Below are 67,088 nucleotides of genomic sequence, written 5' to 3'. Positions count from 1 at the left end.
CCCCTTTTTTTTGTTTAAAGGTTTTATTTATTTGAGAAAGAGAGAAAGAGAAATCACGAGCAGGGGGAAGGGTGGGGTGGGGAGGAGCAGATTCCCTGCTGAGCAGGGAGCTCGATGTGGGACTTGATCCCAGAACCCTGGGATCATGCCCTGAGCCAAAGGCAGAGGCTTAACCGACTGAGCCACCTAGGCACCCGAGCATGCAGCTCTTGATCTTGGGGTTGTAAGTTTGAGCCCTACATTGGGTGTAGAGATTACTTAAAAATAAACATCTTTAATAAATAAATAATAAAATAAAATTAGGAAGAACAAATTTGGGGCATCTAACTGGCTCAGCTGGAAGAGTGTGCCTCTTGATCTTGGGGTCAAGAGATTACATTAAAAAAAAAAATGTCCAGGACTAGATGGCTTCACAAGCAAATTCTACCAAACATTTAAAGAATTAGGGACACCTGAGTGGCTCAGTTATTAAGCGTCTACCTTCGGCTCAGGTCATGACCCCAGGGTCCTGGGATCGAGTCCCTCATCGGGCTCCTTCCCCAGTGGGGAGCCTGCTTCTCCCTCTGCCTGCAGCTCTCTCTGCTTGTGCTCTCCCTCTCTCTGGCAAATAAATAAATAAAATATTTCTAAAAAATAAAGAAGAATACCTATTCTCAAACTACTCCAAAATATAGAAAAGGAAGGAAAACTTCCAAATTCATTCTATGAGGCCAGCATGACCCTGATACCAAAATCAGATAAAGATATCTCTGATGAACATAGATGCAAAAATCCTCAACAAAATACTAGCAAACTGAATCCAACAATACATTAAAAAATCATTCACCATGATCAAGCGCAATTTATTCTTGGGTTGCAAGGGTGGTTCAATATTCGCAAATCAATCAACGTAATACATCACATCAATAACAGAAAGGATAAAACTGATGATCATTTCATGGCACATGGGTGGCTCAGTTGGTTAAGTGTCCGACTCTTGATTTCAGCTTAGGTCATGATCTCGGGGTTGTGAGACTGAGTCCTATATCGGACTCTGTGCTCAGGGAGGCGTCTGCTTCTCTCCCTCTGCCCCACCCCCCACTCATGTACACACGGTCTCTCTTTCTCTAAAATAAATATATCTTTAAAAAAAAAAAGAACTATATGATCATTTCAATAGATGCAGAAAAAATATCTGACAAAGTACAACATCCATTCATGGTAAAAACCCTCAACAAAGTAGATTTAGAGTGAACATACATCAACATAATAAAGGCTATATATGAAAAACCCACAGTTAACATCATTCTAAATGGGGAAAAACAGAGCTTTTCCTCTATGGTCAGGAACAAGACAGGGATGTCCACTCTCACCACTTTTATTCAACATAGTACTGGAAATCCTAGCCACAGCAATCAGACAACAAAAAGTAATAATAGGTATCTAAATCGGGAGGAAGAAGTAAAATTTTCACTATTTGCAGATGACATGATACTCTATATAGAAAACCCAAAGGACTCCACGAAAAAACTGCTAGAACTGATAAACAAATTCAGTAAAGTCGCAGAATACAAAATCAATGTACAGAAATCTGCTGCATTCCTCTCTTTTTTAAAGATTTACTTATTTATTTCAGAGAGAGACAGAGCGCACAGTGGGAAGGGGAAAGGAAGAGTGAGAGAGAAACTCAAGCAGACTCCACGCTGAATGCAGAACCCAACTTTGGGCTCGATCTCATGACCCTGAGATCAGACCTGAGTTGAAACTAATGCCCAACCGACTGCACCACCCGGGAACCCCTCTCTTGCATTTCTATACACTAATAACAAAGCAGCAGAAAGAGAAATTAAGGAATCAATCCCATTTACAATTGCACCAAAAATAATAAGATAGTTAGTCCTCCTTCCCCCAACATGGAGCAGTCAGTTAACATCACTGACTGAACTTACCACAGCTAGAGATGCTCAAGAACGAGCTGAACCAGGAAGTGGAGTTCTTGTTCATGTCCACTGCCCAGGTCAAGGGGTACAGACCAAGTATGTGGAAGCCAGAGACCGTCTGAATGTGCTGAAGAACAAGGGGAAATAATTAGTCATCCTACTGCCAAGGCCTGAGAGCTTGTTCTCTCTCTCTAATAAATAAATAAATCTTTAAAAAAATTTAAAAACCCTAGGAATAAACCTAACCAAAGAGGTGAAAGACCTGTACTCTGAAAACTGGAAAACACTGATGAAAGACATTGAAGACGACCCAAAAAAATGGAAAGACATTCCATGCTTATGGATTGGAAGAAGAAATATTAAAATGTCCACACTACCCAAAGCAATCTGTACATTTAATGCAATCCCTTTCAAAATACCAACAGCATTTTTCACAAAACTAGAACAAACAAACCTAAATTTGTTTGGAACCACAAAAGACCCTCAATAGCCAAAGCCACCTTGAAAAAAAAAAAAAGCAAAGCTAGCGGCATCACAATTCCAGACTTCAAGTTATATTACAAAGCTGCAGTGATCAAAACAGTATGGTACTAGCACAAAAATAGAAAGATCTATAGAACAGAATAGAACCCAGAAATGAACCCACAGTTATATGGTCAATTAAGCTTAGACAAAGTAGGAAAGAATATCCAAAGGGAAAAAGACAGTCTCTTCAACAAATGGTGCTGGGAAAACTGGACAGCCACATGCAGAAGAATGAAACTGGACTACTCTCTTTCACCATACACAGAATAGATTCAACATGGATTAAAGACCTAAATGTGAGACTTGAAACCATAAAAGTTCTTGAAGAAAGCATATGCAGTAATTTCTCTGATATCAGCTGCAGCAACTTTTTTCTAGATATGTCTCCTGAGGCGAGGGAAACAAAAGCAAAAATAATCTATCAGAACTACATCAAAATAAAAAGCTTCTGCACAGCAAAGGAAACACTCAACAAAACTGAAAGGCAACCTACTGAATGGGAGACGGTATTTGCAAATGACATATCTGATAAAGGGTTAGTATCCAAAATATATAAAGGACCTATAAAACTCAACACCCAGGGTGCCTGGATGGCTCAGTCAGTTAAGCTTCTGCCTTCGGCTCAGGTCATGATCCCAGGGTCTTGGGATGGAGCCCCGCGTGGGGCTTCCTGCTCAGCAGTGAGTCTGCTTCTCCCTCTGCCCCTCCCCCTGCTAATGTGCTCTCACTCTCTCTCTCAAATAAATAAAATCTTAAAAAAAAAACTCAACACCCAAAAAACAAATAATCCAATTTAAAAATGGGCAGATGAACAGACACTTCTCCATAGATATCCAGATGGCCAACAGACATATGAAAAAATGCTCAACATCAGTCGTCATCAGGGAAATGCAAATCAAAACTACAATGAAAGATCACCTCATACCCGTCAGAATGGCTAAAATCAACAACATAAAAAACAACAGGTGCTGGAGAGGATGTGGAGAAAGGGGAACCAATTACCCTAGGTATTTACCCAAAGAACACAAAAATACTAGTTCAAAGGGATACACACACCCTTATGTTTATGGCAGCATTATTTACAATAGCCAAATTACGGAAATAGCCCAAGTGTCCGTGGACTGATGAATGGATAAAGAAGATGTGGTGTGTAGACACACACACACACACAGAAATATTACTCAGCCATAAAAAAGAATGAAATCTTGCCATTTGCAATGACATGGAAGGAGCTAGAGAGTATTATGCTAAGTGAAATAAGTCAGAAAAAGACAAATACCATATGATTTCACTCATGTGGAATTTAAGAAACAAATGAGCAAAGAAAAATGAAAAGACAGTGAGAGAAAGGCAAGCCAAGAAACAAACTCTTAACTATACAGAACTGATGGTTCCCAGGGGAGGTGAGGGCGGGTGGGGGGCTGGGTTAAGTAGGTGATGGGGACTAAGGAGTACACTTGTGATGAGCACGGGGGATATATGGAAGTGTTGAATCACTATTTGTACAGCTGAAACTAATATTACACTGTATGTTAACTGGAATTTTTTTTTTAAAGATTATTTATTTTAGAGTGAGAGAGGGAGTAGATGAGCAGGGGGAGGGGCAAAGGGAGAGGGAGAGAATCTCAGGCAGACTCCCCCACTGAGCTTGGAGCCTGATGACGTGGGGCTCGATCCCAGGACCCTGAGATCATGACCTGAGCCAAAACCAAGAGTCAGATGTTCAACCAACTGAGCCACCCAAGTGCCCCAACTAACTGGAATTTAAATGCCCCGAATCAATATTTCCTAATACATGGCTGAATACATCTATTAAAAGAGAGAGAGAGAGAGAAAGGATCAGAAAGTCCCCCGCGTCCCTGCAGGAGGTAAAATACCCTTGAGGAAATGAAGAGGCTACTCTATTGACAGGGAAGGGGCTCCCCTAGACAATAATCCCAATGTCCTGGAAAGGGGAGTGTAATTTGAATTCCTTTGTGTTCTGGAGACCCTCCGGGGCTGCCCTTAGAAAGGCTGGATGGGAAAGAGATCCTGTAGGGGGCCTCGGAAAGAAGAGGCAGCCAGCGCTCCCTGGGATCCCCGGCGGTCCTGGGCTGTGAGGGGACTTGCCCCCCAACGGGGCCGATTCAGACACTGAGGAAACAGAAGTGAGTGCCTGGGCTGGCTTTCTCAGCTCTGTGTTAGGCTGAGCACAAGGGAGGGATCCCTTCACCCTCTGAAGACCCAAAGTGAGGCGTCATCACTAACCGGAGGGCCCCGTCCTTGGCATCCTTGAGGTGCTGTTTGCACAGTGACATGGTGTAGCCAGAGCAGCATCCACAATCCTGGCTGCAGGGACTGGCTGGACGATGGGACTTCTTCCGTGTTGCCTCCGGCCTCCAGTATGGAGTAGATGCTGGGGTGTGTGTGTATAGCAGGTGATGTGTATAGCGGGTTCCATGTCATGACCCGAGCCAAAATCAAGAGTCAGATGCTTGGGGCGCCTGGGTGACTCAGTCGTTAAGCGTCTGCCTTCGGCTCAGGTCATGATCCCAGGATCCTGGGATCGAGCCCCAATTCGGGCTCCCTGCTCAGCGGGAAGCCTGCTTCTCCCTCTCCCACTCCCCCTGCTTGTGTTCCCTCTCTTGCTTTGTCTCTCCCTGTCAAATAAATAAATAAAATCTAAAAAAAAAAAAAAAGAGTCCGATGCTTAACCGACTGAGCCACCCAGGTGCCCCCAAAATGAATTTTTAAGTCACCTTGTTGAATGCCACAAGAATTCCTCTTGGGGGCGCCTGGGTGGCTCAGTCATCAAGCGGCTGCCTTCGCCTCGGGTCATGATCCCGAGGTCCTGGGATAGAGCCCCACATCCAGCGTCCGGCTCCCTGCTTAGCGGGAAGCCTGCTTCTCCCTCTCCCGCTCCCTCCCCCTGCTTGTGTTCCCTCTCTCCCTGTGTCTCTCTCTGTCAAGTAAATAAAATCTTAAAAAAAAAAAAAAAAAAGAATTCCTCTTGAGACAAGAGAAAAACTACCAAAAAAGTATAGAAGAGTATATTGAAGATATAACCAGAAAATAGTGGGGGGACAAAAGACACACTAGAGAGGATCATCAAACTCCACCTTTGGTTCTTTGGGAAAAAAACTAATAAAATTGACAACTTCTGACAAGATTTATAAGGTCAAGAAAAGAGAAGACATAAATAAATAATACTGAGAATGAAAAAAAGGACATTGCAATAGAGCAGAGCCAAACGATAGAGAATATGAACTGTGTGCCAATAAATTTTAAAACTGCAGAAAATGTACATATTATACTATAAAACCTAGATATAACTTAGTCTGCTTCTCCCTCTGCTGCTCCCCATGCTTGTGTTCCTTCTCTCGCTATCTCTGTGTCAAATAAATAAATAAAATCTTAAAAAAAAAAAAACTTAGATACATAACTTAGGTATAGGTATATAACTTGTATATGTGTGTATATATATACACATATATACATACACATAACTTAAAACTGACTCATGAAGAAATAAAAAACCTGAATGTCACATAACAAAAAGAATCACTAGCAAAACATTAGAACTTGATGGCTTTGCTGGCAAACATTCAAGTAACACCTAGATCATTTGAGCCTGATACAAAACCTCTCAGAGGTTAAAAAAAAAAAAAAAAAAAAAGAGGGCGGGGGGAGAAAATAGTTTCCAGCTCATGTGAGGAGTTTCCACATCCTAGATAATAAAACAAGACCAGGAGAGAATAATAAAGTAATATTTTTACTGGCCAATCCCACTAGAGAAATTAAATATAAAAGTCTAATAACAATGTCAACAAACCGAGTCCAAGAATGTTTAAAAATACAATGTGATCAAGTTGGGTTTTTCAGTGGCTTGAGTGTGTGCCCCCCTAAAACTCCTTTGTTGAAACCCTAATCCCAGGGTGATGCTATAAGGAGGTGGGGCTTCTGGGAGGTAATTTGGTCATGGGGGTGGGGCACTCATAAATGGGATTAACGGCCTTATAAGAGGCCAGGGAGCTAGCTAGCTCTTTCTCCAACCATGTGAAGAAGATACAAAAAGCCAGCTGTCTGCAACCTGGGGGAGGGGCAGGGAGAGCAGCGGTCATTTGGCACCCTTATCTCAGAGTTTCAGCCTCTACAACTGTGAGAAAGAAATTTCTGTTGTTTGAGCCACCCAGTTTATGGTATTTTGTCTAAAACAGATTTATTCTAGAAATGCGAGACTGGCTCAACATTTGGAAATCTCTCAATACCATCCACCACATAAACAATCTAAAAGAAAAATCAATAAATTAAAAAAAAAAAAAGTGGGCCCTGCAGTTAAGCATCTGCCTTAGACTCTGGTCAGATCCCAGAGTCCCAGATCAAGCCCTAAGTCGGGCTCCCTGCTCAGCGGGGAGTCTGCTTCTCCCACTGCTCCTCCCCCTGCTCGTGCTCACTTGCTCTCAAATAAATAAAAAAGAAAAATCATATGATCATATCTTAATAGATTCAGTAAAAGTTCTTAGTCAACTGAAAATATAAGTAAACATCCTTTACCCCATAAAAGGTATATAATACCTACAAGACACATCAAACTCAGTGGAGAAGCATTTGAAAGCATTCTTTTAAAATCAGGCATCCGAAAAAATGGTCCACTTAACTCATTTCTACTTATTATATAATAAACATTGTATATGCTGACTGCTCAGTAAGAAAAAAATAAATCTAAATAGTAGAAAGAAAAGATCCCAGATAATGATTTTGTAAATAGAAAATTCAAAATAATCTACACACAACTTATTCGAGTTAATGAAAGAGTCAAGTAAGATTGCCAGATAGAAGATCCTATACAAGAGTCAACTACATTTTTTTTTTTAAGTAGTCTCTACCCTCAATGTGAGGCTTCAATTCAGGACCCTGAGATCACATGCTCTACCGACTGAGCCAGCCAGGCACCCCAAGAGTCAACTACATTTATCTACAAGAGCAATCAATGTACAGCTAGGAAATGTAACTTTAAAAATTAACAAAGGGTGTAAGATCTTTAGTAGACATCTTTTTTTAAAGATTTTATTTATTTGACAGAAAGAGAGAGCGAGCACAAGCAGGGTGAGAGGCAGGCAGAGGGAGAGGGAGAAGCAGATGCCCCATATCTGGGCATGGAGCAGGGAGCCCAACCTGGGGCTCGATCCCAGGACCCCGAGATCATGACCTGAGCCAAAGGCAGACGCTCAACCGACTGAGGCACCCAGGCGCCCCTCTTTAGTAGACATTTTTAACATTTTACTGAAAAATAATAAAGACTTAAAACGTGGAGAGACAAATCCTGTCCATTAACAAGTTGAAGATTCAATTCTCCGTAATTAATTTACAGGTTTAATACAGATCCAAAAGGGATTTTAAGGGAAATTGACAAGGCAATTTTAAGCATTTTTAAAGACCAAAGAATAGCCAAATTACCCATGAAAAGAAAACCAACTAGAAGAACTAAGCCTATATGATTTCAAGTTTTATCTTATTATAAACCCACAGCAATTAGGATGTATTAGGTATTGCAAGGAACAGAATAGAGCACCCACAATATTTATGGCATTGACTGTGGTGATGGTTTCATGGATGTGTATACTTAGCTCCAAACTCATCAAGTTGTATACATTATATAGTACAGCTTTTCGTATTCAATCATACTTCAATAGACTGGTTTAAGAAAAAAATAGAGAGCGGCGCCTGGGTGGCTCAGTCGTTAAGCATCTGCCTTCAGCTCAGGTCATGATCCCAGTGTCCTGGGATCCAGCCCCACATCAGGCTCCCTGCTCCGCCGGAAGCCCGCTTCTCCTTCTCCCACTCCCCCTACTTGCGTTCCCTTTCTCGCTGTCTCTCTCTGCCAAATAAAGAAATAAAATCTTAAAAAAAAAAATAGTGAGGGACAACTGTCAGTGGGGGGCGGGGAGTGGTGGATAAAAATTGATCCACACTTCACACTATGCACAAAAATTCAGTTCCAGAAGAATCAAGAACTTAAATACAAAAGACATAACTTTAAAAGAATTTCCTTAATAACCTGAGGTAGTGATTTAATAAACAAAACACACACAAAAGCACAAATCAGAATGAAGAAAAAAATCGATCTGACATTAAAATTAAGACCACTTCACCAAGACACACTGTAAGAAGAATGGAAAGGGAAGCTATAAACAGAAAGAAGTTACCTGCATCATATAACCAACAAAGAGTTACTATTTAAAATCTCTATAGGGGCGCCTGGGTGGTTCAGTCGGTGAAGTGTCAGACTCTTGGTTTCGGCTCGGTTGTGATCTCGGGGTTGTGGGACCAAGCCCTGCGTCAGGCTCTGCACTCAGCGTGAAATCAGTCAGCTTGAGGATTCTGCTTCTCACGCTCATGCGCGTGCTCCCTCTCTAAAATAGATAAATAAATCTTAAAAAAATAAAAGTCTCTAGAGTCTAGAGGTTGTGTTAAAAAAACCTCCCCAAATAACTAAGACAAAGATTCACAATATAAGAAAAAAAAAATGGGCAAAAGACACGTACAGGCATTTCAATGAAGGTAAACCATGATGGCCAAAAAAAATCTTTAAAAAGATATTCAACCTCAGAAGTAATTAGAGAATTAAAATACATTAAAACTACTGTCAGATATCATTTCATGACTACCAGATGGGCAAAAATTAAAGTCAGTGAACCAACAGCCAGTAAGGACGAGAAGCTATGGGAATACACAAATGCCATTGATGGAAATGGAAATGGGTACACTCACTCCTGGGACAAATTATTACATTTACCTGCCCTGACCCAGTGGTTCCATTCCACACTTTAGGAAAAGAAAGTCTTGCACACACATTGTGAGTAACATCATTCTAACAACCAAAATATAGGGAAAGAAACCAAACCTCCATGAAGAGAGAAGGATCTATAAACTGGTCTGTTCGGGCAATGTAATTAATACAAGACCCGTGCTGCCCGAATCTGTCATTAGTTTCACGTGCTGATTGAGTGCCTGAAGAGCAGCAAGGCCCACCTGAAATATATCAAGTGCAAGATACAAACTGGATTTAGAAGATTTAGCACCAAAAAAGATAATGCAAGCACTTTTAATCTTCTATATTGGTTTCACGTTGAAACAAAATCTTGGACTAAATAAAATCAACCTCATACGCTTTCCTTAATTATTTAACCAGCTTTAAAAAAAAAAACAAAAAACAACTTTAAATCCCCCTGCTTCTACTTGACTAGAGAGCAAGAGAGCCTTCCTTCTTATTTAACTGGCTTGTAAAACTTTAAACCCAGAAAGAAATCTTGCCATTTACAAACATGTGGATGGAACAGTATTAATGCTAAGCAAAATAAATCAAAGACAAATACCACATGATTTACCTCGTATGTGGAAGTTAAAAAACAACACAGATGAACATAGGGGAAAGGAAAGAAAAATAAGACAAAAACTGAGGAAAGCTTCACGTGCTTGACAAGTGAACCATAAGAAAGAAACGGCAAACACACGTAACCAAACAATCGAACTCCTCAGTTTCAAGTAAAGAAATAGTTCCAAAAAACTGAAAAAAGACACCGATATGTTACAAGAAACAGGCGAGAAAGAACGAAATAACGCGATGTACACCACATCTCCCTAAAAACATTCGAGGTGGGAAAACACGAACTCCAATTCTAAGTAAAGAAAAGCGAAAAAAAAAAACTAACCATGATTTTAAACATAGAAGATCCTATAACAGCAACGAAAACAACTCAATCACTCGGCGGACAGTTGTTATACTACTTATAGAAAGCGCGCACATACCTACTTCAAACATTTCATCTCTTTTTGAAAGAACAAACAAGCCCTGCAGAAACAAGGCCTCAAAAAATTGGGTTAAGACTCAGACTTGTTTCTCTCCACGGAAATCTTTAGTAAAAGGCGAAAGATTTATGCGATCTGAAGAGAAACCAGAGTGTAGCGTTTGAGGTTGTAACTCATACCTCGGTTGAAAAAAAACTCCTAGTTCACTGATGGTGTCTAATTAACCGCAAGACTCAGTACCTGAATAAAAACTTTTAGGTTATTTTCTAAGTAGAGACCTAACTGTAAGATGTATAAGTGGAGGAATTTTTAAGTTTTATTGTTTTAAACTTGTACCGACCGCAGTGCACTGTGGGTATGCAAATAATCAAGTCACCGCTCTGTCAGTTGGGAAAATAGGTTAGTGTTCACGCTGTACCTCGGCGTCACCGTCACGGGGCGAAGCAGAGGATTGGCTGACTGAGATCTAAACGCCCTATTGATAAGAGACTCGGGTTTTATGTTTTATATATTTGTACACCTGAGTTTGGTTTCTGTCGATTAAAGACTGCCATTAAATCGAATACGAGAAAATTAGCAAATGAGTGATTGATATAAAAATCAGGACAGTGGTTCCTCCCTTCAGTGGGGAGGGGTAAGGTTGGGAAGAGCACACAGGTTGTATTTTTTCGTAAGCTGCGTGGTAGGCACACGGGTGTTTTGTTTGTCCTGTTTTAACCGTGCACCTGCAGATTATACACTCTTCACCATTCTGCATTTTTGTCTGCCGTTTGAGAAAAATTCCTGCCAGGGTCCTGTTTAAAATTGGAGCCTGCGTGTTTGGCTTCAGGTTTCCTGCCCCACCTGCTGCTCTGAGAGATGAAATCTTGTATTCCAGTTTCAGATCCCGTGTCTCTTTATCCTATGCTTTTACTTTTTTTTTTTAAGTTTATTTATTTATTTTTTAAAGTAATCTCTACACCCATTGTGGGGCTTGAACTCATGAGCCCAAGATCAAGAGTCAGGTGCTTTTGGACTGAACCCGCCAGGCACCCCACCCTTATAGTATGCTTTTAAAATGTGCTGTTCTGTATGTATTGTTCTTTAATGTGCTTTTTGATTCTGGTTAGTAAAGGAAACAAACCTGAGAAAAATAAAACAAAACAAAATCAGAGAGGGAGACAAACCATAAGAGACTCTTTTTTTTTTTTAAGATTTTATTTATTTATTTGAGAGAGAGAATGAGATAGAGAGAGCATGAGAGGGGAGATGGTCAGAGGGAGAAGCAGACTCCCAGCTGAGCGGGAGCCCGGTGCAGGACTCGATCCCGGGACTTCAGGATCATGACCTGAGCCGAAGGCAGTCGCTTAACCAACTGAGCCACCCAGGCGCCCCAAGAGACTCTTAATCATAGGAAATAAACTGAGGGTTGCTGGAGGGGAGGGTGGGGTGAGGGGGTAGCTGGGTGATGGGCATTAAGGAGGGCACTGGATGGAATGAGCACTGGGTGTTACATACATGATGAATCACTGAACTCTACCTCTGAAACTAATAAGACACTGTATGTTAATTAATTGAATTTAAATTTTTTAAAAAAGAACCCCCCCCAAGAAAAAAATAAAATAAAATGTGCCATTCTTTCCTCTGTGGCGCTCAGTTACTAGATCCGACCCGCCTACAAGGGTTCCCTAACTATTGTATCAAAGTATCAAATTAGAGAAAGGAAACAACCTTGAGAAAGGAAATTACAGTTCTTTTTTTTTCTAGCTGATTATATATATAAATATTTTCCTTCCCAACTTTGACACCTTCTTTTTTTTTTTTTTTTATTTGACAGAGAGAGGGAACACAAGCAGGGGGAGTGGAAGAGGGAGAAGCAGGCTGCCCGCGCAGCAGAGAGCCCCATGTGGGGCTCGATCCCAGGACCCTGAGATCATGACCTGAGCCGAAGGCAGGCGCTTAATGACTGAGCCACCCAGGCGCCCCTGACACTGTCTTTAAATTGGCACTTTTCCCCCGACTTTGCTGGTTCCTTTGCTCATAACTAGTCAATCATATGTAACATGTATTTTAAATTTTACATTTTAATTATTTTAAAAGTCTATTACAGGGGCGCCTGGGTGGCTCAGTCAGTTAAGCGTCTGCCTTTGGCTCGGGTCATGATCTCTGGTTCCTGGGATGGAGCCCCGCATCAGGCTCCCTGCTGGGCGGGGAGCCTGCTTCTCCCTCTCCCTCTGCCCCTCCTCCCTCCTTGTGCTCTCCCTCTTTCTCTCTGTCAAATAAACACAATCTTAAGAAAATAATAAAAAAATAAAATAAATAAAAAGTCTTACATTTTAAAAACAGCTTTACTGGATATGATTCACTTGCCATGCAATTCACCCATTTAAAGTGTATAATTCAATGGTTTTTAGTATATTTGGAGTTGTGCAATCATCACCATTATCTAATTTTAGAACATTTTTGTCACCTCAAAGAGAAACTCTACCCATTAGCAGTTATTCCTCCCCACACACACATACACACACAAACACTCCCTGTTCCCCAGCCTCTGGCAACCACTAATCTACTTTCTATCTCTAAAGTGCCTGTTCTGGATATTTCATATAAATGGAAGCAGACAACCTGTGGCCCCTTGTGACTGCCTGCTTTCACTTAGAGTAACGTCTGCTGGGTTCATCCATGCACACATTTGTTTTGATACTTTTTTTAATTTTTTATTTTTTAATTTTTTGACAGAGAGAGAGCAAGAGAGGGAACACAAGCAGGGGGAGTGGGGGAGGGAGAAGCAGGCTTCCCGCTGAGCAGGAAGCCTGACTTGGGGCTCAATCCCAGGACCCTGGGATCATGACCTGAGCCGAAGGCAGATGCTTAACGACTGAGCCACCCAGGTGCCCCCATTTTGATGCTTTTTGCATGCTTTTTGTATTTCACAACGTAATGGGAAGTTAGAGATCCACGAACATGCAAAGTTCCCACCCTACGGTAATAGCTATGCTCACAGGCGTTGTCCAGGGATTCAGGCACTAATGGACAGGAAAGGAGCAATTCTGAAGGCTTTGAAGAGTGTTTCCTTGCTCCTAAGCTTTAGAGGACATTCACCTTCTGGACTTTTCTCTGCTTCATTATGGAAGGGTCCTGTGCAGCTTTCACTGGTTAGAGAACCGCAAGGAAAGTTAACTCATGCAGCTCCCAGGGCTTCTGAATCCAAAGCGTGAACCCATGTCTGATTGCAAAAGGAGTTTCAATTTCATTGTTTATGATGTGGCTGGCACTTCCATTCCTGGCAACAATTCATACTGATATTTAATACAAGATATAACCTGAGAAACAAAAAAATAAAGATCATAAAAACCTTTAATTGGAATTTTTTATTGAAATTTTGATTCTTGCCTTCTTTCTGACTCTAAAGGGAAAATTTACAACACTTTGTTTACATGTGGCGTTTTGGTTGGTATTCTTCATTAGATTGGGCAGATTCCCTTCTAGTATGTTCGGATTAATATATATGTATGTATGTATAATGAATGAGTATTCGAATTTATTACTTTTTTCTGCATTCATGGGATTATTGTTAAATGGTTTTGCTCCAATCTCTTCCAGGGGAGATCTGCATCAAGAGATTGTTAAATCATCCTTGCGTATTCTTGTAGATTGTTCTCTGGTTCCTATTTGTTGTGGTCAGATCCCAGGCGCCACAGCTGCAAGTGGCAGGTCCGAGCATAGGAGCAACACCTAACCGTTACAGATTGTGCAGTGGAGAGAGACTCTCCTGTGGAAGTTGGATTAAACCTCTAGGTCTCAGCTCTTGTCCCCAGATTTACCTTCTTTCCAGGACTCCTTGCTCATTTTTGCTGCAGCCTCTCTACTGGCCACAAAGGGGCGCTGCTTCTCTTTAGTGCTCAGTTCCTGCCGCAAGGCCCACCTGTTAAAGGTCAGGGAGTCCAACGTTTTGCTCTTATAGCTCCTAAAAGAAGTTTGAAAATACATATTCCTTGTGCACACTTTAAAGATCATATGTATAGTTTCCATAAGATAACTTACAATATCATACATTTAAATAGATGCAAAGGATGGATATTTTGTGCATTGTAAATATTGATACTCTAAACTGTTATATCACTTTAAAATGTAGTCAATGGAAGATAAATGCCCAAGAGATTTGATAACTACCATCATAATTTTTTTTTTTAAGATTTATTTTCATATTTGAGAGAGAGGGAGCACACATGAGCGGGAGGGGCAGAGGAAGAGGGAAAGAGAATCTCAAGCGGACTCCGCACTGAGTGCGGAGCCCAACATGGCTCGATCCCACAGCCCCAAGATCTTGACCGGAGCCGAAACCAAGAGTCGGTCGCCCAACCAACTGTGCTACCCAGGGGTCCCCTATTTTAAAAAATTAAATATTTTTTAATTTAAAAAACTTGAAAAATTGTTTGTTTAACTAATTCCTTTCTCTTCTCAAACTTTTTTCTACTTCCATTTCACCAAGAATTTAATACAAATATTTTTATACCTGAAAGTGTTTTATTGATAACTCAATCATATTTCACTATGACAAAATAACTACATTAGTTGAATTTCAAAACATTTTCCACATTGGGGCGCCTGGGTGGCTCCGTCGTTAAGTGTCTGCCTTTGGCTCAGGTCATGATCCCAGGATTCTGGGATCCAGCCCCGCATCGGGCTCCCTGCTCGGTGGGAAGCCTGCTTCTCCCTCTCCCACTCCCCTTGCTTGTGTTCCCTCTCTCAGTGTCTCTCTCTGTCAAATAAATAAATAAAATCTTAAAAAAAAATAAAATAAAATGTTTTCCACATTGGACTTAAAATTCTATGCATTAATGTTTTCCTTCCGGATTAATTTATTATTGCAATTATTAGTACTACATACTTGATCCATACAACATAAACATACTACAAATTTTGATAATTATTCAACATAAAGGTGTCATCTTATTGGAAATACATTTCTTAATTAAATGGATGCATGTTACTTATTGCCAGAAAAGACAGGGTATCTTTCCAATGCTTTTTTTTTTTCTTTTTTATAGCTGTAACCTAAGAAATCTTGTTCCCATAAGTCAGTGGATGGAAGGAGTTTCAACGGTGTCACTCACTACCACATAATGAACTATTAGTGACAAATTAACTCCTTAAATTTTGTTGGAAGAAAAGATTTGGAAATCTTTTAATTTGCAAAAGAATTTTTAAAAATATATGGGGTACCTGGATGGCTCAGTCGTTAAGCATCTGCCTTCGGCTCAGGTCATGATCCCACGGTCCTGGGATCAAGCCCCACATCAGGGCTCCCTGCTCAGCAGGAAGCCTGCTTCTCTCTCTCTCACTCCCCCTACTTGTGTTCCCTCTCTCGCTGTGTCCCTCTCTGTCAAATAAATAAATAAAATCTTTAAAAAAAAAAAAAGAATTTTTAAAAATATTCAAAAGAATTTGTTGTCCAGATTCATTTCCTTCCTCCAAATTGTGTAAATATTTCAAATTGACATTTATTGGGAACCCTGAAAGTTTTTACATCCTCCAGCATTGCACCTTGGTAAAGTTAGGGTGGATGACAGAAAAATGTTTACTTTGTGAGGTGGGAGAAGGGCAATTAAGTGAAAAGGAGGCAGGAAAGGGGTCTATCGTAGATGTCCTAAAGTCACTCACCCTGGCCACCTCTCTTTTAAGCCCCAGCCTAGCCCAGCTGCCTTGTGGAAGTGAGGTGGTTTAGTGACTCCTGCCTTGGGGCGTAGATGTTGGGAGCTTCTTGACCTAGGGTAGCAATGAGGGAAAGAGAATCTCAAGCGGACTCCGCACTGAGTGCGGAGCCCAACATGGCTCGATCCCACAGCCCCAAGATCTTGACCGGAGCCGAAACCAAGAGTCGGTCGCCCAACCAACTGTGCTACCCAGGGGTCCCCTATTTTTAAAAATTTAAAAAATTAAATATTTTTTAATTTAAAAAACTTGAAAAATTGTTTGTTTACCTAATTCCTTTCTCTTCTCAAACTTGAGTATGTTCTGCGCCGTCCAAAATGGCAGCCACTACTCCCATGTGACTGTTGAGCGCTTGAAATGTGACTAGTAAGTCTGAGGAACTGAATTTTAAATTTTATTTAGTTAATTAAATGTAAATCGCCAACATGGCTACTGGCTTCCATATTGGACAGTGCAGAGCTAGGGATTCAGCAAGTCCTAGGCTTAGGTTTTCCACTTGATCAATGGACTGAACTGTTGAGAGGAGATGGTAATCCAGTCCTTTTTCTTCTGTAGTTAGGTCAAAGCCTCCATCATCCATAGCCCCCACTCCCATCACCTCCTCCTGCTCCATACTCCAGTACAGAGTACCCCAAAGGCAAATCTGGAGACATCTGAGAGCAAAATCTTAAAGCAATGTGAAGAATTCTTGGGACTGAAAGGCAGGATGGATGGTATTCCCAGATTCACCCCTCTGACTTTGTGACCTGCACCATTCTGAGTATCCATTTCCTCTGGGTTTAAATGAATCTTTTGTCCTGGCTGTCAGCCTTTGGAGGGAAATATCCCAAGAAGGAGACAGTGGGCAGGAGTTATTGCCCAAGGAGAGACAAGCAAGCTGAGCCTACAAGGTCAGGAGAAAAGCAGTCCAGGTGCTTTGGGTCCATGGATGGTCAAGAGAGCACAGAGTGGCTTCCAACATGGAGTGGTTATGAGGATGTAACTCAGAGGTGAAGGTGGCTGTGATGGTTTTTTTGTTTTGTTTTGTTTTTCTTTTTTTAAAGATTTTTATTTATTTGTGTGAGAGAGAGTGAACGCACAAGCAGGGGGAGCAGCAGGCAGAGGGAGAGGGTGAAGCAGGCTCCCCGCTGAGCAAGGACCCCGATATGGGACTCCATCCCAGGACCCTGGGATCATGACCTGAGCTAAACGCAGAGAGGCTTAACTGACTGAGCCACCCAGGCGCCCCTGTGATGGTTCATTTTGTATTTCAGCTTGATGGACTAAGGGATACCCAGATAGTTGGTAAACACTATTTCTGTGTGTGTCTGGAAGAGATTAGCATTTGAATTAGCAGAGTGAGTAAAGATCACCCTCCTCATTGTTGCGGGCATCATCCAATGCACACAGAGTCGAAACAGAAAACAAAAAGGCAGAGGAAGAGCAAATTTGCTCTCTGTGCTTAAGCTGGGAGACACATTTTCTACTGTTCTTGGTCTTTGGCACTCCTGGTTCTTGGGCCTTGGACCCAGACTTACAGCACTGGCTCCTTTCCTTTTCAGTTTTGCCAGTTTGAACTGGGACTACACCACCAGCTTTTCTGGGCCTCCAACTTGAAGACAGCAGATCCTAAGATCTCTTTTCGCCTCCTCCATTGTGCGAGCCAGTTCCTCATAATAAATCTTTGTTTCTCTATATACTCTACTAGTTGGGGTTGGATTACCACCGAAAGTCAGGTTTAGTGTCTGACTTCGTGGGCTAGAGAAGATACTGTACTGAGATTACTGACAAGCTCGAGTCCTTGACCCCACCCACAAGGGGTGTGGTATGCGCACTGCATATTCAGAACCCCTTAGATGCAGAAAAGTTACTGACTTCTCACAAAACGTACCATGAAACTCTAAAAAAAAAAAAAAAATTATGCTAAGCAAAAAAATAGAGTAGAACAAAGCACACTAACTCCACGTACCGGCTTACAAAAAGAAGCAACTAAAAATTTTTATTCTACTTCAATAACACTGACAAGAGTAAAAAACATACGGTATAAAACACGTAACTCTGCGCGCTAACTGCGAAAAAAACCACCACATTTCAAGAACATCACATTGAAGAAGACTACTTACTATCAACCAATCGGGCTTGTTTGAAAATAATGTTTAGTTAATCTTCATTTCGACTTTGAACGTAGCCTTTGTTCAGAAAACAAGGCCTCGAAAAATTGGATTAAGACTCAGAATAATTTCTCTCCACGGAAATCTTTAGTAAAAGGCGAAAGATTTATGCGATCTGAAGAGAAACCAGAGTATAAGACAGCAACTCCCTAACTCATTTTTCAGCAAAATTGAACTCCTAATACGCTGAGGGTGGCTATTTGTCACAAGAGTGCCTGCAGAAATTTATCCCAGGAATTCTGAAAATAACATCCTCACACTTAGAAAAGACAAATAAGATTTTTTTTACTTGAAAACAATTATACTGTTCGCAGTGTATTATGGGTATGCAAATGAAGCTGACTAATTCCCCTTACTGACTCCGGAAGTCTTAGTATTCAAAACGTTGCTCTGGGGCCACCTTTAAGGGCCAAAGCGAAGACTCAGCTCTCTGACATCTAAATTTTGTCCTGGTTAACTAGAGTCATTCTGATTTTGTCTGTTCCTACATTGGGACTTTGAGTATGATTTGTTTTATTTTTAAAATAGATTTTATTTTATTTATTTTTTAAAATTTATATTCAATTAGTCAAGGTATAGTATTTTATTTATTTATTCCAGGGGGCTGGGTAGCAGAGGAAGAGGGACTAGCAGACACCCGTGCTGAGCCTGGTGCCGTGGCAGGGCTCAGTCCCACCACCCTGAGATCATGACCTGAGCCAAAATCAAGAGTCTGACACTCAATCAACTGAGCCACCCAGGTGTCCCTAAAGATTTTATTCGTGAGTAATCTCTATACCCAAGGTGGGGCCTTAACTTACAACCCTGAGATCAAGAATTGCTTGCTCCACCAACAGAGCCAGCCAGGTACTTGACTAATACAGACTTTTAAAAATTGCAATTCATAATTGCTTATTATTGGTATATAGTAATGCAAATGACTTTTATTTCTCACTCTTGCATTCAGCAATCTTAAACTCTGGTTCTGATGATTGTAGATTCTATTGGATGCTGTATGTAGACAAGCATATCATCTGAAAGTGACAACTTTGTTTTCCCTTATAAATCTATACTTTTTATTATTTCTTTTTCTTGATTGATTTAACTGGTTGGGAAATCTAATAGAGACATTGGACTGAAGCAATGATAGTGGGTATCTTTTTCTTATTCTGGTCATAGCTTTCATTGGACCACCATTAAGTGTGAAATTTGCTGTAGATAGGTGGGGCTTCAAGGGCAGGGTCTTTGCAGGTACCCTGTGCTCATAAGACCCCAGCTCTGCAGTCGCTTTCATTAAATTCATAGTAATTTTGAACAAAGGTCCTGAATCTTCATTTTGTACTGGGCCTCAAAAGGATTCTGGTAGAAACTCTTCCTTTTTTTTTTTTTTTTAAGATTTATTTATTTGAGAGAGAGATCACGAGCAGGGGGAGGCATAGAGGGAGAAGCAGACTCCCCACTGAGCAGGGAGCCTGATGCAGGACTCCATCCCAGGACCCTGGGATCATGACCTGAGCTGAAGGCAGACGCCTAACCCCCTGAGCCACCCAGGCTCCCCTAGAAACTCTTCTAATTAAGCTAGTTCCATTCTATTCTGGGTTTGCTGTGATTTTTTTTCTTGTAGTACAGGTTGGTATTGAGATACTCGTAAGTTTTCTCTTTTAATCTATTAATGTGGAAAATTACATTCACAGATTTTCTATGATAAATCATCCCTGTGGTCATAGCCTCATAGCCTGAACTCTATTCAGCAATCATGTATTTTTTTTTTAATTTTTTTTTTTTAAGATTTTATTTATTTGTGAGAGAGAGAATGAGAGACAGAGAGCATGAGAGGGAGGAGGGCCAGAGGGAGAAGCAGACTCCCTGCTGAGCAGGGAGCCCGATGTGGGACTCGATCCCAGGACTCCAGGATCATGACCTGAGCCGAAGGCAGTCGCTTAACCAACTGAGCCACCCAGGCGCCCGCAATCATGTATTTTTAAATACACTTTATTGTTTAGAAAAGTTTTAAATTTACAGAAAAGATGTGAAAATAGTGCAGATTTCTATATATCACACACACATTTGCCCCATCACTAACATGTTATTAGTATGATACACTTGTTAATAAATGAATCAGTTTATTCAGATTTGTTTAGTTTTTATCTAATGTCTTTTTTCTGTTCAAGCATCCTCTCCAGGATACTATATTATATTTAGTTCTCATGTCTCCTTAGAGTCCTCTCTAGGCTGTATGTTTCTTAGACTTTCCTTGTTTTGATGACCTTGATAGTTTTGAGGCATACTGGTAAGATATTTTGTAGGATGTCCCTTTACTGGGACTTGTCTGATGTTTTTCTCATGATTAGACTGGGGTAATTGTGGTTTTTTTTAAAAAAAGATTTTATTTATTTGACAGAGAGACACAGTGAGAGAGGGAACGAACATAAGCAGGGGGAGTGGAAGAGGGAGAAGCAGGCTGCCCGCTGAGCAGGGAGCCCTGATGCGGGGCTTTATCCCAGGACCCTGGGATCATGACCTGAGCTGAAGGCAGATGCTTAACGACTGAGCCACCCAGGCGCCCCAAGGGGTAATGTGTTTTTGAGAGGAAAACTACGTAGATATATTGCCATTTTCATCACCTCATTTCAAGAGTACATGATTTATGATTTATCACTACTGATATGATGATATTAATCACCTCCAGAGAGGAGAGGAGCCTGGAGGTTGAATCAATGGCCAATGATTTAATTAATTGTGCCTAAGTGATGAAGCCTCCATAAAAACCCAAGAAGGATGAGGTTCAGAGAGCTTCAGGATTGGTGGATACAAGGGAGATGCAAGGGAGAGCAGTGTACCCAGAGAGAGTATGGAAAGCATCCCTTCCCACATACTTTGGGCTATGTATCTCTTCCATATGGCTGTTCTTGAGTTATATCTTTTTATAACAGTAATCTAGTAAGTAAACTGTTTTCCTGAATTCTGTGAGTCACTCTAGCAAATTAATCAAATCTGAGGAGGGGGGTCATGAGAACCTCCAATTTATAGTTGGCTGGTCAGAGGCACAGGTGATAGCCTGGATTTGCCAATGCAGCAAAAAATTATGAGAGATGCAAAGAAACAGATAAAGTATGACCTATACGTTGGGAAAAAAAACAGTCAACAAAAACTGCCTGTGAGGGTGCCTGGGTGGCTCAGTTGTTAGGCGTCTGCCTTCAGCTCAGGTCATGATCCCAGGGTTCTGGGATCGAGCCCCACATCGGGCTCCATGCTCAGCGGGAAGCCTGCTTCTCCCTCTCCCACTCCCCCTGCTTGTGTTCCCTCTCTCTCTGTGTCTCTCTCTGTCAACTAAATAAATAAAATCTTAAAAAAAAAAAACTGCCTGTGAAAGCAACCAGATATTGAGTTTAACAGAAAAAGACTTGAAAGTAGCTATTACAAATATGTTTAAGGAAGTAAAGTAAGGTATGAGGACATTGTTACATCAAATAGAGAATATTAATAAAGGGATAAAAATTATCTAAAAATAAACAAATGGAAATGCTGGAATTGAAAAGTACAGTAATTAAAATGAAAAAATTCACTACAGGGATTCATAGGAGATGTTAACTAGCAGAAGAAAGAACTAGCAAACTTGAAGATAGATCAATAGAGAATATGTAATCCAAAGAACAGAGAGGAAAACAATGAAGAAAAATTAACAGAGCCTCAGAGAAATGTGGCACACCACTAAACACACCAACATATGTGTAATGGGAGTACCAGAAGGAGAGAAGAGAGAAAGGAGCAGAAAAAAATATTTGAAGAGGGCGCCTGGGTGGCTCAGTTGGTTGGGTGACTGCCTTCGGCTCAGGTCATGATCCTGGAGTCCCGGGATCGAGTCCCGCATCGGGCTCCCTGCTCGGCAGGGAGCCTGCTTCTCCCTCTGACCCTCCCCCCTCTCATGTGCTCTCTGTCTCTCTCATTCTCTCAAATAAATAAATAAAATCTTTAAAAAAAAAATATTTGAAGAAATGATAGCTGAAAACTTACCAAATTATAGAAAAACAATCATTTTCATATCCAGGAAGCCCAGTGAATTCCATAGAGAATACATTCAAAGAGATCCACTAACAGACACATCATAGTAAAAATGCCAAAAGCCAAAGACAAGGAGGGAATCTTTTTTTTTTTTTTTTAATTTTTTATTTTAGATAGGCTCCATGCCCAACATGGGGCTTGAGCTCACAATCCTGAGATCACAAACTCTACCAACTGAGCCAGCCGGGCGCCCCAAGGAGTGAATCTTGAAAGCAGCAAGAGAAAAATAAATCATCACTTACAACAGAACCCAAATGAAGTTAACAGCAACAATGGCAGGCAGAAGGCCCTGAGATAACATGTTCAAAGTGCTCAAAGAAGGGGCACCTGGGTGGTGCAGTCGGTTAAGCACGCAACTCTTGGTTTTGGCTCAGGTCGTGATCTCAGGGTTGTGAGATCAAGCCCTGAGTCCCAGCTCCATGCTAAGCATGGAGTCTGCTTGGGATTCTCTCTCCCTCTCCCTCTGCCCCTCCTGCTCATGCGCTCTCTCTCAAATAAATCTTTTCTAGAAAAATCTTTTCTCAAAGAGAAAACTGCCAACCAGATTCCTATATCCAACAAAATTATATTTTAAAAATGAAGGAGGGGCGCCTGGGTGGCTCAGTCGTTAAGCATCTGACTTCGGCTCAGGTCATGATCTCTTGGTCCTGGGATCGAGCCCTGCCTCTGCCTCCCCCCTCAGTGGGGAGTCTGCTTGTCCCTCTCCCTCTACCCCTCCTCCTGCTCATGCTCTCTCTCTCTCTCAAATAAATAAATAAATCTTAAAAAAAAAAAGCAATTATATAAAACAACATGTATATAATGTATTGTTGGACCTATCACATAGAAATGTAATATATTTACCATTAAGAGCACATAGAGTTTGTGTGGGAGCAAAGCTGTATTGAGCTAAAGAAATGTCTCCGGATGGTAACTGAAATCCAGAAGAATAAATAAAGACAACCAGAAATGATAAATAAGAAGAATATTATAACAAAAGTGATAAATATATACTTGCTCTCTTTTCTTCTCTCACCTTCTTTAAAAAGACATAAAATTATATAAAGTAATAATGGTAACAATGTTTTGTTTGGCTTGTAACATTTATAGGTATGATCTAACAATAAGACTACAAAAAGGGGGTAAGGAAAGAGAGCTATATAGGAGTAACATTTTTATATATTGCAGGAATTAAGTTAGTAAAAATCTGAAGTTGATTCTGATAAATAAGGTATGTATGGTAAGCCCTAGAGAAATCACTAGGGAAATTACTAAAAAAAATCATTTGAGGACTTAAAATGCTAAACTAGAAAATATTCATTTAATGCAAAAAGAAACCAGTAAAAGTAAGAATAGAGGAACATAAAAGATATGAGACACATAGAAAACAAAAAGTTAAATAAATATGTGTTCAAGTATATCAATGATAACATTAAATGTGAATGGATTAAACAATTCAACCAAAAGGCAGAGATTGTCAGACTTGATTTAAAACAAACAAACAAACAAACAAACAAGATCCATCTATATTCTGTCTACTGGAGACATGCTAGATTCAAAGATACAAATAGATTGAAAATAAAAGCTGGAGGGTGCCTGGATGACTCAGTTGATTAAGCGTCTACCTTCTGCTCAGGTCAGGATCCCAGGGTCCTGGGATTGCACCCCACATTGAGCAGGGAGCCTGCTTCTCCCTCTCCCTCTGCCTGCCACTCACTCTGCTTGTGCTCTCTCTCTCTGTCAAATAAATAAAATCTTAAAAAAGAAAAGCTGGAAAAAGATATATCACACATATAGCAAACAAAAGAAAGCTGGAATGATTATCCTAATTTCAGACAAAATAGACTTTATTTATTTATTTATTTATTAAGATTTTATTTATTTGCGAGAGAGAGAATGAGAGACAGAGAACATGAGAGGGAGGAGGGTCAGAGGGAGAAGCAGACTCTCCACTGAGCAGGGAGCCCGATGCGGGACTCGATCCCGGGACTCCAGGATCATGACCTGAGCCGAAGGCAGTCGCTTAACTGACTGAGCCACCCAGGCGCCCCAAAATAGACTTTAAAACAAAAAAAAAATGTTACTAGAGATAGGGACATTTTGTAATTTTAAAAAGGCCAATCCATCAGGAAGATATAACAATTATAAACAAATAAGCACCTAATAAGAGAACATCAAAATACATGAAGCAAAAACTAACAAAAATGGACAATTCAACAATAATAGAGACTTCAATATTCCACTTTAAATATTAGAACAACTAGACAATCAATAAGGAAATGTAAGATTTGAAAACATTGTAGGGGCGCCTGGGTGGCTCAGTCGTTAGGCGTCTGCCTTCAGCTCAGGTCATGATCCCAGGGTCCTGGGATCGAGCCCCGCATCGGGCTCCCTGCTCAGCGGGAAGCCTACTTCTCCCTCTCCCACTCCCCCTGCTTGTGTTCCCTCTCTCGCTGTGTCTCTCTCTGTCAAATAAATAAATAAAATAAAATCTTAAAAAAAAAAAAAAAGAAAAAAGTTCTCAAAACAATAAATTAATAGGTCTCAAAGTAATAAATTTTCACCTTAACGCACTCAAAAAAGAAGAGCAAACTAAATCTGAACAAGCAGAGAGAAGGAAAGGAAAAGATTGGAGCAGAACTTAATGAAATAAAGACTATTAAATAATAGAGCAAACAATGAAACCAAAAGCTGGTTCATGGATAACACCAACAGAAGTGACAAACCTTTAGCTAGATTGACCAAGAAGAAAGAAGACTCAAATGTTTAAAATCAGGGGCACCTGGCTGCCTCAGTTGGAAGAGCATGTGACTCTTGATCTCAGTGTTACAAATTGGAGCCCCATGTTGGGTGTAGAGATTACTTAAAAATAACATCTTAAAAAAAACCTCAAACATTTAAGGGGTGCTTGGGTGGCTCAGTTGGCTAAGCATCTGACTCTTGAGTTCAGCTCAGGTCACGATCTCAGGGGATCGGGCCCCACATCGGGCTCCAGTGCTCAGCTCTGAGTCTGCTTGGGATTCTCCCTCTTCCTTTATCCCTCCCCCCACTCATACTCTCTCTCTCTCTCAAATTAAAACAAAACAAAACAAAAACCATTTAAAATCAGGGGTGCCTGGCTGGCTTAGTTGGTAGAGTATATGACTCTTGATCTTGGGGTCATGAGTTTGAGCCCCACATTGGGTATAGAGATTACTTTAAAAAAATCTTTAAAAAAATCTAAAATCAGAAATGAAGTAAGGGACATTACTACCTACCTTTTGAAAGTGAAAAGAATTATAGAATACTATGAACAACTGTATTTCAATAAATTAGATAACAGGTGAAATAGTCAAATTCTTAAAGACTCATGCTATCAAAACTGACTCAAGAAGAATAGACATCTGAGTAGACCTGTTACAAGTGAAGAGATTGAATTAGTAAAAAAAACAAACCAAGACCAAAACCAAAAACTACCCACAACAAAAAGCCCAGGTTCGCCTGGCTTTACTGCTGAATTCTACCAAACATTTAAACAAGAATTAATACCAATTTTTCACAAATTCGTTCAAAAAATAGGAGTGAACACTTCCCAACTCATTCTATGAGGCCAATATTACTGTGATTTCAAAACCATACAGAAACATCACAAGAAAACTACAGAGCAATATTTTTATGAATATGGATGCAAAAGTCCTCAACAAAATGCTAGCAAACCTAAATCCAGCAACATATAAAAAGAATCATGCACCTAAGTATGTGGGATTTATCCCCCAAAATGCAAGGTTGGTTTAACCATCTGAAAATCAACGTAATACACTTATATCAATAGAAAAAAAACAAAAACCACATGATCATCCTAATAGATGCAGGAAAAGTACTTGACAAAGTGCAACACTCTTGCACGAGAAAAACACTCAACAAACTAGGAATAGAAGGGAACTTCCTCAACCTGGCAAAGGGCATATGTGGCAAAACCCACAGCTAACATCATGCTCAGAAAAAGTATTCATGCTTTCCTGGTAAGATCAGGAACAAGACAAAATATATGCTGTCACTTCCATTCAACATTGTACTGGAGGTGCTAGTCAGGGCATTTAGGCAAGATAAATAAATAAAAAGTATCTGAACTGGAAAGAAAGAGGCAAAACTATATTCATGGATGACAGGATCTTATATATAGACAACCTAAAAATCTACAAAAAACTATTAGAACTGGTAAACAAGTTCAATAAATTTGGAGGATATAGGATTGATATATAAAAAGCAATTATATTTCTCTACACTGGTAATGAACACTCTAAAATGAAATTAAGAAATTATTCCACTCACAACACCATGAGAAAGAATGAAATATTTAGGAATAAATTTAAAGAAGCACAAGACTTATACTCAGAAAACTACAGAACATTGCTGAAAAAAGTTTTAAAGATCTGAATAAATGGAGAAACATCCCATGCTCATGTACTGCAAGTACTAACTGCATAGGATTTGTTTTGAATGTGATGAAAATGTTTCAAATTGACTGCAGTGATGGTTGCATGTATCCGTGAAGATACTAAAAACTATTAAATTTTACACTTTAAATGGGTGAATTGTATGGGCTGTGGATTATATACTTCAATAAAGCTGTTTTTTTTTTTAAGTTTTTATTTTAATTCCAGTTAGTTAATATACAGTGTTATATTCGTTTCAGGTGAATAAAGCTATTTTTTAAAAATATAAGAAGTAAATAAACAGGGGCTCCTGTCTGGCTCAGTTGATCTCAGGGCTGTGAGTTTGAGGCCCACGTTGGGGTAGAGATTATTAAAAAATAAATAAACTTAAAAAAAAAAAGGAAAGGAAATAAACACAGTGATAACTCAGCTTGCTTTGTAGAGTGCCCAGACTCTGAGCATTGCATCCCCAGAGTGGTTCCCACACCCCCTTGGGATGTGGGTGTTTCACTATGATTCTCATTTCATGTGTGAGAAAAAATATATAGAGAAAAGCAAATTCCATGTTTTCATCCAACAAACAATCCTTGAAGCCAAGGAGTTGGCCTTGTCTAAGAGGCCACAGTGAAGAAGTGGAATAAAGGAGGGTTCCCAGGTCTCCTGTCCTACTGTTGCCGGCTCTGCCTTTCTGGGCCTGAACTTCAGCAGCCTGGGTTGGTTCCTGGGTCCCACGAGGTCCTGGGGGCACCAGGGGTCTTGTCTGAGGACGTGAGGCTCCAAGACACTTGTTCGTGCATCTGGACCAGTCTGGGCCTCATAGCAACCAGGGGTTTGATGAGGACTCCTGGGAGCAGTCCGCATTCATTGCCTGATCTGGGAAGCCCTGTGGTGTTGGGGCGAGGGGGGAGGGGTCCAGTATTACTGCTCTTCCTCCCAAAGTCATACATACGTCCAAAGTCATGGACCACCTCTTCTCTGAAGCCAGAGCCCAGCTCAGCCTGGACGGGGAATCGGGAGGGGAAGTTCCTCTATCAGAAGATGCTGGGGTGTGGGAGTGGGGGGCCAGATTTTGAGGGGCTTCTTGGTCTAGGAATTAGCAATTACCTGTGTTTCGATTTCCAGGTGACCATGAGGCCAAACTGGGGTTTTCTCTAATGGGGTTGTGAATTGGGAGAGGGGATAAGAGTCTAGTCCCTTCCCTTCTGCAGGGTTAGGTCAACCTCCCCTCTGGCCTCCCCCATTATTTGTCTCTCCAGGCTCTCTTTCTGAGAGGACCCCAAAGAAGGATCTTGCTGACACCTTGTCTGAGAGACCAGAGACTGAAGCGATGCAGTGAATTCTGAAGGCTGAGAAGCAGAGGACAGGTCTTTTGGTTTTTAGATCCGGATGTGAATTCCAGGTTCACCCCATCTGGCTGTGGGACCTTGGGCAAGCAGTGCAGCACGCTGAGATGCAGTTTCCCTGGATGTTCAACGGCTCCTTCTGCGCAGTCCGTTTTGGAGGGAAACGTTCAGGAGGGAGGCGGTAGGTCATCGCAATTCCCCAGGCGAGACAAGCAGGCTCAGCCCGCGGAGCTGGAACAAAGGCAAATCCAAGGGTGGGTCAAAGGGCGCCTGGGTCAGTTCCCAGCACTGGCTTCTGCGACCACGGCACGCAGCGGCGTGAGCGACTCCACCGGGGCCGCACCCCTCGCGTCCCGGTCCCCTCCGGTCCCGCAGGGCGGACACACCCGGCGCCAGGGAGAGGGCGTGCGCGGGAAGGGGCGGGCCCTCGGCTGGGCCGCGAGGAGCGCGGAGCGGCGTGGGGAGCGCGGCCGCCAGGGGAGGTAGGCCGGGGCGCGCAGCCGGGCGCGGGAGTCCGTCCGGCTGGCAAGGAACGCAGGCGGCGCCAGGGGCAGCAGGGCGAGCGCCGGGGCTTCGGCGGTGCGGGGCGGTAGGCGGAACAGGAAGGCACCGGCGGCGCAGCAGCTTCGCCCGGCGCGGAGAGGGGGCTCTTACGCGGCCTCCCCCTGGCAGTGCCCCCCCACCCCGCCCCAGGCTCCTGCAGAGGACACGTGTCAGCACGTTCCCGCCGTTGTCGTCTCATCCCATGTCATAGCCCCTCCCCGAGGCCTGGGACACCCCCCCCTCCGGGCCCCATTATCCCCAGGCCCAACCTCCCACGCTGACCCGAGGCCCAGGCCGGGTCCCCTCTCCTCCACCGGCCGGTCTTCCCGGACAGCGAGCGCCCTGGCCCGGCCCCCAGCCGAAGACGCCCGTCAGCACGTTCTCACCCCTGTTCTCTCAACCCTCTGCCTAGCTCCGCCCCGGGCCTGGGAACCCGGGTCCCTTTGGCCCATTGTCCCTGGGCCCAGCTCCGCGCTGACCGCAGGCTCGGCCCTACCCCCTGCCGGGCGCGTCTCCCCCGGCAACGCGCCGCAGCCACCCGGGATGCAGCCCGCAGGCTGGGCGGCCGTCAGGGAGGCGGCGGGCCGCGACGTGCTGGCTGCCGACCTCCGGTGCAGCCTCTTCGTCTCGGCGCTGCGCAGCTACAAGCGCGACTCGGTACTGCGGCCCTTCCCCGCCTCCTATGCCCGCCACGACTGCAAGGACTTTGAGGCCCTGGTGAGTGTGCTTCCCTCCACCCCTTCCTGCGCTGTCCTCTGCGTCCCAGGCCACGTGGCCTGTGGACCCGTAGTGGTAGACACGCCAGCCCCCAGACTTAACATTCCCAGCCTGGCCTTAGGGAAGGTTTCCATGAACTCACAACACTCACCCGCACCCTAACATCGACACTCCCAAGGCTTTTGGTGGCTGCTTCCTCATGTTAGTGACAAGTGACTCCCAGGAGTGAAGTGAGAATTCAATAGGTGCGTAGGCCTCCACAAAATTTCTTAGCATGGTCAGCAGTAGGGGGTAGGGGTTGATCTGAATCAGATGCTTCTGCTAAATAAAAAGTTATTCATCCCTTTGCAAGTAATCAGACACCAAAAATCACCAAAGCCACCCAGACCTTGATCTTCAAATGATATATGGGCAGTACTTGTATAAATTGTAACATACAGTCCGCATGTCAGCTGTTACTTATCCCATGATTCACAAGGCACTTAATTTCTTACAGAGTTCACCTCAGGGTCAGCATTCCAGATATCAGTTGTCTTTGTAATTCAAATATTTGGAATTTCCTAGACAAATATAATTTACCAAAATTGATTCTATAAGAAATAGAAAATCAAAATACCCTGTAATCATTAAAGGCATTGAACGAGTAGTAAAAGATTTTCCCTCAAAGAAAACTCCGGACCTACCTGGTTTCCTTGGCGAATTCTACCAAACACACCAGGGGAATACGTGCTTCCAATTTTACTTTGTGTAAAATTCTTTCAGAGTATTGAAAAAGAGGCTAATATAAGTTTGATCGAAATCTGATATATCAGGATAACACAAGAAAAGAGAATTACAGGCCAGGGTCACTCATGAGTATAAATGTAGAAATCCTTCATAAAATATTAGGATCCTGAATCTAGCAATGTATAAAAAGAATAATTCCCCATTAACAGGGTGGATTTATCCCAGGAATCAAAATTAGTTAAACATTAAAAAAAAAAAAATCAATGAATGTTATGAATCATGTTAACAGATTAAGGGAGATGTTTAGAATCAACAGATGTTTAGAATTTTCTCTGATGAGGTGGTCAGGGTTAGATTCCCTCTTTGCTCTCATTCTTAAGAGGTCTAGGGACAAAGGCCCAGCCTCCTGACCCTTACCTGGTCCATTGCAGCCCAGGCCAGGGATGTGTTGAGGGTACCTCAGGCCTTGACCACAGGGCATAGGCATTTCAGGGTGCTGCAGGGAGCGGGGGTTGGAGAAAGATAAGCCAGCTGACTTCCCCCATGGTTTGTTCTGAAAATTCAGATATTCGGTTTTGTGAGTTTGTGATATCAGAGCCTTGGGGATGAAACGTCCTTCAGTTTTGTCAGGAGATTATGGAGTGGCTGCTGTGGGCCAGGTGCTAAGGGTACAGAATTAAGACCCAAGGAGAGATTAACAGTGTGTTCAGCTGTATTATGGGGGTAAGCCTGTATATACAACCTGGAAGCCCAGAGCCAGAATCCCAGTCCTTGGCAGTGCGCTGGGGTCAGGGGCCGTTGGCTGATGCCATGCTGAGTCCCTAGGGACATGGAGGATTTTTTTTTTTTTTTTTTTTTTTTTTGAGGAGCAGAGAGCAGGAAAGGGGCATTCCAGGAGGAGTAGCAGGATGGGCAGAAAGCCAGGAGCTCATCAAGAAGGACAAGTCTGTGCTTTAGTGTGGCTATCAAGGGGAACAGGAAGAGATGAGGTTGACCAGAGCACACAGAGCTGGGCATGTTTTGCCAAAATGTGTTGATTTTACCCTTGGGCAGAGGAGGGCATTGGTGAGATCCAGGATGCATTTTTTAAAAGATTTTATCTATTTATTAGAAAGCGCACAAGTCGGGGGTGGGCAGAGGGAGAGGGAGAGGGAGAAGCAGACTCTCTGCTGAGCAGGGAGCCCGATGCAGGGCTCTATTCTAGGACCCCGAGATCATGACCTGAGTTGAAGGCAGATACTTAGCTGACTGAGCCACCCAGGCACGCCCAGGATGCATTTCTGAAAGACCCCTGGGGTGGCAGGGTGAGAGAGGGATCTGTTTCAGGAGGGGTAGACAGAGGAGGAGAGATTAGGGTCAGAGGGACCAAACTCACCAGAGATGGTGCCCCACAATGCACCTTATTAATTTTTACCAAGAAGCATCCAAATGGACTAGAATGCTCAATGTGTTCTTTTCCTGCTGGAAGGTCTTGATGGCAAACAGAATCAGGTTTGACGAATATGGGACAAAATCAAAGGGAGCTTTGGAATTGTTTTGATGTGTTTATGCTTTTTACAAATTTATTTTTAATTATGCAAACAATGGTTGGATATATTTTTGTGATAAAAATACAAATGGTACTGATAAAGTAAAAGTGCCCCCCTATTCCACATCCCCCCCATAGGTATGAGTGCTCTCAGTTGAAGGCACTTTCTTCCTTCCTCTCATACCTATAACCTCTTAGGAGAGCATTGGCGATTCAGGTAACCCCAAATAGCCACTCCTTTTAGGGACAGACTGTCCAGGCATGGGGCTCATTGTGCCAGTTCTAGCCAGGGCGCCCTTTCTCCCAGGGGCCACTGGAGAAACATGGACAGGTTCTTCCCATCCTGTTCTGGCACCATATTCCTTATTGGGCACCATTGTGAGGGAAGCTAGCCCAGGCTGAACAGCTTCTTGGCTGTGTGTAGGCATGGTTTTAACAAGCAGTTTCCCTGGAGAAGGCCACTCACCAGGCAGGGCCTGGCACAATGTCTGCTGGGGGCATGCACATATTCTTAAATAAATATACTTTAGGTTTTTGCCACATGTTACATGAATTAGAGAAAAGATGCAGAGAACTTGGTATCTGGACCTATATCTGACTCAAAGCTTAGCTTTTTATTAAGTAAACTCTACCCCCAATGTGGGGCTTGAACTCATGACCCTGAGATCAAGAGTCCTGTGCTGTACTAACTGAGCCAGCCAGGTACCCCTCAAAGGTTAGCTTTTAGAGAAAAGGGAATCAGGTCCCGACTTGGCCTTCTGGATTATTTTGTGGTTACCTGAAGAAGGAAGGTATGGAGCTGTTAAAAAGTCTCTCATTGTTAGCTAAAAGCACTTGGAAATAATGTGAAACACTGTATCATTTTCAGCCATTTTTAATTCATTTTCTCTCCACCATCATTACACACCCCTATAACACATGTGTTGCCCTTTCCAAAACTTACAGCTCTGGCTGAATTACTTTATTGACTGTGGCTTTCCTGAGAACATCCCCTACTGAACCAAGCTCTTGGCTTTAGGCATGGCTCTCGCCTTATTTTGTCACAGCCCCCAAAGCCCCAAATCATCTCTCAGTCCCCTTGTTTGGAGAACATTTCCATTCTGAGTCAGCTCTTCAATTTTGCACTGAGAGTTCTTTGTATTCCCAGGGTCTGGCCTGAGACATGCTTATCACATGTTTGAGGAATCAAATTAGGTATGTGCTGATTGCCTCTGACTGAGGGTTTCTAACCTTGTTCCTTGGGAAGAGGGTTGGCTAAGCTCTTACTAGGTCAGAGAATCTCTAAGATTCTCGGGATGTCCAGTAGCCCTGACCATTGACCACTGAACCTCAGGTTGAGCTATCCTGGGCACAGTTCATATTCCTGAGTCGCTTTACACAGAATCTTGTCACTGGTGTCACAGCTGTTAAGTTTTTTGTTTTGTTTTTCCCCTGGAAAACATCATGCTCTGGTTCACCCTTAGCCGGAAGACCCTTTCTGGGAGTAGGAGGTCAGGGGGAATGGCTCCTTTGTATTAATTCCAGCCCCTTGCCACCCAAAGTGTGGTTGAAGACCAGCAGCATCAGCATCGCTTGGGAGCTAGTTAGAAATGCAGAATGTTGGGCCCCACCCCAGACCTACCCAATCAATACCTGCATTTTAATAATATTCTTGGGCATATGTGTGCACTGTAAAGCCTGAGAAGCACTGTATCTAGCCTACCCCATTCCCATCTACTATTTGGGGGGCTGAGCTGCACTAATCGACTCTTCTGGTTCTGGTCTGTGGCTTGTGCTCTCTAGCCAAGCTGACTCCCCAGTGTCTGGGTTAAAACATAAATAAGCTTCTCTCTGTCCTGACCCCAGGGAATGCCTGTCCTCTCCATGCCATCCCCCTCTTTGTCCAGACAAACTCTCCTTAATCCTTTAGGACATAACTAGAACCTCATCTTACCACCTTATTCTCTGTCTCTACCCCCAGCAGTTAGGAGTCCTTCTTCTGGGATCCTTTACAGTTTAAAAAATTTTACTCTTACAAATACTGCTATGATAAACTACCTTGTACAGTAATCATTATTTATATCTCTAGTTATTTTCTTGAGATAAATTCCAAAGGGTGAAATTGCTGGCTCAAAGGGTAAGCAACCTTTCTAAGCAAGGCTTATACAGATATAAAAAGATTTGGATCAGACGTAGGTATGTGGCGTGACTGTTGGTGGGTATGTGGCTAGAAAGATGTCTCAGCCTGTAGGATGATGATATGGAGAGCCCAGGGGTGGGATCATCCTTCCAGTACAGACTGCCTCCTTCCTTCCCAGCCATCCCAGAAATGTAGGCTTTTCCTTATCGAATTGGTGAGCAGGAGAGAGGTGGTGTTTGATTAATAATAATACAGTACCTAATGCTTATATAATACTAACAGCACTTACTACCTGCCTGGCACTCTTCTGAACTGTTTCTACATGGAACTCATTTAATCTTCTTAACAACTCCGTGATATGGGTTCTCTTAGCATCTCTGTCGCCATCAGCTAGTCAGTCTATGTGCTGGTGTTAGACCACCCTCCAGCTCCCAGATAATGGTGGCATGTAGCCAGAGAACCATTCCTTTAAAGGGACCCCGCAGTGACTGCTTTTGTGAAGAGTTCTCTTATAGACTCTGACCCCCAGTCTGTTTTAATAAATCTGGATGTTCAGACCTTAGGTTTGTACAAAGCAAGGTATATCTGCCCCCAGTCCCACACGCACTCCGCTGTTCCAGGTGTCACTTTATCGGTTTGGTCCCTGAGGCTGGTCCCTGACCTTGGTTCATTCCCTTCTAGCACCTCCCTCCACAACTAGTAATTACGACCTCTGGCATCTTCCTAGGCAAGGATTTTTTTTTTTTTTTCCAGGTGTTCTTTCTTTCCTGCGGCCTGCCCTTTTATTTTATTTTTTAAGATTTTATTTATTTATTTGACAGAGAGAGTCATAGCGAGAGAGGGAACACAAGCAGGGGCAGAGGGAGAGGGAGAAGCAGGCTTCCCGTGGAGCAGGGAGCCCGATGCGGGGCTCGATCCCAGGACCCTGGAACCATGACCTGAGTGGAAGGCAGACGCTTAATGACTGAGCCACCCAGGCGCCCCATCAGCCTGCCCTTTTAGAACAACATTAATTAATATCTAAACCTGAGTCTCCCCACCTTTTCCTGGTGATAAGAATCACCTGTGGGAACTTCTGTAAACACAGATTCCTGGGCCTCCTCATCAGGAGATTGTGATCTGGGTGTTTGCAGAGCGTCCACTGGGCTGTCCTGTCATTTCCTGCCTCAAAGCAAGGACATGAGTTGCTCGGTCATTGGTCTTCTCTTTCCTCTGTTCATCCCCTCCTGGTTCCTTACCCTTGTCCTCTCAGTCACCCAAATTACCTCTTTCCTGAGAGACCAGCCCTGCCCCTTGGTCATGCCCTGCCTAGGCTCCCTGACCCCTTCTCCAACTGAGTACTTCTTTATTTCTCAGAGCAGAGGCTGTGGAAGTGGGGTCTGTGGGATGATGGGCTTTATTTGTGCCCCCCTTGCCTTCTAGAAACTGGGAAATTAAAAAAAAAAGGGGGGGGTAGCAGCTTGCTGATTTCTTTTGAAAAGAAAAACATCTGAGTCTCCATAGCCCGGCTAGAACCTGGCACCCTTGGGCAGAAACCAGCTGGAGCCGGGGATTGGTGGCTGGGCCCTTATGTTGGGCCAGGGATGTCTAGTTCAACGCAGTCCTCACCACTCTCTCCTAGATGCCTCCCACCCTCATTTTCATGACTCTCTGGCTCTGAGGGCATTTGAGCTTGGGACCACCTTTTGCCTGTCCCACTGGGAGTGCCGTCTTCTCTGCCTCTCAGAATCCTCCCCACCACTGCCGTCCTACCCACTCCATAAACCCTTCCCTCCACCTTCTCCCCAAACCCCCAGAAATGCCTTCCCTCCTCCTGAACTTTTGTTCTCCTCAGTCAAGTTTTTGGTAAATGCCTTCCACTTTCTTGAGCTGCGGTTTTTTAACTCTTGTCTGCATGGCGAGTTTTCTGCCTCCTGACCCCGCTCCGTACTACAAGTGACATACGTCTTTCTCTGGACCTTTGACAGGGCTTAGGCTCAGCCAGTAATTGTCTTAGTTGTATTATTTGGCGGGGAGAAGGAGGGGAATCTCCAGAAACATACCTGGTAAGTTTCCCAAGCAGCCTCTTAAAGTTCTGTCAGAATCGCTCCTTTGGGCTAAAATGTTTAGTCCGTTATAAATTTCTCCATTGAAGGGCGCCTAGCTGGCTCAGTCCGTGGAGCATGCAACTCTTAATCTTGGGGTTGTGGGTTCGAGCCCCACATTGGGTGTAGAGATTACTTAAAACCTTTAAAATAAACAAATAGGGGCGCCTGGGTGGCTCAGTCGTTAAGCATCTGCCTTCGGCTCAGGTCATGATCCCAGTGTCCTGGGATCGAGCCCCGCATCGGGCTCCCTGCTCAGCCAGGAGCCTGCTTCTCCCTCTCCCGCTCCCCCGCTTGGTGTTCCCTCTCTAGCTGTCTCTCTCTCTCTGTCAAATAAATAAATAAAATCTTTAAAAAAATAAAATAAAATAAACAAATAAATACATTTCTCCACTGATTTGGTAGGAGAGGATCGTAGAGTACAGACTCTGGAGTCAGGCCGCCTGGCTTCACGTCTCTGCCTTGCCACTGAATAGCAGTGCGACCCTGGGCCAGGTGCTGTACTTCTGCAGACCTGGTCCCTCCCCCTTTAACACAGGCTGTGTGGAGGATAAAATGAGATGACGCATGCACAGCATTTGGCCCAGCACCTGGTATATGAGAAGGCCTCAATAAATAGTAGCTGTTACTGTTCCGTTCTCAACCTTGTGTCAGGTTCTAGGCCAGTTGCTGGGTCTCCAGGATACATGAGATGTGGTTGGCCCTCAGGTAGTGCTTGTCCCAACCAGATTTGAGGTGGCCCCAGAGAGCCAAGTACCAACATGGGGTTCTGCACAGAGCTGGGGGAGCACAGAGATCATGGGTGGTCAGGGACAGGGCCTGTGACCTTAGGCTGGCCTTGAAGATCCCGTGAAATGTCACGCTGGGCAGCTGCAGAAGCATAAAGGAAAGACACAGGGCAGTTGAGGAATAGCATGGGGGCCGCAGGTGGGGAGTTTGTGGTAAGAGGGGCTGTTAGGCAGAGAGGCCGGGCCACACCACATGTCCAAGGGCCTTGTTAAAGGAAGCATTGTTAGCTTTAGCAAACTAAGTATAAGCCACCTAGTTAAATATGAATTTCAGATAAGCAACAGATAATTTTGAAAGTGCAAGTATGCCCCAAATATTGTATGGGTTATACTAAAAAAATGGATTTTGTTGTTTATTTGAAATTCAAATTTAACTGGGCAGACTGTTGTTTATCTGGCAGCCCTGCCCGTATGCCTGGTTCCCAAAAGGCCCTGCTCAAATGCAGCCAGGTTTTACTCAAGAGGAAGAATCCTGTTAACTTGTTGGAGCAGATTTATTTTTCAGAATAGCTTGAAAGTGAAATGAGGGCGCCTGGGTGGCTCAGTTAGTTAAGCATCTGCCTTTGGCTCAGGTCATGATCCCAGAGTCCTGGGATCAAGCCCTGCGTAGGGCTCCCTGCTCGGCAGGGAATCTGCTTCTCCCTCTGCCTCTGCCCCTCCCCACTGCTCATGCGTGTGCTCTCTCTCAAATAAATAAATAAAATCTTAAAAAAAAAAAAGTGAAATGAGAGATAAGGGAGGTCAGTTGAGGGGTTAAAGAGTGGGGACAGAGCGGGCAGCCTGGCAGGACACACAGGGGCCCTGTCTGGGCCGGCAGCAGTGGGAGGGCCTGAGCTCTGGAAGAGGGCTGGCTCCAGTGGGGGCTCAAAGGGGCCTAAGTCCAGCCCGGAGCCAGGAGGGATCTCTCCCGCTTTCCCAGACTGAACCCCTAAAAGGGGCCTGGCTTAGCTGACTGGCCTTTTGCGGGCTCCCTGTGCCCAGGTCTGAATAATTGGCAAGGGCTGTGGCTCACAGTTGGGATTGGAGAATAGGAGTGATGGGGACAGTCATCGTGGGAGAGAAGACTCAGCCCTGGCTCTGGGATAACAAGCGTGGACCAGGAGTAGAAAAGAAGGACAGAGGCCAAAGGCTGCTGGGGGGTGTTCTCTGGACTGTGAGGGCAGCGGGCACTGGGGATGGCCACCAGAGCTCTCTAGAGTCTACAGAACAGAGCCAAGAGTCCCCAAGGTGGGTCAAGGCCGTTCACAGACTGATGTTACCTTCTCAGTCCTCTTCCTCCTGGCGACCCCTCCCCCACACTCCAGCCACATGGACCCTCCTGCAGTTAATGATGACAACCATCCTGGCGGTCCCACTAACACTAGAGTACTTAATATCCTCCTATTGCTCTAAGCACCGCGTTTGTTTAACCTGATTAACCTCCTCAGGGATGTCATGAAGTGGCTACTAATATTATCCAAAGTATGTATTTGAGGAAACTGAGACACAGGATTCAAGGTCAGACAACTCCCAGGAGAGGTCAAACAACTCACCCAAGTCCCACAGCTAGTAGGGACTTAAGAGCCCAGGTTTACACCCAGGCTGCCTAGGAAAAGAGCCTGCACGCTTCACCACATTGCCGTCCACTTCCCTGACTACACGCTGCACCTTCCGGCTTCTGCACCTTTATATAGCAAGCGCAGGTCACCTCCTCTGTGAGGCTCTCCTGCCGACCTCTATTCCCCCAGCCCCTATCCAGCAGAAGTCCCGCCTGGTCCCCTCCGTAGTTAGTATCCCTCTCTGTTATGATGACGACTAGGCTTCAGTCATCGTTCTTTACCTTGCTGCCTCCCCCACCGTGTTGCAACAGCACTTGAGCATTTACACATCTACACATCCATGGTATGTATGTATGTGTGTATTTTTAAAGGTTTATTTTAGAGAGTGCGTGAGTGTGGGGAGAGGGAGAGGGAGAGGATCCCCAAGCAGACTCCCCACTGACCGTGGAGCTGGATCCTAGGACCCTGAGATCACGACCTGAGCCTAAATCAAGAGTTGGACGCTGAACCAACTGATCCACCCAGGCGCCGCATCCATGGTTTTTAACTGGGCCCTCACTGATGCTCCACAAGGCAGGTAGAGAGAGTTCTGTTAGAAGTCCAAGACTAGTGGATGCCTGGGCGGCTCAGTCAGTTAAGCATCTGCCTTCAGCTGGAGTCGTGATCCCAGGGTCCTGGGATCCAGTCCCGTGTCGGGCTCCCCGCTCAGCGGGCAGCCTGCTTCTCCCTCTCCCTCTGCCTGCCGCTCTACCTACTTGTGCTCTCTCTATCTCTCTGTCAAATAAATAAATAAAATCTTAAAAAAAAAAGAAGTCCAAGGCAAGTGATCAAATCTTTAGAAACAGAGATAGGAATAAAGTAGTCCCGAAGTGTTTCTGATTTTCAGCTACCAAATTAGGAAATAAAACCCCCAAAGTCAGCAACAGCCAACTTTCTAGAGAAATGGAAAAGAAAAGAAATTTGCATGGATAGATCTGTGACTGTCTTTCATCTTCTCGGCGACCAGACATGGACGCGGTGGGGATTCTGTGTCAAAGCAGACTGAGGTGCAGCCAGGCCCAGCGCTTTGCTAAGGAGCAGGGATTCAAACCCACATCTGTCTGCTCTTTCCTCTACATCCAGGAAAGAGAGTTAGAAAAACCCAAGATAGTCCTTGGCCTCTGGGAGTCGTGGCTCTACTGGGACGGAGTGTTGGGACTGAGAACTTTAGGGGTTTAGAGGAGAGGGGTGCCTGGGTTAGTAGAGGTGGGGGAAGGGGCATCCCAAGGGACTGAATGAGCAAAGCTTGGAGGTGGTCCAACCCAGGCTGTGTTCACACAGCACCCGGCTGCAATGTTTTAAATGCCATGCCCGAGAGACTTGCCTTCTAGTGAGTTGTAATTTCTGAGCAAAAGCTATAGATACCTTGTAGCTATCCGTAAATCGGGGTCCTTTGTCCCTTATCAGAAATCCTGGCACCAAATGTGTTTTGAAATTCAGATGCTGCCTGATTTTACAAAGGGGTAATCATGTGTTACCCCCACACAACCGAACTGTCTGACTTGGTTCACCCGAGGCACCAGCCTACACCGGAAGGCTCGAGGTACATCCCAGCTCGCAACAAGGCCGCTCCAGAGGTCCAGGAGCTCGTCTTTGCCCCCCGAGAGTGGCGGCTAAGGAGTGAGGAGATGACTGGGCAGGTGCCGGAACTGCCCTGGCCTCAGTGAAGCCACACGTGCCCCAGAGGCTGGGCTCCCTTGTAACACCACAGACGTAGCTGCTGGGGTCCTCACAGGGAGTCACCACACTCACGCTCAGTTGGGATTGGAGTCCCCATGGAGTCCCCACTCATAGTTTCTTCCAGTCCAGGTATAGTTTACCATTCTGGGTCATTTTTACCATAAGCAGTGTTGCCTGCTTATGTATATAGTTACCACACTCCTTTCATCTGGTCTCCAGGAGACAGGTTGGCAGGGGGTTAGCTCATGCTGCAGGGAAAAGGCTTTGTTCACCCTTTACCCGCACTTGGATATGCCATGTGTTTGGTAACATCTCCAGCGAGGCGGCAGTATCCCATAATCAGACATTCATATTCCAGCTGCAAAATGTATCACATCAACAGTCACAGGAAGTGGGATAGGTGAAGATTAAACTAACCTCACAGCGGCTCAGGTCAGGTTTTGTACCAAATGGGTTACGCAACAACGTTTCAGGGTTCAGAGCTTTTGGAGTTTGGTATTTGGAAGGGGGATGCCAGAGGTGTACCTTTCTTTCCTTCTTAAGAAATTCCTTGAAACACGAAAGACATGCAATTTGCCTGTTTCACCACCAGAGGGCCCCAGGTTATCATTCTGTTCGGGATCCTTGCTAATGGAGGTTTTTCCTCACTTCAGCTTGCAGATGCCAGCAAGTTACCCAGCCTGGAAGACCTTCTCCAGTCCTCTGGAGACAAAGACATACGGGCCAGGGACCTGGTGAGCTGGATTTTATCCTCAAAGGTCCTGACAATCCACAGTGCAGGGAAGTCAGAGGTGAGACTTTGGTCTATAGGACAGCAGATCCCTAAGGCTGAAGGGCTCTGGGACCTCTTTGTGCACCAGAATGGCCTGGGAAGCTTGCTGAAAATGCAGATTCCTGGACCTTGTCCTGAGAGATGCCGATTCTGTGTCAGGAGTGGGCTCAGGAACTTGCATGCCGGCAGTGCAAAGCTGTGTTGTCCCCGTTATGGTGAACCTGAAGCAGGCCACCGGGTGCATCTCAGTATCTCAGTCTCCTCATCTATAAAATGGGGATAGCAATGGTATACTTCCATCAGGGAACTGGCTGTGAGAACGGAATGAATCTTCCCAGCTAGAAGAATGCCTTAGGGTACATGCTAAGGGCTCAGGAAATGTTGGGTATCACAAGCACCCCAGGTCAATCCAACAAGGATGGGCCCTTGACCACACCTTAAGAAACACTGGCCTCATCCAGTTGTCAGGAAACAGAGTGGTAGAACCTGGTTAATGGAACACTTCAGGCTCTGGGGTCAAATCCCACTTCCATCCAATATTGAGTCTCCTTTTCCCCATTTGTACATTGAGAATATTAAGTTACCTCAGAGGGGAGCTATGGTAGAATGTATGACACCCCCAGTTTAGTTTCTGGCACAGACCAGACATTCCGTAATCTGGTTTCCCTTGCCTGGCCGGGATCTCCCTCGGAGCTCCCCCAGGGATGGCAGATCCCTGATCTGGTGCTCCTTCCTCGGAGAAGCAGCAGGGGTTTATAGGTGTTGTTCTTTACTTCATCAATTTCAATTTAAGAGCATTTAATCTTACAAGCTCCTGCTAAAGTCCTCCTCAAGTGGCATAGAACTGGGTGTTTCGGATTCTGGTGTCCAGGGGCGTCCACCTGTGTTGGTAAAGGGTCAGTAACACAGAGAGCCCTGGAGTGGGAGTCAGGAGATCCATATTCACGTCCAGGCTGGGTTGCTAACTCAGATGATCTCTGGGTTTCACTTCCGTCATCTGCTAAATTGAGATTTATTCATTCCTCATATGGGTATCAAGCATCTACTAGATGTTGGGTACTGTAGGTAAAGTAGATAAGGCAGTGGCTCCTTGACTTTTATTATGGGTCAGTTAAGTTTCGTTCAAATGTGGAGTGTTGGCACCATATGGAGTGAGGATTATCAGCTTTTTATGGTGCCCAAGTAAGGACATTAGGTTGCCATGTATCATCACTTTATAAAAGGATATTTTAATACAGAAAACAGAGGATGGCCACAAAAAAAGGAGGATGGCCCCCCAAAAAGGACAAAGAAAGGATCATGGCAAGCTGACAGCAATATAAACATATCTGTTATGTTGTCCTTATTTTTCTCATTTAGTCACAACCCAGAGAAAACAGACTGGCTTTGGTCTTTGACTTACTGTTGAGAAATCACCCAAATGATGTGGTCTCTGCCCTGAGAAGGATTAGTGCCCTTCAGGAAGAGCTTACTCTTCCCTATCAATTAGGTTTTGTTGCATAACAAACCATCCCCCAAACCTAGGGCTTAAAACAACATTGATTGTTTCTCATGATTCAGTGGGTTAGTTGGGTTGTTGTTCTGGACAGGGCTGGATGATCTACGGTAACCTCACATGTCTGGGTCTTTAGCTGGGATGGCTGCTGTGGTGTGGGCCTCCGCTGTGAGGCCCTCATCCTACTGAAGGCTAGCAGGGCTTGTTCCCATGGTAGTGAAGGGTTCGCAGCAGGAGGCCCTTTTCAAGTTTCTGCGTGCTATATATATAGGGTCAGAGCAAGTCACATGGCCAAGCCCAGATTCAAGGGGCAGAGAAGTAGATGCCACCTCTTGATGGAGTTCTGGAATTCTGCCTGCAGAATCATTTACAGAGAGGGGCAAATGGACAAGGATGGGAGCAAAAGTTTTGGGCCATTTTGCACTCGATCACATCTTTCTACCTCCTGAGATTATTGTAAAGATGGAATGCAGGAAATGGATGTGATGGTGTTATGAAAATTAGAGGTAGTCTTTAGTTAGAAGGAGCAGTTCATGCTTTGCAGCCTGGTGTAGGGAAAAACAGTATTAGAGGGAAGCAGTCTTGAGCTGTAAGCTCTGAGCTTATTTATAAATTGTTGTCTGTATTCTCATGAAACTAGTTATTCTCATGAGCGGAGCCCGTAGGAGCCCTAAGCCCAGAGCTTTAGGAGGCCATTTTGGCAGCACATCTTACGAGCTTCCCAAATAAAATTGCGACTTCCTACGTGTTTTCAAGTTCGAAAAGATCCAAAAGCTGACTGGTGCCCCTCACACGCCTGTCCCCGTGCCGGACTTCCTGTTTGAAATTGAATACTCCAACCCAGCGAACGCCAAATTTTATGAGACCAAAGGAGAACGGGACCTAATCTACGCCTTCCACGGGAGCCGCCTCGAGAACTTCCATTCCATCATCCACAATGGGCTTCATTGCCACCTGAACAAGGTGGGGCCTAAGCCTGCTGACAGGGGGTCAGAACCCTGGGGCATTTGCTGGTGGGGGCTGGGGGGAGAGGTTCACTAAGGCCTTGCCACTCCCGAGTGTGGTCTGCAGACCAGTAACAGCACCAGCACCTGGGAGCCTGTGAAAATGCAGAATCTGGAGCCCACCCTAGACCTTCTGAATTAGAACCTGCATTTTAACAAGATCTCCGGGTGATTCCTATACTGATTACAGTTTGAGAAGTATTGATTTAAAGATGGTTCCCAGCCTCTGCCCATTTGGAATGATTTGGGGAGCTTTTAAAAATCCCAATGCTTGGCTGCATCCCAAACCAATTAAATCAGGATCTCGGGTGTGGGGCCCAGATACCAGTATGCTTTAAAAGCCAGGTGATTCCAGTGTGTAGCCAATCCTCGTGACTCAGCATGGTCCCTGGCCCAGCAGCATCCACCTCACCTGAGAGCTTGTCGGCAGGTGGAATCTCAGGCACACCCAGACCACCTGATCAGGGGTCACGTTAACAGGCTCACCAGGTGACTCGTATGCACGCTGAAGTTTGAGAAGCACTTGCCTGGGAGGAGAGCCTCCTAGGAGCCAGGAAAGACCACCTTAGCAGCTCTGTGTCCTGGGCAGATTTCCTTAACCTCTCTGAGCCTCAGTGTCCCCATCTGTAAAATAGGATGTCATTACCCACCTTCTGGTGTGCTGAGAGGATTCAGACAGTTGATATATGCAAAGGGCTCTTCCCATACTAGACTCCAAGAAAGCAGTGGCTGCTTTCATAGGCGGATGGAGAGGGGCTCTGGGGTAGTCAGAGGGCTGCGGCCTCCCCCCAGTCATGCCAGCATCTGTCTCGTCGGAGGGGCTGGTTCCGTGAGCCATGGGCTCAGCTGTGGCCGATGCAGCCCCGGGGCTGGAGAGAGTTTTCCAACACTGCTGTAGCTGATTAGTGCAGTTGGGTTTTGCACAGGATGATGGGCTTGTTTATACTGGCTCTTAGCTTCTTATTATGGCCAGGCTACTGGAATCCAGGGGGCCTCTGCTTCATGGCAGAGCCTGCCTGGAGAAGCCACCTGCAGATTACAGGCTTGTACAGCAAACCTTCACGTCAGTGTCCAGGGAGTTGCTGCTTAGAGGCATCTTGTCAGAGTCCTTTCGTAAAGCTGATGCTCTGTTGACCACTTCTGTCTGGGTTTTCAGTGAGGGGCTTGCTCAAGGGAGCTTACTTGCCAGATGAAGATTTGAGATTATTTTCATAGTACAGATACCCCACCTTTCCCACTCTCTCGTGCCTCTGCTCACAGCAGTCTTGCTCGAGGTTCTTGAGTTGAGGGGGTCTAGTCTGTGTATATATGGCAGCCAGAGTTTAGAATGGATGTGGAGTCAGATCAGATGACATCCAGTGTCCTTGGAGAATGTTTGTGTCAGCTTCTGAGACATGGGGACACTGCCTAACTTGGCAAGGGGCTTCCCAAAGGTAAAGCAAAGGCTTGTTTCATTCTCCCTAAGCTTCACCGAACCAGCTTAGAATTGTGGAAGCCTGGTGCCACTGAATAGTACATCTCTCAGTTCCCAAGCTTAGGGTGTTCAGTGAGTAGTTTGAGTTCACTCAACAGATACAGATACTGCAACCCCAAAGATAGCAATTGAATTTCAACTTGAATTTCAAATTCCATCCATTGGTAGCCGCTACCTGAAATGAGAAGGATTCTGAGTCAGTCTGACTGAGTGCCACAATTGATATTTTTGTGTTGGCCATCATGGTTGATTATTGGCCCTTTGCCACGGTCTACCATGGGCAGAAGATGTGTTTGCTGTGCCTGCAGTTCTATCACCTGGGCTCATTCTCTCTCCCCTGACACGCTTCCTCATGGAGGACATCAGTTAGACCCTACCACTAGGGACCTGCCTCCTAGATTTTGGACATTTTCTTGGTTGACACCCACACAAAGCGTAATACTTACCCTGCCCCTAATACAGGCCTGCCTTATTTGGTTACACTTTCTGGTCTGAGATTCATTTCTTTTCCACATGACGACTTAGGTCCCTTCCACCCTCAAGTATGATCCCCCTCCCTGTGCATAAGTGCATGACTTTGCTTCTGCAGGGCCATCCGTATAACCATGCTAAATGCATTCGTGTAACAGGAATTACAAATATATTCTGACATTCTTGCCACTCCTCCTGTGCCAGGTGTCCAGCTCAATGCTTTATGTACATTATCTCATTGAATCCTCACCGATGATGTTGTGAAGGAGGTACTCTCATCACTGTTTTGTAGATGTAGAAACTGAGACCCAGAGAGTTTCTATAACTTGCCAGCTTGTTGGAGGTGCAGTCCCGATTCAAACTCAGATCTGTTGGGACTCTTACACCTATGTATTTCTCACTCAACCTTGATCACTAACTTGCCAGGCTAGGCGGGCACATCCACAATCAGTTAAACTGTCGTCAGATAGGAATGTGTTTATAATTATAACTCTGTGATGATGTCTTAGAAGGAGTTGACATTATATGCCTTTTCCAGGGGGAAAAAGAGGCTTGAGAATTTTGTGTTTACAGTTCTGTTGAAGAAAGACCTACGTCTTCTTGCTGTGCCAACTACATTCACTCAGCCCTGTTTCTTTGTTAACCTCTGCCATTCCAGACATCCTTGTTTGGGGAAGGGACCTACCTCACCAGTGACTTGAGCCTGGCCCTCATTTATAGCCCCCACGGCCTTGGATGGCAGCGCAGCCTCCTTGGCCCCATCCTCAGCTGCGTGGCTGTGTGTGAAGTCATTGATCATCCAGATGTCAAGTGCCAAACGAAGAAGAAGGGTGAGTAAGCACTTGGCCTGGACCCGGGCTGCAGGCCTCTTAAATGTACAGGCTCTTGCTGTTGGCCCATCTGCCAAGGGATGGGCTGGGTCCAAAGCAACCTGGGACAGGAGCTTGCCTTCAAGGAGTGAGCAGTGTCCTTAGGGACACATGGTGGAAAAGATAAACTTACTATGAGGTGGTGGACAGAGAATGCCAGGGGAGGGGGCTGATGAGGTCCACAGGAGCAGCTAAGAGGAAGGTGCATTCAATCAGAGTAGGTCCAAGCGCTCAGGGAAAGCTCTGGGGAGGAGGTGAGCTTGAATAGACAAAAGTGAGCGTGCAAGGCCAAAATCTGGGCTCCTTGAAGGCAGAAACTGGGTTTCAGTCACCCTTGAGCACCTGGTATCTGCGGAGAGCCTGGAACATGCTTGACATTCCGTAGGTATTTGCTAAACTGAAGCTAAAGACGTGGATCCAGACCCTGTCCCTCCAGGCTACTCTGGTGTGTGCCCGGATGGGTGCCCAGAGGACGAGGGAGACAACCGAAGCCACGGGGAGTAAATCCCGGGCTCTCCGAGGAGCAGATGACTAGCTAGCCACCTCAGTCCACTCTGATACATTCCTTGGAGTCTCTGCCTCGTGCACCCTGCTGTTTTGCTCTCAGAAGCAGAAGAGTCACAGAACTGTTATTCTAGTCTCCAGAACTGACTTGTTGCTTCCACTGACCAAAGGAGAATTGAGAAAACTGTCTGTTCCTGGCCTCTAATGTAAAACAACTGGAATCCTGAGGAACGGGCCCAGGTCTGACGCCACCCTTCCAAACTGGGCAGCGTGAATATTTGCATTTATAATTCTTAAGAAGTTTGCAAACTCTGACCTTAAACATCAGAACAAAACCTTTCAGTGTCTGCTGTCACATAGCTTTGTTTGTTTGGTTTTGTAAAGCTTCATCACGTTTTTTTAAAAAGTTTTGGGTTTTTTGTTTTGTCTTTTAAACAAGTCTTGGTACAAAGGGTGGACCGTAAGAGTTCTAAGAAGCTCAAAAATCTGGATGGTTAATTTAAAATGCCTGTTAAGAGACTCATTTTAGGTCAAGTCCTGTACCTAAGCCCAGATCATTTTTTTTTGTTGTTGTTACGGCCATCCATCTGCTTCTTCCCTCTGCTTTCCCAACTCAGTTTTTCCCCCCTTGTATCCCCTATTATTTTCCTGTGTTTTTGTTTTGTTTTGTTTCCCTCTCTGGTTTGTCAGATTTGCCTACTTTTTTAGCGCTGCTTCGTACACACAGGCCATTCCTCAGCCTGCTGGGGCTTCTCCACCCTCACAACCAGGAGGCTTGACCTGTTTCTACTCATAATTTGCTCCTCTTATTACTGAATGTCCCCCCAGTAAAGCTGTACTTAATTCTCCTTATTCAGATTCCAAGGAGATAGATCGCAGGAGAGCGAGAATCAAACACAGTGAAGGGGGAGACATCCCCCCGAAGTACTTTGTGGTCACCAATAACCAGCTCCTGCGCGTGAAGTACCTGCTGGTGTACTCGCAGAAGCAGCCCAGCAGGTAAGGAGGGCGGTCCCCGCCAGAGGCCCAGGACAACACCTCAAAGCTGCATTCCGAGTATCGGGTTCTCCGTTATCAGCTTCCCTTGCCCCCAGCCTCAGACTTGAGCTGTGTGTGAAGTGTATAAAACACTCCGCTACACATGGCGAGGGGTGAGGAAGAAGGGTCTGAGGAGATGTGGTCCTGGCCCTAAGAGGGACTGTATGTTCCTAGCGAGGAAGATAGAGACTTGTAACTCAGCAGCAGATGAGACCGTTCAGCGCCTCAGAGCCATGGTGATGCCTCAGCCCAGCTCCGCAGTGTGGTAGCGGGTGGATGTGCGGGGTTCTCCAGGGTCAAGGGTCACTTTGAGATCCTGTCGCATGGTTGGGTCTGTGGCAGAGCTTCTGATGGGGACGAGCAGCAGAGGAGCAGGTCAGATAGGAAAGGGGGTCACTTTCAATACACCCCACTCCAGTGGTCTCCACGCTTCAAGATTTCATAAACTGGTAAAATCCTCCCCTCGCCCAGCCCAACTGTGGGGAAATTTGTATAGGGTTCTTGAGTCTGAGGAACATTATCCTTTGGTTTGAAACCGTCTGGCTTTTTCTACTTGCAATTTCCATTCCTTTCCCACTTCTCCCTGGAGTGTCTCTTGAGTGCACACTTGGACGCTTTAGATCATCACCCAGTGGGCCAAAGAGGATATCCCCAGCTCAGACTGATATCTGTACATGTCTCACAGTGAAAGACTTGTGCTAAATAACCTGCCACCTGCTGCCATCTGGGCAGACACCCCGAGCAAGGTCATTCTTCTAGATACCAAAGTCTTGCGGGAGGAAAGACAGGTCGTAAAAGGTGCAAGAGGAGCCATAGGAGAGAAGATCAGGATGAGCTCATTGCATAGCTGTCTTTGTACATTTAGAAAATGTTCTGGTGAAAGATGTGTTGGTGCTAGGCAAATAGCCCCAGATTTTTTGAGCAAAGGAGCACGCACGAAGCTTCATTTCATGGCTCAACCAGAGGATGAAATTCATCATTTCATCTTCTTTGAGCCAGAAGTTGTTGCATACACTTAGAAAAAAAATGGTTTTCTCTTCTTGCCAACATCCCTTTTTCTCCCCCCCGTAAGCAGGCCTTCCAGCCAGCTGTCCTGGTTTTCCAGCCATTGGTTTACGGTCGTGCTATCCCTGTATCTGCTGTTGCTGCTTATTGTGAGTGCCATCAATTCCTCAGCTTTCCAACATGTTTGGAATCGTGCAAAGAGATAATCCCTCTGGGCCTGGTGTGGGGGCCTCCTCGACCACGTGCCTTACGATACAACCTGTTCTGCACCCCCCGTGCCCCCCGTCCAACCGGGTGGGGTCTGGGGGCCAACTGGGGACCACAGGACAATTTTCATATGCCATAAACATACTGATTGCCTTTAATGATGCTCCCGGCCACACTCCGGTCAGTGGGGACCACGAGTCCCCTCAGTCTGAGGTTTCAGGGGAGTCCTCCTGTCTGCTGCTGCCTAAACAATCCTAGGGAGTTGGCTTTTCTGCCAGGGCCAAAGGAAAAAGTCCTGCTGCATTTAAAAACAAAGTGTCCAAGCTGTCGGTGGTATGTTTACAATCGCTCCTGGCAGACGTTGTCCCTTTCTCTAATGCCTTCTGGAAGGTGGAATACGTGTAGTGGGGACTATAAATCACTAGGCGGTTGCCTTGTTTTGACTTGAGACACCCAAGAGGAACAGTCCTGTTTCTCATAAAAATTGGTGGGATCGTTTCTGAATTCCATCAGCCTTTGTACGTGAGTGCAAAACATTTTCACAGTTTTCCCAAATCCACAAACAGCCTTCTGCTACAGCTGTCGCCCCACTGCCCCAACCATGGATGAGAAAGGAAGGAGCCAGAGGCCTGATAAAAAAGACAGACTTGACAATGAGCAACTCATGTTATCTTTTTCTAAAAATTACCAACTGCTGATTACAGCTGAAATGGAAACACATGTTTGTTTTCTGGGTTTTTTGGGGTTTTTTTGTTTTTGTTTTTTTAATAGCTATTTGACAAATTCATGTCCGGGAGCTGAGTAAAAGGGGAGATTTCTAAACCTAGAGCACTCTTTGGCCAGTGCCCGTAGTTTCTTTCCTGGCCATGTTTTCGAGAAAAGGATTTGCGCCGCAGGCCTGCGTCCCGTTCTCGTTCTCACGAAGCTGCCTTGACTGGGGCCTCCGAGCCACAGGTGCCACGCTGCAGGCCTTCTGTGGGCCACAAATGTGCATGGACTGAGCCTCCCTTGCAGGGGTCACAGGTCTTTGGGACTCAAGTTGGGCTTTGAAAGTGCAGAGAAGGCCTCTGGCTGCCCAGGGGAGCTGCAGTTGTCCTCGCTGATTCTCTGCCCTTCCTTCCTGCCCTGTTTCAGCCATCATGGAGCCCTGTCTGATTTGGGGGGTAGATTTCTGTGAAGAAGGTGGAAAGTCAGTTTTCTATAATCTGTGAAGGTGCGAAAAAGCCACTATCATGGTTTTTACATTGAAAATGGCAACATTTCAAAAATAATAAAGATATTTTCCTAATTACCAAGTTGTCTTTGTGACTGCTTTCAGCCTCAGCGAGAGTCTGCCGTGTGGGCCTTGTTGCTAAAAATCTTATCCTCTCTTCCCTTCCCTGTTCAAGGTAGCAGTTTCCTGACAGCATGTATCACCGGGGTATCTAGTAGGTATTAGATTTCTAGTCATTGATTGAACAAATATGAGCACCTACTGTGTGCTAGGCACAAGAAATAGGAGCGGGATCAAGGTCAAAATGCCCTGCCCTCCTGGAGCTGAGGTCTGGCCAGGTGCAGATATGGACAGGCATTCCCAGGAAGGAGGTTGGATTATACTATAAAGAAGTTTTGGGAAATACTTGGCAGGGATCCTCAACTTCATCTGGGGTCAGGAAATATGGAGATGACACGTGTAGCATTGCAGAGCATCTACGGATACTGATTTCTTTAATTCTGACAACAGATGAGAAGTTGAAGTCTTGGAGAGTGTCATAGCTTGCCCAAAGCTATATGGTCATGGGAAGTGGCACAGAGCGGGGAGCTGCGCTGGACAGGTTTCAGTGTGACCCTCATAACCATCATCCTCGACGGCCCCCCTGGGCTCCCGGCAAAGGTGATGTGCAACTGAAACCCGACAGAGCCATTGGTGTTAAGCTAAGAGGTGGGGGAAGAGTGTTTCAGGCAGTGGGAAGAGTACATGTAAAGACCTAGAGTTCTCGCTGGAGAAGTTAAAAGCAGGAGGGCCACACAGGAAGGGGCTGTGGTGAGCGATGGGGCTGGAGAGGTACGCAGGGGCCAGGTCATGCAAGACCATCAGAGCTGAGGGTCAGGGAGAGCCATTAGGTTTTAAGCAAGGAAATGGTAGGATCAGGTTTGGTTTCCAGGAAGATCACTCTGGCTGGTGGTTGCAGAATAGATTTAGCATGGTTTAGAGGATTAACAGAACTGACACAGTAGGGCTCAGCACAGCAAATAGCTGGTGTGTTTCAGCTGCTGCTATTAGTTTTTAAGGCCCAGCAGAGGGAATGAGCATGCAAAGGAGACCTAGCAGCAATGTCCAGGGAAATAGGAGGAAACCAAGACAGCGAAGTGTCATGGAAGCCAACAGGGAAGTCTTGAGCAGTGTCAGAAGCTGCGGAGCAGTCAAAATTATGCCTGAGGAGTATCTGTTGGATTTACTGAGTTGGAGATCATTGGCGAATTTGGTGGGAACAGTTTCAGTAGAGTTCAGCACAGGGGATGTGGACAAAGTCCTACTGCATAGATGTGAAATGTGCACTTTCCAGCAATTCTCAGGCAATATTTCTTTAAAACCTAGGCTTTCTTTTTTTCTGAGGTTTCTGCCCTCCCCCTGCCTCCCCCAGAGTCAATGCAATACCTGATGTGAGCGTGGGGCAGGCATTGAGCATATGGGGGGGGCGGCCATGAGGATGGATGAAGAATGGTCCTATCCTCCAGGACCTCCTAGGCTGGTGGGGGCCATTGGACACGTACATTTTGATATGGCAGAAGGAAATCCCTGGAGTCTCGAGGGTTGAAATGAGCAGAAAGGGAGATGAGGGCAGAACTACATTATCACTTCATGGGCCCTTTTGCCTTCCTGGACTCCTTCCTCAATAAAAAAGATCTAAAATTATATTTTATGGGGCACCTGGGTGGCTCAGTCGCTTAAGCCTCTGACTTTGGCTCAGGTCATGATCCCAGGGTTCTGGGATTGCACTCAGCGGGCAGTCTGCTTGTCCCTCTCCCTCTGCCGCTCCCCCCTGCTTGTGCTCTGTCTCTCAAATAAATAAAATATTTTTTAAAAATGATGTTTTATGATTGTGTTGGTATAAAGATGAATATATTGCTACTAAATACTAAAATGTTTGCTTCCCCTTACAAGCTTGTTTTTTCCTTCTGATTTTAAAGGAAATTAAAACATTTTTATAATGTGGACTCTATGCCCTGTGTGTATTATGCCTAATGGATGAGTCAACCCTGGACCAGGGTAATGGGGGATAGTGTGAGATCCCTGGGTAGCTGGGAACGGAGAGGCAGGAAGGAGACAAAGTCTCACAGTTCTGTTTAGCTCCAACCTGACATCTAAGGCAGACCCCAGAGGCCAGCCAGCTCCAGGGAAGGGCAAGTTTGGGTGCTGGGGTTTGGGAGCTCAGGGGGGCTCACGCTGCAGACACTTTTTCATGAAGCGGGAAGAAGCAGTCTCCTTGCTGACAAACCCCTTCAGGGCCAAGAGCTTCAGCAGGCGGCTGATGGCAGAGAAGACCAGATGGTTCAGTTGGAGCCACCTCACATGGGAGACCCAGGTGTCTTGGTCTTGTGAAAGCAACCCCATCAACCCTCTGTCACTAATGCCACTGTCAGGGGGGACAGTTTGGGGAGGGGATGGCAAGTAGAACTCCCACAGGTTCGGTCCCTGCTTCTGGAAAGTGCCAAAAATCCCATGAGCTGTTGGTTTCCCCCCACAAAGGGAAGGGGTTTTACTCTGGGCTCTTGGGTAAGTGTACGTATGTATGTGAGAGAGACATGGAGGAGGAATGTGGATCACTGTCGTTTCTGATTAATTCATCTCATTAAACACTGACTGCCAATAAAACCAGGAGTGGGTAGGGCGTTTGTGACTTAAAGAGCCCAATTCAGATCTTTTTCTTTAGAACATGACCCCATGCATCTGAGCCCATTCCTGCTGCTGAGCCCTGGAGCTTTGTGTTGGCTTGGAATCAGCTGCACTCACCCTCCCCGTTGCCATGGTGATTCTTGGGCTGGTTGGGGGGAGCTGGGTTCAGCTTCTCATACACACACACAAAACCCCAAGACCATTCCCTTCCCTAAGCTCTCTCCACAGCCCCCACCCATCTCTCTCCCTGCTCCCCTCCTTTCCACCTGCCCTACCTCGTGAGTTTTCCATCTCTTGGCCTTTGTTTGTTTTTGCTTTTGTCAGTCTCCCTCCTCTGGATGGGTTTCTGTTTGTTTCCAAACTGTCTGGGACTGTGTACCAGGGAGACAGTGTCCTGGGCTGCCTCTAGCCCTGATCTGGTTAGAATAAGCCCCTCTCCTTTGTATGATCTCCAACCTGACATTTGGAACATTCAAAACAAACCAGGACATTCTGAAGCAAGATAGAAACCACCATCTCCACCCACTCCCATGGCACTCTTGTTCACCTGGAAAGGGTTTTAGAAAATTTCCAGTGTTTTCCACATCATGCAGCCCTGAGAAGGGAAGTGGAAGTAGCACTTATTGAATACCTACTGTATACCAGCCACTGGGCCTGGCTTTGCGTGCGTTAAAAATCTGCTGGTGAAGTTGATGTTTCCTGCATTTAAATTCAACTGCAAGCTATGGGCAGGGCCCAGGCTGTCTTGGTATACTCAAGAATCTAAAATATGGTGGATACTCAAGTTTGTTGAGTGAATAAATGGATGAAAGGATGCAAGAAACTTCCCTGCCATAGCAGAGAGTAATGGTTGAATGTCAGCAAAGGTGATTTAAGTTAGACTTGAGAAAAAAAACTGCATGGCAAGGCCAGGTGGATGTGTGAGGGTTTCAGGGAAGGTTGTGGACATTGGATGCTTGATTTCTGAGTCCCATTTGCACTGTGTTCCTTTTGGGAATATTCAGGGATAGGCAGGACAGAGCCTTTTGTTTCACTGAAAAGGCTCAGAGTTAAAATGCAAATAGTCCTGTGAAAGGTTAAGCTACTGATTTTATGCTTATTCATATACATGTGACTGGTGACAGAGTCCCTTCTAAGAACAGGATTTAGGAATAAATTGGGGTGAGTGGTGGTAGAAAGCAAGCAACCCTGGAGATTCAAGGGCAAGAGGAGATTTGAGGGGTCAGGGCGAGAAAGGGAAGGCCAGGGCCACTGGAGTCAAACTTCTTTCAATGCCCATTTAGCCAAAGGAAGACCCGGGTGCAAACAGTCTGTGGGGCTGACAGGGCCTTCTAGCCCCCATAGCATTGGGCAGGTCAGTCAAACTGCCCACTAGTGGGGTCAGGAAGGAGACCCGGCCAGTATGAATTCCTGGGAAGTATGGATTACAGATTGGCTTAAAGATGTAGTTTTATTGTTCCCAGGCAAATAAAGGCTATCCCAAATGCGTCCAGTAACACATTGCCTCTCAGAGATCTGTAGGGATTTATTTATTTTATTATTTTTTTTTTTAAGAGGGAGTGGGAGAGGGAGAAGCAGGCTTCCCGCAGAGCAGGGAGCCCAACGTGGGGCTGATCCCAGGACCCTGGGATCATGACCTGAGCTGAAGGCAGACGCTTAATGACTGAGCCACCCAGGCACTCCAATCTGTAGGGATTTAAAAACTAGCAATCAATTCTACTTTTAGAGGGCTTGGGGGTGCTTGAAAAGTATTAGTCTTCTTAGCTCTTCCAACCATTGATTACCTTTGGATGACACCTGTTGTTCTTGTGGCCCATGGTCCATTCACCCTCCTGGTCGCATACCCCAGCTTCCCTCTGGAACACCTACCTCTTTTCCATTCTCATTGGCTCTGGGTAAAGCAGACTGCCCCTTCCGCCCACACACTCTAGGGGCGGAGCAGTGGCTCAGGCCTCAGCCAATCAGCAAGCTTCATTCCCCTGGCCTTAGTGATTGGTTCAGATACCAACATGTGACTCAATAGGAGACCATAAGGTTTTTGCAGGGGCTGCTGGGAGAGAGGTGCTTGCGTTCTGTCCAGCTCCGCCCTCTACCCCCACCCCGCCAAGGCCTCAATGTGAGAGTCGGACATCACAATGGAGAGCAGAGCCAAGAGAGGAAGAAAAACGGAGTCCTGATGATGTTGAGTACTAAGTTCGGTCGTGCCTAAAGCCAGACTTCTGGCTGCGAACCATTAAATTCCTTTTTATTTAACAGTTTAATTTGGCTCTTGTGGGGATACAGTGGGGAGGGGTCCTTAACGAATACCCTTTGCCATCCTGGAACTTCATTATTTTTGCTGTAAACCCTTTATTAAATATTTAGAAAGATGAATTCCAAACAAATGAGTCAGGATTGATGAATTTTTCCTGGCCCCCACACCCTTTGGACAAGATGCTCAAACATGTGCAAAATGAGAAATGGGCAAAACACACAAAAAAAGCCCACCATGTTCTGGGCCTTCTGTAGCCTCCGCATCAAGGGCTTCCTTGGGTCAACTTGGATTCTTCTCCAGAGAGATTTCCAGCCTACAGAACCCCAAGGCACTCTGAGATCTGGGAGCAGCAATATCAGGGCAGGTGTTACAAGCTACACTGGAGGGGACTGGCCCTCAGGAAGACCAGAAGTTGGGTCTGCACCAATAGAAAGAAAGAATGGGAGAGAAAAGCACTACCATCTCTCCAGTACCTCCTGCAGGGTGGGCGTATTGGAAGAACGATTTAGTCTTCAGATATCCTTGTGAGGCAGATACTATAATCTTTATTTTACAGAAGGAACAGACCTGGAGAGGTGACTTGCCCAAGGTGAAAAGGCCTGAAAGAGGCAGCGTCAAAACTGACTCGAGAGCTGGAGTAATGAGAAATCAGACAAACACAAGGCTGCAGCTAGAGGGGCTGCCTGAGCAAAAAGGATCTGGGCTGGTGGTGTAGGGAGTTTGGAATGGGCAATACTGGGTCTGGGGGATGCAAAATGAGCTCCCTTCCTAGGCTAAGGCCATGAGCTCCGCCATGTCTCATAAGCAGGGGGCACCTGGGATGCTGGGAATGGGACCATGGAAAGAGTCTCCTGACAGCCATACTATTAACAAGAGCTCTGGGTTCAGCTTCGTTCACCTTTCCGCCCCGCCACTGCAGACCCAGGGGGTGAGCTCAGAGGCACAAGGCATGGAATGCGGGGCAGGGAGGGGTGGCCCCTCCCTTCCACCTCCGCTGCCTTCCCAGAGCTCAGGCCATCAGCCTGCTCTGATTAAGCTGACTTCTTGGAGTCCTCCAATCCAGGGCCTGCCAGCAGGCAAATGCCCCTGATCGTCTGGGATGTTCCCGACAGCAGAGAATAAACAGTCTCCCCTGTCCGGTCAGCTGTGCTGAGCAACATTCCAGAGTCTTGGCCCACCCGGCTGGGTGGGGTCGCAGCCCTGTGTCCACCTCCAGCAGAGGCCTAGGGAACCTGGCGGGAGGGTGGAAAGGGGGAGGAGAGACCGCTGTCTCCAGGCCACACAGGACATTCCCTTGCCTGAGTCCTCTTTTTTTTTTTTTAAAGATTTTATTTATTTATTTGACAGAGAGAGACACAGCGAGAGAGGGAACACAAGCAGGGGGAGTGGGAGAGGGAGAAGCAGGCTTCCCGCTGAGCAGGGAGCCCGATGCGGGGCTCGATCCCAGGGTCCTGGGATCATGACCTGACCCGAAGGCAGACGCTTAACGACTGAGCCACCCAGGCGCCCCGCCTGAGTCCTCATTTTGCCTCAGCAGGAGGCACCTCAGTTTCAAGGCATTCCTGGGACAAGCTCTGTGCTTGTAATAATGACCCTGTGACTTAAGAGGAGGCCCACACCAGGCCACTGTCCCGGGGTTGGAGCCCCTCACCCTTACCCAGAGACTGCCTGGGGAATCTGAGACTTCTCTATCATTTTAGCTACATCCGAACGCATCACGCGCAAATGGCTCATTCTATGGAGGTGGACACAGCGAGTCAGCCGCTGAAGCAGGACTAGACGCTGGGCCTTTCACTGCTCTCCACTGCCTTGGGATGCTGTGGATGCTGTGGCTGGAATTACATAGGGGCTCTGAGTGAGGGGGGGGCCCGTGTGTTTGGAGAGGAGCAGAGGTGTTTTCATCCTACGCCTGTTTTGGAGAGCAGGCTTGTGGCTGAGCCATTTCCTGAGGAAGTCAGGCCTCTGGAAAAGTGCTGTTCACCAACCCCTCCTAAATCATGGTTTTGGGAGCAGAGCTGGGGCAGCAGGACCTGAGTGCAGCTTTGTTTCTGTCTGGAGGCCAGCGCCCAGCCTGGGCTTGGCAGGCTATGGGCGGTGCCCGGGGACAGAGGGCAGAGTCCTTGGCAAGGGGGAGCACCCCCAGCGCACACCATGCTTCCCTGCCTGTGGGACTCTGGCCTGGGATTGCGGGGGAGGAGAGAGAGATCTCAGCCAGTCTGCAAAAGGAATTCCTCTAGGAGCCCCCTCTGGCCGCAGACGGAAGGGGGAAGGCGGCCCACAGTGTGGGAGCCCAGGGTAGCCCAGGGGTCTCTGTGGACAGGGTCTCGCTCCCAGTCTGTCTCAGGCCTACAGCTTCATCTTTGTCTAGCTGCGGGTATCACTGTGAATTGATGTGACTGTTCTGTGTTTGTATGTCTGGATGGCTGTATTTCTGGTCGGAGCTGTCTTTCTCGGCAGGGAAGCGTGTACTTGTGTTTGCCAGCTAGCCTATCTATGAGTCCACATCTCTGTGTAAGCTCATGTATGTGGGTCTGTTCAAGGGAACGTGGGGGCCTCTGCGTAGCTGAGTGAGTCTACACCTGCCTACATGCTTCTGCGGGAGTATGCATGTGAGCATTTAGGTTATTTTGGTATAAACACGTACCGCTCTTCCTAGATGTAAGTTTAGCCATGCGTCTCTGGGAGTCTGGGTAGATATTTGTCAGTAATGTTTTGGTGAGTGCCTGAAAGTGTATATGCCTGTCTATTTACATTTGTGCAGAAGCCTTCATTCACTCATTCAATTCACTCACAAAATTATTTTCTCATTTACTAAGAGCTATCTTTAAAGTGCTTGCTCTGTGAACACCGGGCACTGGGAGTTTAGAGAGGTTTCCAGGGCAGCTCCTAATGTTTGCAAGAACCAGGGCGAGAGTACAAATGAAGGCTTAAATTCATAGGTCTAAATATTTAAATGTTGTAAGTCACAACAACAAACTGCTGAATAAAATGCTTAGTCCCAGTAAGCCAGAGGGATGGATTTGATTTTGAACTCCCAACTCCTCTGACTTCTTTGCTGGAATTCAGCAACACAGAACAAGGGACAGTGATCTGAGTTGGAGCCACTGTCCTAAGCTCAACAAAAGACTCACTCTGTGATCTGGCCTCATTTTCCTCATCTGTAGAATGGAGGGGCTGCATGACCATGTCTTTAACTTACAGGCCTTGCTTGCTTGGTTTACAGAAGGAGTGTGATTGATTTCCTGAGTTAATTATTTTCTAGAAGTCAAATGGAGGAATGCCTAATTGTAGAATCTGTGGGTTCAGACAAAATTGGGTTTGAATCCCATCTCTGCTCTATACAAGCTGTGTCTCCTTTATTTTTTAAAAAAGATTTATTTATTTATTTATTTGAGAGAGAGAGAGAGAGAGTGCGAGCGGGGCGGGGGGGGGCGGAGGGGGGGCGGAGGGAGAGGGTGAGAAGAGACTCCCCGCTGAGCGTGGAGCCCTATAAGGCATTCCATCCCACGACCCCAGGATCATGACCTGAGCTGAATTAACCAACTGAGCCATCCAGGCGCCCTGCTGTGTCTCCTAATCTCCCTCAGAGTTATGAGGATTAACTAAAATAATGTGTGGAAAGTCAGGCTCACGGTAGATGTTCAATAAATGTTAGCTTCTGTCCTTATCAAGGCTCTTTCCAGCTTCCATACCTTACAGATTCTGGGTTCAGTAGACGTGTTGATTAATTGAAATGATGGGACCACATGTTCAGGGAGTTCTGGCCTTGCTGGGGGGGGGCAGGGACAGTTGGGTGAGAAAATCAGTGCCTTCTAAGAAGCTGCCGATCAGATCTGTGTGTGAGCCATGCCCTCTAGCCCATTCTCTAATGTGGACCCGTGACATTTTCTCAGTCTTAGGTAGAGCGCGGTGAAGTGCAGGTTCAATGCCCTCTTCTGACCTGATTCTGCCCCTGAGCCCCTCCCTGGTGCTGTAGGATGCTGAGCTAAGTAGGATGAAGCCACAGGGCAGAGCTGGGTCAGGTAAGGCCTCAGGCTCCCCGACACGTCTGGGCCTGCCTGACCAGCCCCAATAGTGGGCAGATCCAGCTAGGCAAAGGGCACCTGTCTCCCGTGATTGATACTCCTGGGAGGGCATTGCTCTGCTGCTGGCAAAGGTAGCCTGAGGATCCTGGGGCACTGGGGAGACTGAGAAGCCCCTTCTGTGACCCTTGTCCTCTCAAGGCCCCTAGAATGGCTAAGTTCCAGCAGGAACAATATGAAGAGAGTTGGGGAAGGACAAGTGACGGTGCCTCTCAGCCAGGGCTGGTGGGGGTGGCCATCTTGGGAATCCCCTGGAGCCTGTGAAAACTGGCGGCTCTTGGGCTCTCCTGAAATATCCCTGACCCGAAGGGAATGAGGGAGAGGTCTAGGGCCTAGCCAGCATTGCTGAGTTGGGAAATGATTTGAGTATGAACTCAGGGTGGCCGAGGCCATGAGGGAAGCCGTGAAGGAGAGGGTCTGCCCTGGAGGTCATGCCGGCCATCCCCCCGCCGATCCCATGCACACATGGGTGACTGAGAATTGGTTTGATGATCTCCCAGCTCCAGGGATTACTGGTGAGGTGGGAGCAACTTAACCTCTAAAAGGTCCTCTGGGGGTCATTATGCTCTCCCCCCACCACCCCTGGGCCACTCAATTTGGGGCTAAAACCGGGAATTTTCCTTTTTCAAAAAAAAACACACAAAACAACCAAAACTGAAAACAAGGGAGCGAGTGGTGGGTTGAGGCCAAAATAATATGTTTAAGGAAACTTCTGCTTCATGCTGGCTAGGCCAGGGAATGTCTGGTCAAAGAGCTGCTGACAGCCAGGGTCCCTGTAAGTAAACAAACTGCCTCTGATGGTCGCCCTGAGCTCATTTCCCTCAGCAGTGTGCGAGGAGGATGATGTCACCGGAGCAGGGCCCCCTAGTCATGGAGTTTGTCAGTGAGCAGGAGAGAATCTCGGTGATGGCGGGCGGCCTGCGTGCTGCTGCCTAGTTTTTGCCAGCAGGGGCTTCACCCTCCGACACATACTCATCTGTGATGGCACTCCAGTCCCACCCGTGACCCAGGGCCGGGGAGGTTCTTTGGGAAACTTGGGTTAACTGTGAAGTCGCTAGCTTCCATGCAAGGTCTCTTCCTCGCCCAGGGAGCTGGGCCTCCTCTGGTCTATGACAAGGGGCACGTAGGATGGGTTCAGTTGCAAGGAGTGACGCCTGGAGCTGCGCACAGGCCCATGTCCTGGCCCCATGGAGAGCAGGCAGGGGCGGTGTGCACCATGGCCTGTCTCCTGGGGCCAGGCGGCCAGGTCCAGCGGGGCACTTTCCATGAGCAGAGGGCCCAGGTCAGGGGAGGTTGGGAGGTGGGGCAGGAAAGAAGCCACAAAGCTCTCTCTGTGTTGCCCGCACAGGCTCCTCCTGAGCACAGCAGTCTCCAGGTGAGGTTTCCATGGGGTTTGAAAGGGCTGCGGCCGAGTTGCTGAGGAGCAGCTACCAGACTCCGGCTCGGCTCGGCCTGCCTCATCCCCATTTCACCTCCTGGTTGGGCAATAGGGAGCAGTGAGCCTCCAGGTAGACAGGTGGGCCAGGAGCTTCTTGGGGGTGGGCCTCGGCTTTTCACTTATTTGTGTCCCCTGGAATCCTGGCCTGACTTCACAGGGGGGCTCATGAGTCGCATAGATCCACTCCATAGAGTAGACGGCCCCCTCAGTGCCTGCCTGACCTACTCCAGGCTGACCAAAAACCTCAGCCTGACGGGCAGGCTCACAGAAGTGACTGCCTGCCTCACCCCCTGATGGACCCTCTAAGTGAGTCCACTTATACCAAAAATAGTAATTGAACACCTCACTTGTGCCAGATCTCATGTTGGGTGTGGAGGATGAGGCGGTGAACAAGACAGACAAGATTCCTTCTCTTAGGGAGCTAACAATAAGCAAACAAAATGGTGACAGAATGAGATAAATATATTACGGATGGGAAGGAAACAGGATTCTGTGTGAGAGAGTATCCAGCAGGCCCTACGCTGAATATAATAGTCAGGGAAGACCTCCTTGACACATAATCTGAGACCTAAGGGATGAGAATGAGGAACCTGTGAAAGAGCTTTCCAGAGAGAGGGAAAAGCAATGTCAAGGCCTTGAGTTGGGGGAGAGTTTGACATAATCTTGGAATAACCAGAAGACTGATATGACTGAAACATGGTGAGTGAGGGGAGGCTACTGTGTAGATGAGGCTGGGAAGGAGGGCAGGAACAGACCAGACAAGGCCCTGTAAGTAAACAGACTGGGAGCTACAGCCAGGGTTTAGGTAGTGTGCGGGGAAACACTGAGGGCTTTAAGCAAAAGTGTGACACACATTCAAGAAGAAATAGATAAGAAGAATAACCCAATGTCCAATAAAGAAATTAAATTTATAGTTAAAAATCTTCCCACAGGGGCACCTGGGTGGCTCAGTTGGTTAAGCGTCTGCCTTGGGCTCGGGTCATGATCTCGGGGTCCTTGGATTGAGCCCCACATTGGGCTCCCTGCTCAGTGGGGAGCCTGCTTCTCCCTCTCCCTCTGCCTACTGCTTCCCCTGCTTGTGCTCTCTCTCTGTCAAATAAATAAATAAAAAATCTAAAAATCTTCCCACAAAGAAAACTCCAGGCCTAGATGTCTTCACTGGTGACTTCTACCAAACATTTAAGGAAGAAAAAAGATACCAATTTTATATAAAATCTTCCAGAAAACTGAAGAGGAATGAATACTTCCCAGCTTATTCTATGAGGCCAGCATTAGTCTGATACCAAAATCAGACAAAAACATTCCAAGGAAAGAAAACTACAGACCAATATCCTTTATGAACACAAATGCCCCCCCAAAATGAAAAAGAATAATTCATCAAATAAGTTGGACTTATTGAAAAATGACAGGTTGGAGAAATATTTGAAAATCAGTTAATGTAATTCACCATATTAACAAATTGAAAAAGGAAAAAAAACATACGATCACCTCAGTAGATGCAGGAAAAGGATCTGACAAAATCCAACGTTTGTTCTTGATAAAAACCTTCAGCAAAGTAGGAAAAGAAGGGGACTCCCTCAATCTGAAGTCCCTCAACCTGGTATCTGTGAAAAACTTAAGGCTAACATCATAGTTAATGGCAAAAGATTGAATACTTTGGGGGAAATATCATCCTTTCAACAAATGGTGCTGGAACAACTGGATATCTGCGTGGGGGGGGGAAATAAGCCTCTACCTTTACCTCACACCATACACAAAAACTAATTGAAAATGGATCGCAAACCTAAGTGGAAGATCAAATCTATAAAACTTCCAGAAGAAAACATAGGAGAAAAATCTTTATAAATTTGGGCTGGGCAAAGAATTCTTAGATGTGACACACAAAAAAATGCTAGCAATAAAAGAAAAAGTTGGCAAACTAAATGCATTCAAATTTAAAAATTTTGCTTTCTAGAAGATACCATTAGGAAAGTGAAAACACAGTCACCAGTAGGAGAAAATATTTGCAAAACATATATCCAACAAAGGACTTGTACCTAGAATATACTTTTTAAAAACCTCTTTATATTCCTAGGATATATAAAGAACAAAGGATTTGTATCTAAAATATATTTTAAAAGTATATGCAGCTCAGCAAAAATTTTGGACAGACATTTCTCTAAAGAAGATATACAAATGGCAAATAAACACATGAAAAGATGTTTTCTTGATTATCAGGGAAATATGATTTAAAACACGAGATAACACTACACACTAGAAAAGCTAAAATTAAGAGATTGACCATACCAAGTGCTGGCAATCATGTGGAACAACTTTAACTCTCTTACACTGCTAATGGGAATGTAAATAGTATAAACTTCAGAAACCAGTTTGGCAATTTCTCAAAAAGTTAAACATACACCTCCTCTGTGATCCAGTCATTCCTTTCCTAGGTATTTATCGTTAAGTACACACATGAATGTTTTTAGCAGCTTTATATATGACAGCTAAAAACTGGAAACAACCCAAATGTCCATCATCAGGTAAATGGTTAAACAAATTGTGTATGTAATCCATATAATGGAATACTACTCAATAATAAAAAAAAAATTATTGATACAGTGAACAACATGGATGAATCTCAAAATCATTAAACCACATACAAAAAGAGTATATACTATATTATTCCATTTATATAAAATTCTAGAAAATGCCAACTAGTCCTATAATGATGGAAAGCAGATCAGTGGTTGCCTGAGGATGGGGATGGGAGGTTGGGAAGGGAGGGTTGGATTTCTAAGGAGCAGAAGGAAACTTTTGGGATGATAAATATGTTCTTTATGTTTATTGTACTGATAATTTCATGGGTATATACATATATCAAAACTTATCCAAGTGTATACTTTAATTGTGTGATAAAATTGTATGTCAATAATACCTCAATAAAGTTGTTCAAAAAACTGCAGTGCAATTTAATTTGTGTGTGCGTGTGTTTTATTTTTGAAAGTAGGCTCCATGCCTAGCATGGGGCTTGAACTTATGACCCTGAAACCAAGATCTGAGTGGAGATCAAGAGCCCAATGCTTAACCGACTGAACCAGCCAGGTGCCCCTGTGTGTGTGTGTTTTTAAACTCACTCTGGCTGCTGTGAGAAGGGACTGTGTGGGGTAAGTGTAGAAACTGGGAGTCCGGGGCGCCTGGATGGTTCAGTCGGTTAAGTGTCAGCTCAGGTCATAATCCCAGGGTCCTGGGATCGAGCCCCACGTCGGGCTCTCTGCTCAGTGGGAAGCCTGCTTCTCCCTCTCCCACTCCCCCTGCTTGTGTTCCCTCTCTCGCTGCCTCTCTCTGTCAAATAAATAAATAAAATCTTTAAAAAAATAAATAAATAAACTGGGAGTCCTTAGGAGCCTGGGGCAATCATCTGGGTAAGAGATGCTGGTGGCTTTGGTGACAGTGGAAATGGAGGAGAGTGGACAGATTTAGGAAGCATTTTGAGACCTAGACAACAAGACTTGCTAGCAGTTGTATATAAAGCATGAGGGAAATGCAGAAATCTAGGATGGCTAGACATTTCCATCTTGAGCACTGAGTGACTGAGGACGCCCGGTCAGGAAGATCTGTGGTGGGGAAGTGGAGAGGGTAGAGAACAAGAGTTCTCTTTTCATCTACCTGTGAAGATGGCTGGGTTCCATGAGAAGGGTCCAGGTAGAGATCAAATTTGGAGGGTCTTAGCAAATAAGGGGTATTTTGATGCCAAGTGAATAGATGAGATCACACAGGGAGAGAGAATAGACAAAGAAAGCTCTAAGGACAGAGCCTGGAGCATTCCAACATTTGGAAATCCCCTGAAGGAGCCAGGAAAGCCCGTCAGGAAGGAACAACCAGAGAAGTACCCAACTGTATTCATTTCCTATGGCTGCTGTAACAAATTACCACAAACTGTGGCTTACAACAGGCAGAAATTTATTCTTCTACAGTGCTGTAAGTCAGAAGTCCAAAAACCAGATCACCGAGCTGAAATCAGGGTGTTAGGAAGGCTACACTCCTTGTGAAGTCTCCAGGGGACAATCTGTTCCTTGACTCTTACAGCTTCTGGCATCTGTTGGCATTCCTTCCTTGGCTTGTAGCCATACCAACTCCAATCTCTGTCTCCGTGGTCACATTTCTTCCTCCTCTTCTGTCCATTTCAAATATCCCTCTTCCTCACTCTTGTAAGGACATTTGTCATAAGACTTATGGTCCATCCAGATAGTCAAGGATCGTCTCCTAATCTCAAGATCCTCAATTTAATTACATTCATAAAGACCTTTTTTCCCAAATAAGGTAATATTCACAGGTCTTGGAGATTAGGATGTGGACATATCTTTTGGGGGCCACGATTCAACCTACTATACCAACTAACTGACAGACTAAAGGAGTGACTGATTAAGAATGCTAACTGGCGGGCGCCTGGGTGGCTCAGTTGGTTAAGCGACTGCCTTCCGCTCGGGTCATGATCCTGGAGTCTCTGGATCGAGTCCCGCATCGGGCTCCCTGCTCAGCGAGGAGCCTGCTTCTCCCTCTGACCCTCCCCCCTCTCATGTGCTCTCTCTCTCTCATTCTCTCTGTCTCAAATAAATAAAATCTTTAAAAAAAAAAAATAATAATGCTAACTGGCAAAACTTCCGGTGCCTGAGAAGAGAGACCGAGGAGGTCAAGGAATAGGGTGTAGGAGCCCAGCCTGGAGGTGTAGGACCTAGGCCGCTGCTGGCTTGAGTACGTGCGTGGGAGAGTCTCATGGAGAGGGGAAGGATTGCAGACAGCAGTCTCCCAGTCCTCCCAGTACTGACTCAGCATCCGGCAGGGACCATCCACATGGCTGTCAAAGTGATCTGTAGGATGCAGATGTGTTCACATCACTCTCCAGTGAATGACCCCCAACAGCTTCCTGCAGCTTTAAGGCGAAAGACCAATATCCTCACCTCACCTACAAAGTCCAGGGGCCTGGCCTCAGCCCACCTCAGCAGCCTGGTCTCACACGTCTCTCCTCTGCTATCTGCCTCCAGACACACTGGCTGCCTCTCAGGCCACCTTTTCTCCTGTCCCAGGGCCAATAGTTGTTGTTCTCTCTGCCTGGGAGGCCCTTCTTCAATCTGCTTCACAGACTTTGCATCCACTAATGCCTCAAACCGCAACCCAGATGTCTTTGCTTTGGGGAAGTTTTCCTTGAGTCCCTGGCCCAGGTCATGCAAATGTGTGATATAATTGCTCATGATTCCTGTATTCATCTTCCATAGCACTATCAAAGTCTACAGTTGTATACATATTTGTAATACTATTTTAGTAGGGCGTATCTCTGCCACTAGACTATAAATACCATAATGGCAGGGTTTGTGACTTACCACGATCCCAAGTTCCTTGTCCAGTGCTTGGCACACAGAACGGGTATATAATGGTTTTAAAACATGTCTGCAAATTTTTTGACACGCTTCCCACCAAGAGATAGAGCCTAATTGACCTTCCTTTAAATTAGAGCTGGTCTGGGCCGCCTGGGTGGCTCAGTCGGTTAAGCGTCTGCCTTCGGCTCAGGTCATGATCCCAGGGTCCTGGGATCGAGCCCCACATCGGGGGTCCCTGCTCAGCGGGGAGCCTGCTTCTCCCTCTGCCTCTGCCTGCAGCTCTCTCTGCTTGTGCTCTCTTTCTGACAAATAAATTAAAAAATAAAATAAAAAAAATAATAAATTAGAGCTGGTCTAATGACTTGCATGTAATTAATAGAATGTGGCAGAAGCGACGCTTTGTGACTTCTAAGGCTAGGCCATAACAAGTAATATGGCTTCCTCCTGGCCTTCTCTTTTCAGATGTTCCCTTTTAGAACCCAGCTTCCATGCTGTGAAGACGCCCAGGCCACTTAGAGAGGCCACATGTAGGTGCTTCAGCCAAAAACCCCGCTGCAAACTAGCCTACAGCCAGCATCAACCGTGAGACATGTACTAAGAAGGTTTTGAGATGATTCCTGCCTTAGCCGCCATCAGACTCCAAGCACTGAGGGACCCTGAGCCAGAGTTACCTAGTGAGCCCAGTTAGTCCTAGAACTATGAGAGATAAAAAATAAATGATCGTTATTATTACAGAAGCCACTAAGTTTTGGTATGATTTGTTATGTAGCAGTAGATAGTTAGAACAGAGTCCAATAAATATTTACTGAATGAATGAATGTGGAGAGGTCTGGTTGCAGAATCTCACCTGCGCTTTAGCTCTGTGCAAGTCTTGGTTGGCAGCTCTCAGTTTCTCCTTCCCCAAGAGGTTCTGGAGATCCTGGAAGCCCCAATTCAAAACCTCAAAGGTCTGTACTCCTCATACGCACCCAAGGGGAGACTCGTGGAAACTCTCTGCTCAGGGTAGAGAACATGGCATGGTCATTAAAAGTTAGCTCTGGCAGGAACTCAGAGGGCATTCATTTCATTGGGGTCTCTTAATCTTGGGCCCGTATATGGTTTCAGGGGAGCAGAAACATAGAATTTCTCTGTGTGTATGTGTATTTTCCTGGGGCGAGAGTCTCCAGGCTCTAATTTTTACCAGCTTCTTAAGTGGTGTGTGTCCCCAAAGTGTTAAGAACTACTATTTAGGGGCACCTGGGTGGCTCAGTCAGTTAAGCGGCTGCCTTTGGCTCAGGTCATGATCCCAGGGTCCTGGGATCGAGTCCCACATCGGGCTCCCTGCTTTGCGGAAAGCCTGCTTCTCCCTCTCCCATCCCCCTGCTTGTGTTCCCTCTCTTGCTGTCTCTCTCTCTGTCAAATAAATAAAATAAAATCTTTAAAAAAAAAAGTATCAGTGTCTTAACAAATATAAATGGACTTTAAGTTTCAGTTAAAAGAACTGAAGTTAAAAGAAAAATATTGCCACTAGACAAGGTAGTGAATCTAGTTATAAGCTATTCATAAGAGGCATATTTAAAACATAAGAACACAGGGCGCCTGGGTGGCTCAGTTGGTTAAGCGACTGCCTTCAGCTCAGGTCATGA

The 67,088-nt window shown here is 45.5% G+C and overlaps 1 protein-coding gene, 2 long non-coding RNA genes and 2 other non-coding genes across 12 annotated transcripts in view; 1 reads left to right on the top strand and 4 right to left on the bottom strand.

The window, feature by feature from the left end:
• The window catches only part of LOC145723540 (uncharacterized), a 29,131-nt gene extending 19,813 nt beyond the window's left edge, over nucleotides 1–9,318 (bottom strand). For all 3 annotated transcript variants that reach the window (XR_014148679.1, XR_014148678.1, XR_014148680.1), the window contains exons 1-2: nucleotides 8,630–9,318; nucleotides 1,929–2,046 (exon numbers count right to left, since the gene is read on the bottom strand). This is a non-coding gene — a long non-coding RNA (uncharacterized LOC145723540). The remainder of the gene's footprint in view (nucleotides 1–1,928; nucleotides 2,047–8,629) is intronic.
• A 953-nt stretch (nucleotides 9,319–10,271) lies between these two features.
• On the bottom strand, nucleotides 10,272–10,387 carry LOC115939656 (U5 spliceosomal RNA). The gene has a single exon (XR_004074434.2). It is a non-coding gene; the product is annotated as a U5 spliceosomal RNA (small nuclear RNA).
• A 7,706-nt stretch (nucleotides 10,388–18,093) lies between these two features.
• LOC115939657 (U5 spliceosomal RNA) lies at nucleotides 18,094–18,211 on the bottom strand. The gene has a single exon (XR_004074435.2). It is a non-coding gene; the product is annotated as a U5 spliceosomal RNA (small nuclear RNA).
• Nucleotides 18,212–26,721: 8,510 nt separating this feature from the next.
• Nucleotides 26,722–29,022, bottom strand: LOC145723538 (uncharacterized). Its single transcript, XR_014148677.1, has 2 exons — nucleotides 28,894–29,022; nucleotides 26,722–28,085 (listed from the first exon to the last, which is right to left on the bottom strand). It is a non-coding gene; the product is annotated as an uncharacterized LOC145723538 (long non-coding RNA).
• PARP16 (poly(ADP-ribose) polymerase family member 16) lies at nucleotides 28,079–55,218 on the top strand. 6 transcript variants are annotated; one of them, XM_081831264.1, is made up of 6 exons: nucleotides 28,079–29,114; nucleotides 40,270–40,407; nucleotides 42,640–42,846; nucleotides 45,491–45,662; nucleotides 47,063–47,204; nucleotides 55,143–55,218. In XM_081831264.1, exons 1-6 carry the CDS (start codon nucleotides 28,941–28,943, stop codon nucleotides 55,177–55,179), a joined length of 870 nt encoding a protein of 289 aa, XP_081687390.1. In that variant the 5' UTR covers nucleotides 28,079–28,940; the 3' UTR covers nucleotides 55,180–55,218. The 6 variants fall into 6 exon arrangements, with proteins under 6 accessions (XP_081687390.1, XP_030877158.1, XP_081687392.1 ...); XM_031021298.2 differs by lacking the exon at nucleotides 55,143–55,218 and adding an exon at nucleotides 48,316–49,746 and having other exon boundaries at nucleotides 40,270–40,350; XM_006750033.3 differs by lacking the exon at nucleotides 55,143–55,218 and adding an exon at nucleotides 48,316–49,746 and having other exon boundaries at nucleotides 28,286–29,114.
• Nucleotides 55,219–67,088: the final 11,870 nt, after the last annotated feature.

The sequence above is a fragment of the Leptonychotes weddellii genome, chromosome 9 (assembly GCF_054177405.1).
Source record: "Leptonychotes weddellii isolate Sample4059 chromosome 9, ASM5417740v2, whole genome shotgun sequence".
NCBI lineage: Eukaryota > Metazoa > Chordata > Mammalia > Carnivora > Phocidae > Leptonychotes > Leptonychotes weddellii.
This window is presented reverse-complemented; position numbering and strand designations above follow the sequence as displayed.

What these genes read in the sequence shown, in the direction of transcription:
- PARP16 (XM_006750033.3), top strand. Translation starts at nt 28,941, where the DNA reads ATGCAGCCCGCAGGCTGGGCGGCCGTCAGGGAGGCGGCGGGCCGCGAC. An exon ending in ACAGTGCAGGGAAGTCAGAG is followed by an intron (nt 40,408 to 42,639) that starts GTGAGACTTTGG and finishes CGTGTTTTCAAG; the next exon opens with TTCGAAAAGATCCAAAAGCT. An exon ending in TCGCAGAAGCAGCCCAGCAG is followed by an intron (nt 47,205 to 48,315) that starts GTAAGGAGGGCG and finishes CCCCCCCGTAAG; the next exon opens with CAGGCCTTCCAGCCAGCTGT.